Here is a 70,982-nt window from a genome sequence, read left to right as displayed (position 1 = left end):
AGAACGCGGCTGAAGGAAATCCTAGTCGACTTGGATCGACGCAGTCGAGTATTTGGTTGACACGGTCATAATTCGGGAGAGTCAAAGGAGTTTTTATTGACTCTGTAGGGCACAACACAGAATACGGCGGCAAAACGCCGAACATGGCCAAGAAGGGAGTCGATTTGGGGGAGTCCATGATGACATGGGGGAGTTTTAAAACTATGTTCTAAAGACAATTACCCAACTCATGTATCACTTGAACCGGTGAACAACCGAAACCTTGGAGCCTTCTTTAACCCCGGATGTGATAAGTTGAAATCGAGGTGCCAAACAACTCCTTCAATAAGAGCTCTTGGGATTCGTCAGCCCGTGATCCTCTGCAAGACAGAATTTCTATATACGTATTTGATTCTGATCTCAAGGAAGGACAGTCTTCTTTATACTTGACTGTTGAGAATGAAGAACACACGCTTTGGTTCTGCTGGAATGGTACTTCTCATCAATTCACTTGTAACACTTCTATGCATGAGCAGCACTTTTGTGCTGTTTTTTTTATATCAATAATAGCGATAAATAATAATATACAATGATAAGGACTAAAGTTACAATGGGACAACAGACACGAGCGAGCTGCTCCAACTGAGAGCACTGAACCTGCTGCCATCTCTTTTCTGCTATTGCTCAGACCTTGATATATGTCATTGAATGAACACAAAACTTGAATAATTCAGAAGCAATGTTGAGGAATGCAATCTGCTGTGATGTCTTTTTTCTTGTTTACAAAGTAATACATATACACAAATCTGTAGACAGATGAGGTGGTTTGTATACATCTAGTGCTTCTCCTCTTTTCTCTTCTTTTCCTTTTTTTTTTCATTTGCTTGTGCATTTTTTGACGTTTTGTTGCATTTTCAGTTTGAGTTTGATTCTTTTTAATGCTGTACTGCTTCCCTGAACAATTTCTTCTCACGTTTGCTAAACAACAGGTTGCAAGATGTAGTGCACAGTGATAAACGTTTGTATTTGGTTTTTGAATATTTGGACCTGGACTTGAAGAAGCACATGGATTCTTCTCCAGAATTTGCCAAGGACCCTCGAATAATAAAAGTAGGTGAGATCTTTCCTCCCATTCAAGGTCCTATACTGAAAGATTGATGTTAATGTCATACTCTTCAAACATGAAATCAGTATAGGAGTTTGGCTGCTCCATATCAAAACTTGAGTTAACTGCTTCCATTTAAATTCTGTCTAATACTTAAAGACTAGTTTCCTTGAATCTCCTCTCTTCTGGTGATCGCATGCGAAAGAATGGGAATTATATTGGGATTCTGTCTTAGAGTTAGCCATGAAGCTGCTGTAGTGTGTCAAATCTAACCAAAGAAGGTGGAACTGCTTTCTGTTTCCTATATCCTGATGTCACATATACAATTTCTTTGTCAGTAAGAATGAAGGAGATGTGAACAAAAGATGCTATCGGTAGATGGAATTTGTAGAAAACATGTGGTTTTAATTCTCCAAAAAACATATTTTTGGTGACCTAGCGACACGGTAAGGTAATGCTGGAAACTGAAGGTGCTCAGTGTAATTGAATACAAATAGTTAGGGAATTATATTTTATGTACAAATTTAATTATTTAAATATTAGTTTATTGGGGCTCTTTTGTGGAGTCTACTGCATGGAGTAGCACTCATTGCCACTTAAAATAGATTGCATTATGTACCCATGAACATGAATTCTGTGCAACATAAGATATAATGAAGCATCTATGACGTAAAACAATAACAGTATTAAAAGATACATATCTGGTGAAACATGTTTCTTTATTTACGTTTTATTCTTTAGGGAAAGTGGGAAACATGCAAGAGAAGGTGCAAATGGACCATCTTTTATGTGTGGGGCAATATATGAACCTGCTCTAACTGTTTTGTTAATATATTGTCTATTATTATCTAGTGTTTTGAAATTTGAAATCCATTAGTTTTGGCTGCTGCTGATTCTAAAAGGGCATATATCTCCTGTGATCCTACCATCGTGAACATGTAGATGTTTTTTTTTAAAAAAAAAAACTTGCAGAGAGGCCTCAGACTTCAAGTGTGAGGTCTCTGCATGAATTGAGGATGCCCTACTGAGAAGAACGTAAAATAGGAGCATCATGCTGAAATTTTTTCAGAGCAAGAGATTAATAATGAGTTTTTTTAAGCAGATGATCAATTTAAACTATTTATTTTCCAAATCATTCAAATGTGTATGAGATTTCAAACTCTTATGATGACAGATAGTTTCTGTTAGACCTTTAGAGGTAATTCTCTATTGCATTTGCTTGTCTCAATGAGGTCCTTCGTAATTTCAAGACTACTACCAGAAAGTCAAAAGCTTTAGGGGAGACTTTTCTTTAGTGATGCTTCGTAGGGGTGCAACTTGGGTCGGGTCGGGTTGAGGTTTTGCTAAAAAATGAATTGGAATCAACCTGAACCGGACCCAATTTTAATGTAAAAGCTCAACCCGAATTTCAAAATATCGACCCAAGTTGCACTCCTACTGTCTCGGCTTTCGCAGGGCAGTGACTGAAATTTTGAAATGTATGTCTTCTGTGCGCATTTGCTTCCTCTAAATTGATATGTAATTATGCTTTCAGTGAAGAAACTATTGGCTCTATTTCTTTAAAAGCTTATATTTTGGTTATAGTTGCTACGGTTTAGGTTGTAGTGTTGTACTAGTAATCTAGTCTAGTATGTATGTTTGTATACTTGTCTAAATCCTAAGTGAAGATACCTGGTTATATTTTTGGAGTTTGTGTCCAAAATGTGTTCACTTATAGCAGCATGTGCTGCCTTCTTTTTGTCTGGACAATCAAAATTTGAAGTACCTTTTGGCGATCCTCATAGATTTGAAATTGGAAAATTATCATCATCTGCTTATGGTTTATAAATGAAAATTGTGATTCTTCATCTGTATGGATGCATTTACGGGTTTTTAAAGGTAACTCTGGAATCACAATTATGGCTGTATAAAAATGGTTTGATTGCTGTATGCTTATTGAGTACTTGTTGTACTGCTGATTTCTATTATGTTATTTTGATTCAAATGATATAACTGTTATTTAAGTGAACGTGTATGGCCCTCTTACCATTGAGAAATAAACGGTTATTCCCCCCCCCCTTAGTATTATTAAGAATTGCAATAGCTGCTGATGTCTATTATTTTATTTTGGTTCAAATGATATAACCGTAATTAAAGTGAATCTCTATGGCCTTACCATTGAGAAATAACTGATTATTTTTCCCGTGTATTATTAATTAAAATTGTACTAGTGATACTGGACTAGTCACTGTTAAATTATTGAGATAATTTTCTGCCCTGTCCTTTTCAGACATTTCTGTATCAGATTCTTCGTGGTATCGCTTACTGCCATTCTCATAGGGTTCTTCACCGAGATTTGAAGCCCCAGAATTTGCTGATAGATCGCCGCACAAACGCATTGAAGCTTGCAGACTTTGGGCTGGCCAGGGCATTTGGTATTCCTGTTCGGACATTTACTCATGAGGTATATTTGTCCATCACCTCTGACTTTTTCTGGTTTTTCTTTTTAATATTTTTAAGTTGGTATCTAATGCACTGTTGAAAAAATCCCTTAGTCAATCATCAACTCATTTGAGTCGATTCAGTTTTACTTTGGTCGAGTCCGACTATTGCCTTCCAAGTCAATTAAAAACTCCTTGTGCTCGTCTAATTTTATGAAAAATTGACCCATCAATCATTGACTCGCCTGAGTAGACTCCTTTCACCTTGGCTGGGTTCCTGTCCAAATCCAAGGTTTTGAACACTGATCTAAAGCTTTTCAATTACAAGGTGCTGCTATTTTCACTCCTGAATTTAGGCACTTTGACCCATATCTGTTTGTCCTATTCGATATACTTCTTACACATAGGCAAAGTGGTATGGTTGGTAGGCCTAATCCGAAGGGTGGCCATACCAGCCCTCTTACATACCAAAATAACTGTGTCTCATTTTTATTTTTTCTGGTGGTTTATTATCAATTTAAGGTTCAAGAATGAGAAAATACAGACTGAAATGCAGTTTTTAGTGTTATAAATGTGCTTCTATGCATATATGATGTTATAATGTGTGTTTGTGTGCATGTTTTCATTTTTAGTTTTTTTACTGATTATTTGGCAGGGCTTTTTCTAGTTTTAATTAGTTCCTCCCTTTCTTTCTTGTCCGGAATAATTTCAAATTGCCTGCATCTGTAGGGAATAGTCCCGCCCTAAAAATTATTCTTACCTGTAACCGTTGACAAGCTCTTTTCAGGTGGTAACACTGTGGTACAGAGCACCTGAAATCCTCCTTGGATCCCGGCACTACTCCACTCCAGTTGATGTCTGGTCAGTAGGCTGTATTTTTGCTGAAATGGTTAACCAGAAACCATTGTTTCCAGGGGATTCTGAGATTGATGAGTTGTTCAAGATTTTCAGGTGCTGGAGCACATAAATATTGTCGTTTTAATATATGCATGTTGCCTCTTCAGTGGCAATTTTTTAACATATGTTTTTTGTATGAAGAGTTATGGGTACACCAAATGAAGAAACTTGGCCAGGGGTGACTTCCTTGCCTGACTTTAAGTCCGCCTTTCCCAAGTGGCCTCCTAAGGTATCAGGTCTTTTGCTTGGAAATATATATTCCACTTCCATTCCATTCCAATCTATTGAAGAAATTGTAGTCATACACAGAATAAGACACATTTCATTGATCCTGAAGGGTGTTATTAGAATTTCAAAAACTTCTGTTGTGCAGGCTTTGGCAACTGTCGTTCCTAATCTTGATCCAGCTGGCCTTGATCTTCTTTCTGTGAGTTTGGATTTTGGTTTTCAAGCTTTTTTATATATTGCACAATCAACTTTAAACACCCAAACCGGACTAGAATTTTGTGAACTATTTTTTCTCTTAAATTTAGAGCTGAGCTTAACTTAATGTTTATCGTTTGCTAAATTTCCATGCTGCACTGTCATTTCACTAGGAGGCAGGGATATTTCTTGTCCTTGAATAATAGGCCACTTTTTTTTATCATTTTTTGCAAAACCAAGAAGTTATCCATCAATTTCCTCGCCAGAATTCGTTGAAAGATGAAAATGTATAGAGTTACTTTAATTTCTTAAGCCATGTTTGGCAACCATGAAAAATTATTTCATGGAATATTGGTAGGCCCAATTGCATTAGATGAGTTGCTTTAATTTCTTAAGCCATGTTTTGCAACCATGAAAAATTATTTCATGGAATATTGGTAGGCCCAATTGCACTAGATGGGCGGAGGAGGAGAGATGGTGATAGACTTGAGTTAGTGGGAGTGGAGAGAGCATAAAAAATCCCTAAAAATAGTGAAAAAAAATACCGACTTCAATTTTTTTTTTCATTTTCGATATTCCTGATTTTTAGGTGCTTTTCATGCCCACCTTCAAATTGTTTTCCCACCATCTCAAGTTTCTCCCTCTCCTGCCCCCGCCCCCGCGCCCGCCCATATCTCACAACTGGCCCCAAAAATATTCCATGGAATATTTTTTCATGATTGCCAAGCATGGCCTTGGTATCACACACACCATAAACTAGGAGCTGAAGTTCTCTTAGCATCTGGATTTTGGTACTGCTGCATAAGCACAAGAAGGTCTAATAAATAGCAAACATCCCATTGAATAGAGGTGTAGATTAACTCAACTTCTTTGGGAATTGACCTCTGCTTGACTTGAAGTAGGGTCTCTGATTTGCATTTTTCTACTGCCTAATAGATTCTTCTTTTCAAGTGAAACGGATCTACTGATCTAGCCATCTGGGATTTTTCATCACTTGCTACTTAAATAACCTGAAATGATGTGTTCTACTTCTACAAAAGAAAAGGGTACTTGTTTTGTGTCCAATTATTGATTATTCGGCTAAAAGTACAGCCTTGGTTCTACATATTTTGTGAAAATCTTGGATTTCTATCATTGTTATTAATACTTGCTTCTACAAATTTGCCAGAAAATGCTTTGCTTGGAACCAAGTAGAAGAATTACGGCAAAGAATGCACTCGAGCACGAATACTTTAAGGATCTTGGGTTTGTACCCTGACTCTCTCCACCGTATATTATATTTCTTGGTGGAGTACATGGATGAGAAGCGACTCATGGGCTTGAATATGTGTGAAAGGTGATGTGTTTTTTTACTGTTCTTTTTTGTTTTCTTCTCTGTCTTGAGCTGGTTCCTGTGGGAATCGGTAGTTGGGTTTGCTACTTTAAGATTGCTTGAAATTGCTTCTTTTTCATTTCTTCAAGATATAGCACCTTTTTTTATGGTGATGCAGAAAAAGAGGCAAAAACTCCCAAGACTGAAATGGTTGGGAAACAACAAAATGTAAAAGCTTGGTTGTGGGGTCCTGCCAAACCCCAGCTTACCCCACGCCAAAAAAAAAAAAATCAAAATGTAAAAGCAAGGGATAAAGAAACAACATTGTTGGGAAGGGGATCAATGCTTTCCTAAGGCTGTTTTGTCACTCTAGCGACCAAGATGATCCACCTAACTGTCATTGAAACTCATGTTGGATGATCTTAGAATGATTTTCAACGGTGTCCCCCGAATTTCCTCAATAGCATAAGCGAACCTCCATGGGTGAGAAGCACTATTACAATTCCAATGGTTTGGATTGAGAGTTTCCCTCCTTAGCAAGATAATTCAGCTGTGGCTTGTCTACAAGTTTAATCCTGTGAAACAGTCTGAACCTCTGAACCTCTACCACGCTACAATCAGTGGCACCTAGATGGGCACAAAAGGCCCTAATGAGCTCCACATCCGTCCCACAAATCAATCCATCCAGACCCATTGAACTAGGTTTTCCTAAGCTTCCCCTTCCCCCTCTTAAAATGGGGAGGAATCCTGCCCAGTGAATAACCACCAAAAGAAATTGTTTTGTAATGGTTGATATGCCCTTCGGCATCCTTTTGAATATCTTTCCATTTCTTTCCCTCCAGGCATGCCAAAGCGAGGCAAAAATTAACAAACCCCAGAGTGTATAACCCTTAGCAGGCCAAGGGTTAAAAACTTATGCTTCAAAAAGCTCATCAATGTGACCAGGCAGAACTCAGCTAACACCAAAAAGCTGAAAATTTTACTCTAAAATCCCGTGCGTAAAGGAACAATGAATAAACAAACTGTCAACCACTAGGCACAATGTTGGTTTGGAAGAGGAAGCAGTTGCAAGATACAACATCCAATTCGGATGGCTTATTGAAGTAAAAGATGCTATAGATTGCGATTAGGCAATCAGGAGTGTATTCATACAATTTGCCCTACTGTTGATGGGCTATATTGCAAATGTTACTTTGATTGTATGGATCTGTTCCCTACTGTTGATGGGCTATGTTACAATTGTTACTTTGATTGTGTGGATTTCGTGTTAGGGGATTAGGATTAGTGAAGTGTTATTGGAATGTCCATATTTGGCTAAGACTTAAGATTTTTGTATCGTAGGAGTTATTATTCGAGTGAGATTGGGTCTTTGGTTTTCTCTACATAAAGTCCATCCTTTGTATAGGCTAACATGTATTAGTTTTTTCTTTCCTTAAAGAGAAACTCTTCATCCTCTCCAACTATTCGACGCTTGTCCCCCTCGTTCTTTCCTAATTAGACGGGGAGATAGAGAGACGTAGGTTTGGAAAACCTGTTGTATTTGGTATTGTTATACCTTATACAAAAAGAGGAGATTGAGGCAGAAAGCTTGAAAGCATGGAAGTGAACATAGTTTTGCTTAGGCATCGGGTGCTCTTGGGTTTGATCATCCTGGTTCTGAGCTTTGAAGTGTAAGGATCATCTGCTCATATAATCTCACTAAAGAAGGCGCCAGGGTCAGGAGACTGGGGATTATCTTCTTGTAATTTCTTGTACTTGTTACTTGTTGTGGAAGATGATTTTGCTGAACTATGTAAACCCATGTGCATTTTGTGCTTGTGTGTGTGCTTTCTTATCAATTTCATCTTGTAAGCACAGTGCGCATCATGTTAGGCCCGACAAAATTTTAGAACTTGTAGTCTATAGATACATATAGATAGATAGAGATGCTTCAGTAGAGTTTGACCTGATTGTAATACAAGGAGTGTTCACTACTGTGTAGTGGGACCTACCTATGAATGATATGTGAGCCTTCCAATTGACAGATGGCAATACCCCACTATAAGGGCATCCTTTTCTTTCCAGGAAAAATTGTCAATGTGGGACATCAAAATACGAGAATTGCCAACGAGGGACACACTTTTGAAAAATTGTTAGAGAGGGACGAAATAGGGGTTATCAAGTCTCTAAAAGGGGGTTATCAAACTCTCAAAGGGGGGTTATCAACCCTCTTTAACAATTTTTCAAAATTGTGCCCCCCCCCCCCCCCCCCCCCCTGGCTATTCTCGTATTTTGATGCCCCCCATTAACAATTTCTCCTTCTTTCCAAAAGAAGAAAACAAACCCGCTTAATAGCATAGTCCCTGTTCGTTCGAGATTGTGACAACCGATTGTAAGCCCAAAACTGGTTATTGGACTCAAAATTTAAGTGTAATTTTGAGTCCAATAATAGGTCTGGGGCTCACAATCGGTTGGAACAATCTCAAACTAAGAGGGCTTTATCGATTGTACTAAGCATATAACTGATTAAGTAAACAACTAGCCTATTCTCTTGCCTTTAGATCCAATTTTTCAATTTTTTTGGTTCCTTAGAATTTTCTGTTTCCTGTTCCTCATAGCATCAAGATGTCGTTGTGCTGGGAGATCTTATCTGTCTCTACAGGAAAATGGATATCCAGATCGGAAGGTAGTTAGGATTGTACGACTGGCCCAGAGCAGTGCCTATCAAATTCAAATATATGGTTTGTATCATTCAAAGGTCCACCTAGGCCCATTTGAAGAAATGGCAATCCCGGGCCTTGCATTCTTGGTAACTCGTTTATTTGTACGGTCCCATTTCTTTTAACCTAGCTGAAAGTTCATTAGGCACACCTGGGCACATTTGGAGACAACCCCAAGCTTACATAGGAGATAGGACAATGAGCTCCTTAAACCCAAGCTCCATCATGGGCCACTTGGGCCCATTTTGTTTAACACAAGCCTGGATCTATATAGATCAAGGAAGCCTCCTTGAATATTCATGCACCAAATCTTGCAAAATGATCTCAACCGTTCCTTCTATTATATTTTTAATTTATTTACCAATAACTATTTAAAATGAATCAATCCTAACAATTAACAATTGGCCCCACATGTGACTTTTGGGTATAATCGAGACTGTTAATCTGATTGACCACATGTTCTTGGTCAAATCAACGGACCCAATTTGTCCACATAGCACATGTACGGCCCAGTTTAGATCTAGGGAATTTTGCCGAAAGGCTTTTCGCGGTTGACTTTTGCATGAGAGAACTGCCGCACAAGCTCACTTTTCAGCAGATTTTGTCTTATTTATTTAATTCATCTGAGGTGGCTATTCTGTCTTGCAAAAATCAGCCGTGAAATGCCCTAGCAAATCCCTGCTCCCAAATATGAGCTTTCCTGCGTTGATGGACTCTTTTTATGGAAACATAAGGCCCTGTTTGGATTGCAAGAAAAACATTTCTATCAGAAAATTCTCTTTACACAATTTAGAATTAAATAATAAAATTATGGTTAGTTTAGAGGGATATCCTCGTAAGTTGAAGGTCCCATCTAAATAAAAATTTGAGTAGGGTTGGTTCAACTTATCTTTCATGTGTAAAAAGGTAGGAAGTTATAGAAATATTTTTCCTTTCCAAACTTCTAAAAAAAATAAAAATAAATCTTGCAATTCAAACGGGCCTGAAGGTCCTAAACGGGAGGTCCTATATTTGCTCCCTTTTCTTCCTTGGTCCACCACCTTTACTCTTTTTACTAGGGTTGCAACTCAGGTCGGGTGGGTCGGGTTTTCCGGAACCCGACCCACTAGTGACTAATTGCAAGATTTATAGAAAACAACAAATCTTCACACCAAAAATCTCTCAATTTATATCCATCAAGTGCATAAATCTAAGAAGGAAACTATTTTTACACATCAGAAATATGATCACCTAAATGAAACATTTATATTTTGAGAAATATCTACACACTACCTTAAAATATAGTGGAGGCCCACATTATTTGGGTGATCCAAACCATTCATTTGATTGGCCCTCACATAGATAGGGTGTCCACAAAAAATCAGCTCCATAGGATTATTCTAACCCTTCGAAGATTGGGTAGATTTCTAAACCCAACCCGTGTTATTATTGGGTCGGGTAAAACCCTACCGAAGTTGCAACCCTACTTTTTACCCTAGAAGGTGGTGGCTCAGGGAAGAAAAGGGGGAGGATATCTCATTTTCCCAGTTTATATTTTTCCTGGTTTTACTCTCAAAACCCTCAATCGATTCTGCTCTCTCCGGTATCCTACGAAGAACGTGTGAGAAGGTTACTCTCTTTCTCTCTTCATATGAAAATTGCATCTTAGGGTTTTCATAGGAAACAGAAAACCCTAATTAACCCTTGCGATTTCTTTCTCTCTGTTTTTTTTTTTTTTTTTCCAGTTTAGCTGGAGATTGTAGAAAAAGTCGAAGAAAGGCAAGCTCTCTGTTCTTCAAAAACCCTAGCTAATTTTCCTATTTCTTCTTTCTTTGTAATTCAACTAAATTTCCCTGCATATTTCTTCGTTGTTGCGTATCTAGCGATCTGCCTTTTATTTCATGTATAGATCTTCATATAAACCCTAGTTTTCTAGCATTTTTCTAATCAATAGCTTTTTTCCTGCTGAATTCTACTGGTCCTTTGACTAGATCACTGGAAATTTTGACTCCAGATCTTGAGTCTTTATAAGGACAAAGATAACAGATATCTATACTTTGATCTTACAACTAAGAAAATAGGTCTTTTTTGTTCTTTCTTTCTTTCTTTGTGCTTCAACTAAATTTTGTTGCATATTTTTTCTTTTGATGCATCTAGCGATCTGGCGTTTATTTCATGTATTGATCTTCATAAAAACCCTAATTTTTCTTCATAAAAACCCTATTTTTCTAGCATTTATCTAATCAAGAGCTTCTCTCCGTTGAAAATCTACTGGTCCTTTGACTAGATCACTCTCTACAATGACAAAGATACCAGATATCTACATTTTGATCTAACAACGAAGAAACATGGCCGTTATAACACCGTTATTGAGTTAACCTAATCTTGACTAGTATCCAAATCAATACTAATTGCTTAATCTACCCTACCTACCTAATCTACCATCCAAGTAATCCATGATATTCTAAGTCCAACTAATTTATTCCACTCTAGTGAGACCCATCTAGGCACTTAACACATTTTGACTGTAGAAGATCAGTGAGAAAGCATGAGCAGTATTTGCTTTTTGTTATTGGTGAAAATAGAGAGTGCAAATTGAAACCATGCTATGCTAAATCATTTTCAGATTTTTGTTCGTATGAACATATAAGCTGATGATATTGACAGTAAGGGAACTAATTGATTTCCATTATTGGAATCATTGTGTTTGGATCACCATAAAATTTTCAACTGGGTTAGAGAAATATATCCATGCATTATGAGGAGAGATCTTGGTTTGACAGTTGGATTTTCTCTTTTTCTTCTCTTTGCCTTTTGTAGTGGGTGGTAGTTATACATTTTAGCTTTATAATACCTGCTATTCTTCTCTTGTTGGTGGAATGGCCCAAGGTGGTGCTTTAATTGTTAGAAGTGATCAGAGTAGAGCTGTGAATGGTTGAGTAGCAGTGATTCGAGATGAATATGCCATTAAAAAAATCGAGATGAATATTCATTTGTGGAATTTATTACAAATTGTGTGAATTTGAGCTCTGATTCATGGTGAAAATTTCTTGGTGTTCACGAATGTTGTTTGTGCTTTCATTTGTAGTGTAGTCATGAAAGAAAGTGTTCTAAGGAGCACAATGTGTGTAAAATAATTGTGCTCTTTTTTTCTTTTTTTTTTATGTTGCATGCTTGCTGATGTTGGATGGTCATGTAGGTGGTCATATTATTATTGTTCAAGACAAGTGGTTTGTTATATAGTAAGTTATCTGTGGATAAGTAACATTTTAGAGATTGATATCATTATTAAGGCATACCAAACAATTTTTTTTTGAATGGTGGCAAAATTTCATTGAAAAGGAAAAACCGAGGTGGTCAAATCGAGAAATATACATAAGCAACCGTGCAAAAAATTAAAACGAAAGAAAGGAAAGGAAAAAGCTCAAGGGGGAAGATATTCAAACATCTCGAGGCCCAATTTGAGGACTCCCTCCCTAGCTAATATGTCCGCCACGGAGTTGCAAACCTTCTGATATGGATGAATGTGATTGAAGAGCCTCCCATTATATCCCGAATCTCATCAAAGAACTGTGCGAATCTCCAAAGAGGGGGGGGGGGGGGGGGGGGAGAGAACCCCGAATCCAGCGGATGACATTGAGGGAGTCTCCTTCCATAATTACCCGATCCATAGAGCCTCTGTCCAAATTTTATCCCTTGGTAAGAAGCTATGCGAACCTCCGCCTCACCCGCATCTGAGACTTCTATAGGCCCTGAAAAAGCTCAAATGACCTCACGTCGTGCATCCCCAGCCGGACCTGTATTACCCATGCTAGAGCCATCAAAGCTAAGCTTTAGAGAGCCCATATCATTCTTGCACCGCCATAGGTCGCTGCTCTACACTGAAGCAGAACTCCCGCCATCCATTCCAAAGATCGAATGCTGATACAAACTTAAGGCAAGGATGAAACATCAAAGACACTGGCATTCCTTTCTTTCCGAAGCACCCACAAAACGGCAAGGAGAGAGACATTCCAATGGATCTTGCCATTCTTCTTTCAAGGAACCAATGACCAACCGCCTAGAAGATCGGAAAGAGAAGAAGGGAATACCCAGCACATTCCAAACCTGCCTAGTATGCTACTCCAAAGCTCCCTCACTAAAGCGCAGTGCAAGAAAATATGGTTCATTGATTCTCCTGCCGCAATACATAGGGCACAATGATCTACGATCAGCATCTCTGCTTACGTAGAAAGTTGACCATCCCACCAAGAAGAGCGGCCCAACCAAAGGTACAAACTTTGGGAGGCGCTTGGATCCTCCACACTCTATCTACTCTGGAGAGCACAAAAGATGGCACAAGATGATTACAAAAGGATTTGACAGTGAATACCCCGGTAGAATCCCATGTCCAAACCCTTTTGTCCACACCCGACTTCTTGATATAACACCCTTCCAACAACTCCAAAAGCCGAGCTGGTTATTGTAATTCTCTGTCAAAGAAATTTCTTCTAAACACCGGCCTCCAAAGGACCCTTCCGCCACTCTTTTCAAAGTAATCCTTTTACCAAGGCTTCCTTATCCATTGCTATCAAAATAAGTCGGGAAAAAGGCTTTTAGAGTCGCCAAAGAACACCACTTTCTTTTCAAAAACTTATACGGTTCCCCGAATATACTCTAAATCTAGTTCCTTCTGTGAACACGTGATTAATACGCATGAGTCTTGCCACACTGTCATTGCCTGTTTTCTAAATCTATCAGAAGCAACCCAATGACCTGGCTCTGCGCCATATTTACTAGTTATCATCACTTTGGCCCAAAGCTGAGACGGCGCCTCTCCAAACCTTCACAACCATTTTCCCAAGAGAGCTAAATTTACTTCTTTTATCTTTCTAATTCCCAGCCTCCCTCTTTAATAGGTTTACATACTTCTTCCCAACTCACTAGGGAGATACCACGCTTATCCTTTGAGCCCCCTAAAGGAATCGTCACTGGATCTATTGAATTTGCTTTACAACACTCATTGGGCACTTGAATAAGGATAATTGATAGATATGGATATTTGCCAATATCACCTTTATGAGAGCCGCCTTTATGAGAGTAACTCTGCCACCCCTCGACATGAGATTTCACTTCCAAGTATCTAGTCATTTTTCTATTCTCTCCACTATAGGATCCCAACTTGATTTCTTCGGTCGGCCTGCTCCTAAATGCAATCCCAAGTATGTGGATGGAAACTGATCCATCTTGCATCCCAAGCCACCTAGGTCCTACCCCTTTTAGGGGCATACCAAATATTGACTAACATTTTAAGTTGATTTAGATGTTAATTGCTCATATTTTGGCTAACATTTGAAGTTGATTTAGATGTTAATTGCTCATATTTTGGCTAACATTTGAAGTTGATTTAGATGTTAATTGCTCACATTTTGTTCGAATGGTGTCTCTTTACAGTCATATGTTTTGGTTTGTTTGGATTTATTTGGTGTTTTTTTTTGGATAATAATTCACAAACCTTCTTATGTGATTGCATGATGGGTTTGTTTTTCATTTTTGGCATTCCATTTGGTCTGCATGTCTGATTTTTCCCAAACATTGGCCAAATTTCACAAACTTTTGATTCACAAAATTATTCCTGAATCTGAATTTTCTATGTGCATTAGATAAATTCCGCTTCGGTTTATGGTAGGTTCTATTCCAGTTTTTTGTTAGAAATTGATAACAGAAGCTAATGGTATCATCTCATGTTTGGTCTATTGGTTTGCATGTGAAAGGGATTCATATGATTGCTTCTCTATAATATGCACTCATCTGGGAATGATTTAGATCAAAATAAAAGGGGATATGTTATTTTCTTTCTATGAATGCATTTTCTTTTTTCCTTGTGAAAACTATTTTGAATCGTCTTTTTATGAAACATTTACGTTTTCTTTGTCGCCCCCATGCATCGCACGGCTTGTCTTACCAGTATATATAACATAATAGTGAGATCTAGACTTAGAAGCAACATGTGCAGGACCTCATACTGCATACATTAGAATTCACAAGCTAAAAAAGGAAAAAAGATCTTTATATCATTGTTTCAAAATGTGGATGCGGGTCAAAACCCCGGCCAAAGCAAATCCTAGTCGACTTGGCCTGACGCGGTCGAGTACTCGGTTGATGCGGTCATAACTCGGGAGTGTCAAAAGAGTTTTGATTGACTTTTTAGGGCAAAACGCAGACTCAGACAAGAAGGTGGCCAAGGTAAAAGGGAGTCGACTCCGGGAAGTCCATGATGGAATTGGGTAGTTTTGAAACTATGTTTTATCTTATTATTTTTTTGAATGATAACTATGCTTTATATTATTATTCAAAGAAAAAGGGAGTTCACAATGCTTGCCATGTTGACAACTTGGACATAGTCGTGACTCGATAGATTTATTGCATGTACTGAAGTAAGATACTTAGACACTCGAAAAAGTAAAAACACTGGAGGTTCATGTGGACCAAGCAGTGATGCCACACAGACAACGATGACGATGAAGTTGATGTTGTACAAACATTGACCCTCCTACTGGAAGTAAACTGTGAAGGTTGCAAGTCCGTGTGTCCGTCAAGAATTAGAGGTTGCACAAAATTACCCTCTAGCGAGGAGCTTCCCCATTTGTAGATCTTTGATCTTTCATAAGAATAGGTTGGGTTTAAAAGTAAAATAGAGAACGGATCTAGGAAGTAAAATGGGAAACATCTAATAATATGCGTTAGATATTATTATGAACTACATAGACACACAGGATATGAAATAAACTTTGAGCCGAAGAAATAAAAACAGCACCGACACTGGTGATTAGGAGAGATGACCCATCACCAATGATGATGTGAGATGAACCATGATATGGAAACGAGGAAGACATGTTACCTCTTTCATCTATGAATTGAAGCCGGTATAAACTACCCAAGTAGTCTCAGACGGGCTGCCATTCGATAAGTCATCCATCTGATGTGTTATAGTTGTGGGAGATGCTCTGAATGGATGTGGATCATTTTTGTAGAAGCAGTCCATGGTTGTCTGGTTCCATCACCCTCAAATCTGATATCCATACGTTGCCTGGCTCAAGGAAGTAGGATTCGTTCCTCTAGGCGGGGAATCGCGATTCCCCGGAACGCGAATCTGATTCGGGATTCGACTCGAATCCCCGAAAATTGGGAATCGGGGTTCGGATTCGTCAGAACCCCGATTCCCAATTTATGGGAACCCTGATTCCCAGGCGATTCCCTGCGAATCGCCAGCGACTCCCGACGATTCTCCGGCGAATCTCCGGCGAATCTCCGGCGATTCCCCGACGAATCCTCGGCGAATCTCCGTCGACTCTCTGGCAAACCCACGATTCCCCCTTCCAACCATCCCCGGAGCCTTCGATTCCCGCTTTCGAATCCTGAATCGAATCCCGCTTTCGATTCCTGCCCTGGCAACCTTGGTCTGGCTAGGGGGTGCAATGTGATGTGGAGCTGTGAAGCCTAGACCCCTTGGATAAAACTGTTGAGGAGCCTGACCAGGGTGTCCTTGTGTCGAAAGAAAACCTCTCGGGCACATTGGTTGCCCGTCCTTACCTGAATGCGTATGGGTGGCACCACCAGGTGTAGGGGTGCAACTCGGGTTGGGTTGGGTTTGGGTTCGGGTTGAGTTTTCCCAACCCGGGTTGAGTTCGGGTCGGGTTTGTTGAGGGCTTGGGCAATCTGACCTAAGTGAAACTCAACATTTTTTCTTTTAGTAAGCTTAAAAACTCGGGTTGGGTCGAGTCGGGTTCGGGTTGAGTAAATGGTTCCTCGGGTCAGGTTCGGGTTGGCCTCGACCCAACCTGATCCGAGTTGCACCCCTACCGTGTGGACTGGTCACTTACATTCCTGAAACTTCTGGGACTGATGATGCCCACAACCACAACCTTGATCGCAGCCTTGGCTTTAGCCTTGTTCATTTCCTTGTTCATTTTGAGTATTGGACGAATATAACATCTCAAAGGTGTCTGGAGAGTGATGTTGGGATTTGGGAGTCTTGGATGAAGGCATGTGGGTCTTGTAGGGAGCCATAAGTCCCTCACTCTGAATATGATAATGACTTAGAGATCAGCAAACGAACAGAGAACCCAGTGGGTGAGCATTGGAGATGTAAAAACTGCATAATCTTCTCCAAGTCCCTATAACACACATTGAACTTTGTCCTTTTCATCAGTGGCTTGCTGTATATCTACAGATTGCTCAAAGCAATTTCTTCATCTTCATTTTGTCTATATGGTGTTTGGTGTTGGTCAATGGGTCGCCCTAGGGATTCTTCCAGGCTACATGTGGCGCTTCTCCGGGGAGATCCTCTACCCCCTTTTCTCTTTACCATTTTGGTCGATACTCTCGGTATGTTATGGATGGAGCTAGGGTACAAGATCACAATGATGGCTTTGGGTTGAGTACAGATAGGACAAAAATACCCACCTCTAGTATGCTAATGATACTCTTATGTTCAGTAGTGCTGAAGAACCATTCAAAAAAAAAAGTAGTGCTGAAGAGTGAAAAGTAAGTAATCTTAAGGCTGTTTGTAGGTGTTCTAATGTCGTCTTGGGTCAACTGATTAACTTTTAGAAATCAGTGATGATGAGGGTTCACAGTGAGAACGTTGATCACTTTACTAGAGTGCTTGGGTGCAGGCAGGGCTTTGTCCCAGGTTCTTACTTAGGGCTTTTGTGTGCGTTGGTCGGCCTTCCAAAAGTCTTTGGGATCCAATCATTGAGATAGTCGATAGGAGGCTCTCCCTTTGAGTGAAAGTCCTCTTCATTAGGGGGTCAAATAACATTGATTAAATCTATTCTTGCCAACATCCCGTTTGCTATATGCGGCCTTTTCATTGTCTTGTCTCTTATTAATAGTCTATACCAGCTTCGGAGGAATTTCTTTTGGAATGATAAAGACGTGGGTAGGAAGTATTATCCTATTAGTTGGGTGGAAGTGTCGCCCAAAGGAGAGTGGATTAGTATTAGGAATATCAGGGATGTGAAGAATGCTTTGCTTGGTAAGTGGCTTTGGAGGCTTGTGGATTAGGACCTTGACTCTCATTGTGGAAGGCTCTCATTGTGGAAGGAGGCTTGTAACGTTATTCATTGGGTGAGGGATGGGATTAATCATCCTTGGAGATCTGCACATGCGATTGAGGAGGTGTTGGTTTGTGAAGAGGTGTTGGGAGGGCCACTGTGTTTTTTTTTCAGCATTTGTAGCGCTCGACGAATTGCGATGCGGATCAGCTGGCCCGGTCGGGGGTGGCCAGGTTGGAGTTCGAGACCTTTTCATTTTCTTCCTCCATCATTGTGTTTGTTGATTTCATTTTTTTCTTGTTGCTTTTCCTTGTGTTTGGCTTATTTTGGCCTTCTCGGTCCCTGAACTTTACTCCGTTTTATTAAATTCTTTGTCATTCGAAAAAAAGAAAGAGTGAAATTGATCCATGCTAGGAGGAGCTGGTCCCTGTTTTACCAATCTTCATAGTTAGAATTTTTCACCCAATGCGAAGTTGTACTTCAGGAATAGAATCCTCCCCGGGCTATACTTCACTTTAGTTTCACCGACTGATCGAGAACTATAGCTATTCTTCCTTCAAGGTGATCAAGAAGTTTGTTGGCACACATGACTGGGAAGAGGAAAGCATGGAGGAAAAAGATGACGTGGTAGAGGGAGTAGGAATATGAATGGGAGAAAAAAGTAAAGAAAGAGAGCGGAATTGGGTGAGAAAGAAGTAAGCATGTAGGAAAGTGATGCTAGTCATACCAAGCTTCATAGTTAGAAATTTCACTCAATGTGAAGTCTTTACTTCAGAAATTGAATCCTCACCGGGCTATACTTCACTTCAGTTTCACAGACTCATCAAGAACTATATCTATTCCTTCAAGGTGATCAAGAAGTTTGTTGGCCCGTATTACTTGGATGTTTTTCCCTTTCCACAATAGTGACAAGGTTGGTGAATAGATTCGTGGAAGGTGAAGAAGAATAAAGCTTGGACGGAAGAGATGCCATTGTAGATAAAGTAGGAATATGGATGGTGAGAAGAAGTAAAAAAAGGGTGTGAAATTGGGTAGATGATGAGGGAAAGACAACCCCAAGAGTTCGCAGGTTTGAAATAGTGGATCAAAGGGTGGAGAAAGGATTTAGGTTTTTGGATTTCATAGGATTTTGAAGGAGAAAAGGTTGGGTTTTGATTTTTTTTTTTTATATTTGGTGCTTACATGCACCTTTTTATTTAAGTGGGCAATAACTTGCACCTATTTTTAAGTGAAAAGAAGGCGAGGCCCTAGGTTTAATAGGAAAAAATGACTTAAGTTTGTTGTTAATTTGCACCTCATTTAAGCTTATTTTATCAAAGAAAAAAGAAGAAGAAAGGAGAGCAATTTTGATGGAAGCGAGGACTATACCTGAGAGAATTTGTGAGATAGGTTTTGGAAGATCTGGATGAAGAAACCTTGATTTGGGTAAAAAATAGAATTAGTGGAGGGAAATCTGAGAGAGAACAACTTGCTTTGAGAAGAGAGGAGGAAGATGAGGACAATGAATAGAGGTGAAGATATAAGAGAGAGATGGAGTGCGCGAATGAAACAGGAAATAAATACCCCTGTTTTGATGGAGGGGGATCCTTTCAATCACAATCGTCCCACTCTGATATCATGTAAAACAATAGCTATAATCCAACCAAGAGTGTGGCGTACGGAAGAGATAAAAGAGAGAGATCCAGGGAGTCGAAAGTCAGTTCCTTCATCGTAATGAAAATGCAGTACATGCAGTCTTCTATACACGTTGGTCAAATAATCAAGATACCCCCAATTGGTTGAACCACTTCTAATAGTTGCTTCCCTGACCTATTACACAACTTTTGTGTTGGTGGAGGATGGAGTGGAGGTAACTGTTTGTAGGTGAAGGCTGTAGTGTGGTCTCAAGTGACCTTTGTTTAGATTCAGATTTACTCTTTATTGCCCATTTAAAAAAGAATAAAAATTCCTTTTAGGTGAGATTGTGATTACACTCACCTGCAAGGCAGCAAGATTTGAACCGGTAATCCAATGCGCAATGTCCCCCAGTGGTCCTAGCCTCAAATTGTATCAGTTGAATGGTTCAACCATCCGGTGGCCCAAATATACAGTTCAGAAAGATTAGAGTAATGGTCCAGATTTAATTTTACTTGAATATACAAATGGGTTTTTGGTGTGTTCAGAAAGTGTCTGTTTAACATATTTAGGGACTGGTTTTGGGTTGGTAAGTTTCTGTTTTTGAGTTGGTTAGAATCCGACTTAAGCTTAGGAGTCTTTTGAGTTTTTTTTGTATTGTTAGAAAGTGTCTAGGATTAAGTCTCTTCTGGGAAAGTTTTGGATTTGTGAAAAGGTATGTGTCTAGTCTTTATTTAGGGCTCTATTTAGGGCTTTTTGACTGACCATATGTTTAACACGGGATTGAACCTCCTACACGGAATTAATAATGACTCTGGTTCAATGGTCAAGGCTTCGTTCTTCAACCTAGAGGCTGGAGGTTCAATCCCAGCTTACATACCAAAAAAATAAAAGTTTATGCAAGTTGGCCTTTTGTTGCTGCTGGTTTTGATGTAGAATACAATTCTATACTTCTGGTCTCAATTTATTTTTGTCATTGGGTAAGCTATTTGTTTATTATGGTTTTGAATTGCTAGATGGTGTGACTGCTAATTTCTTCTATTGTTTTATTCTGGTTTTGAATTGCTAGATCTGTGGGATTGCGAAATCCCGACATGTCTGCTACACAATTCGTTATCTCACAAGGGCTCTGATGATAAGGGGTTTCGTAGTTTTTTTTTTTGAATAGCAATAGTAATGATTTATTTCAACCAGAAACAAGAGTATAAAAACTCAAAGGAGATGAGCTGTCCCATTACACCGATTCCAAATTTAAAAGCTACAAAGTAGAAATGAAAAAGACCAACATGCCATTCAATGGCAGTGAACTGCCAATTCTCTACCACTTTTACCAATTTATTGGTCCAGCGATTAACCAATCTGAAATTGCGGTGCATTGATATGTTAAACTTGAAGTACGATTCCTGGATTTCACGAACAAAACCAAGGGACCGTTTATGATAAGTATAGAGAAACCTCTTGATATTTTCCTTTAATTTTCACCTGATTGCTGTAGAAAATTATATTTCTATCAACATCTAGGTTTATCATTTTTCAAATCTCAATCAATCTATAGCATTTATATTGTTTGACATCAATATGAGTGATAAAAAAAAGTGGGTTCTTTGTAAAGATCAAGGTGGTTTTCCGGCAAGAGCTGCAATTTCACCAGGAGATTTTGTTGCTGTGTTAACTCCACAATAACTTTCGGCCTTCATGTTTCAATTCATCCATGCTTGTGATTTATATGAAAAAACATTCATCTAATCTTGAGATCTCCCATGATTTTGCATGAGATATTTTCCTTGCCTTATATGGAAACACACAGCTTTGCAGATTGATACTTGACTCTTCCAATTTTAAATTGAAAGCTTTTAATTTATGTTCTATTTGTTGGAATGGATAAAACTGTTCTAGTATGTTTTGCCAAAAAAAAAAAAAAAAAAAACTTTTGATCTGATTCTGTGTCATTATTTACTGTTGCTGCAGATGATTGACGACCAGGACCTGGGATTCTTTGCCAATTTTCTTGGCATCTTCATTTTTGTTCTGGTAATTGCTTACCACTACGTGATGGCTGACCCTAAATATGAAGGGAACTGAACTTCCCCCAAACTCTTCCACCATGAGAACTGAATGAATCCATGGCTGCACTATTAGAGAAACTTGTTACAATTGAAATGGATGTGATTTAATATTGAGAGCATGTGATTTTTGATAGAGGAGTTTGCACACTTACACTTCAATCCCAACTGTTTGATTATCGTTTTTGGGGAGGAATAAAAATTAACACTTTACAGAATCATGTTTTTCCCTCTTCTGATTAGCTGTGTTTTTTATTTTTTTTGGGTGATCAAGTAGGGTGCGACTCGGGTTGATTTTTTAGAATTCGGGTTGAGCTTTTTTACCTAAATCGGGCCGGTCGGGTTCAGGTTGATTCCAATTCAGCTTTTAGCAAAAACTCGACCCGACCCAACCCAACCCAACCCAAGTTGCTCCTGTGTAAATTAGGTTTAGCAAGAGCCATTGAGTATTTTTTAAATCATCAACAAAATATCAACTAGATAACTTTAACCATCCATAGCAAGCCACTGATCACTAGTACTCGTTGGATCAAGACTCATCTGCGGTGAGCCCCACTTGACAACTTTGCTTTTGATCACGATAATCATATTCGTTGGTTGATCTGGGCCGTCTATCTTATCGGAGTTTAGTCGAATTTCCGGTGGTCCAAGATTCAACCTGTACTATTGGCTGTTTAATTTTGAGTCCAATAATCAGTTTTTGGTCTCCCAATCGGTTCTCAAAATCCAAAGCAAACAGGGTCTTAGATTGATCAGAGTGACTTAGGCCACTAAAGATCCAACATAGGTCCTATCAGATGGACGGTCTGATTGAATCCAAGCTCAGGCCCACTATGCAATAGTTCCAATTACCATCTATTTGGAAAGACCGTCCATGGCTTCATCCTCTTTATTTGAAACAAAGGAGTGTGGATATCAATTCCCGCCCCAATTTTCAAAAGAAAACCAACTCTCCCGGGTAACGGGGAACTGCCATGGCTTCATCCTCTTTATTTATCCATTCTCCCCCTTACCCAAACCGTGAAACTGCTTTTCCCAAATCCGGCCACCGGAAAACCACCGAAGCCCTCCGGCAATGCTCCACTATATCAGAAATCAAACAACTCCACTGCCACCTCATCAAAAACGGCCTCTCCAAGGATCACCTCTCTCAAATCCACCTCATCAAAACCGCTTTTCGCTCCCAAAACCTCTCTTCCGAAAACATCGAATACGCCCTTCTCCTTTTCTCTCGCTCCTCAAATCCAACCTCCTTCTTTAGAAACAACATCATCAAATCATTCGCAGAAAGCAAAAACCCACATAAAGCAATTTCATTCTATTCTAATACCCATGAGAGTGGTTTCCTTCCAAATGACTACACTTTCCCTGCTCTTATCAAGGCCTGTTCTAGGCTTATGGGCATCAAAGAAGGGGAACAGATTCATACCCATGTTTTAAAAACTGGGTACCAATCAGAAATCCATGTCTGTAACACCCTTATCCATTTTTACTCTTGTTGTGGGTTTTTGGACAATGCCCGGAAGGTGTTTGATAAAATGCCTCAGAGAGAGGTTATAACATGGAATTCAATGATTAATGGGTATTCTCAAAATGGGTTATCTGAGGAAGCTTTGAATCTCTTCCGGGATATGCAAATTGCGGGTTTGAAGCCCGACGAGGTGACGTTGATTAGCGTCCTTTCTGCCTCCGCCCATGCCGGGGCTTTAGAGTTGGGTAAGTGGGTTCATGCTTATATTAAGAGAAACAAGCTAGATGTTAGGATTAGTGTCAAAACAGCCCTTGTGGATATGTACTCTAAATGTGGGTGTGTGGAGAGAGCTTTGGAGGTGTTTGAGGAAATACCCAATAGGAATCTTGTTTGTTGGACTGCTATGATCAATGGGTTAGCCATTAATGGGTATGGAAGGAAGGCGGTCGAGTTCTTCGACCGGATGGTGGGATCGAATATCCATCCAGACGCGATTTTACTTATTAGTGTTCTCTCAGCCTGTAGTCATGGTGGGCTAGTAGAAAAAGGAGAGCAATTGTTCTGTGATTTGGGGCAGTGTTATGGGGTCGCCCCTCAGATGGAGCATTATGGGTGCATGGTGGATCTGTTGGGGCGATCTGGACGTCTCATTGAGGCCTATGAGTTGATTAAGAGCATGCCCTTTGCGCCAAATGTGGTAATGTGGAGGACTCTGTTAGGGGCTTGCAATGTTCACAAGAATGTAGAGTTGGGTGAGAAGGTATTGAAGGAGATTCATGAATTGGAGCCATATCACCATGGAGATTATGTGCTTCTATCCAACATATATGCAGCTTCAAGGAGATGGGAGGATGTGGCAAATGTGAGGATGATGATGAAGACAAATAGAATTAGTAAAATACCTGGTTGTAGTATAATTGAAGTAGAAAATAAGATCTATTCGTTCATCGTGGAAGATAAATCTCATCCTCATTCTGAGGATATACATAGAATGTTGGATCAAATGACGTTGGAGTTGAAATTGGCAGGGTATGTGCCGGATACTTCGAGAGTATTAATAGACATTGAGGAGGAGGCGAAGGAGAATGCTCTTGTTCATCATAGTGAGAAGGTGGCGGTTGCATTTGGGCTTATTAAGACCACCCCAGGGACGCCACTGCGTATAGTGAAGAACATTCGCGTGTGTGATGATTGTCATTCGGCCTTGAAGGTCGTTTCAAAGATCTACAAGCGAGAGATTGTTGTCAGAGATCGCAATCGCTTCCACCATTTTAGAGGAGGATCTTGTTCCTGTGGAGATTACTGGTGAAGGATCTTGATTATTAAGCTCTGACTAGAAACAAGATCCAACAAATCCTAAATGCTAAGCTTTTCAAGATAAATTGCTTCTTTAACTGAATCTAATAAATAGTGAATCCCTATTAGAAGATCTGATTGTTGGATTGATTGGGGTAGATTTAGTAGTTTGATTAGATTGGGCAACTTAGTTAATTAGGATCATCTCTCCCAAGATCTTAGCCACTTCTCCTCCTCTTCCACTTGATAATGAGGTTAGTGCTTAAGAAGGGGCGGAGGAAGTTGTTAGCACTATTGAGGAGTCAGTGTACTCTCTAGCTCTATATCTGTCCTGGTTGTGCTAGAGGATCTGACTGATCATGTTCTGACGTACGCTCAAGCTCAACATTGTTATCGATCTCACCAACGCTAGCATTTGACTCATCATGAGGGTCCTCAATAGTACTATTGCTCACAACTTCCTGCTCCCCTTCTTGAGAACTGCCATCATTAATAGGTGGTAGAGGAGATAGTTAAGTGGCTCCAACGCAATTAAAACTGACTCTGGAAAAGTTCTACCCTCTTCATCCCTGCTTCAAATTCGGCTTCTCGTGCACAATGGGCTTTGCATGGAAATCACATGATAATCCATCAAGTGACCGCACCTTATTAGGGGTGCAACTCGGGTCGGGTTGTGTCGAGTTGAGGCCAACCCTAACCCAACCCAACCCGAGTCTCGGGTGGAGGATGGTCGACCGTAACCCAACCTGCATCCAAATCGGGTCGGGTTGAGTCGGGTTGGGATCGGGTTATCTACGACCGAATAGAAAAATACAAGAAAGAAAAACATAATCCTGAGAAAATCATGATAAAATTAGAAAACGGAGGTTGGGTTCGGGTTGGGTTGCCAAGGCCTCAACCCTAACCCAACCCGAATTTAAATCGGGTTGGCTTTTCCCAACCCAATCGGAGAAAATGTCAACCCAACCCGAGCCAAAATTGGGTTGAACCCGTCGGGTTCTAGTTGAGCCAGACCCAAGTTGCACCCCTACACCTTATTCTCCGCAACAAAATGCTGCTATTGAGCGAAAGAATATAAAACTCTATTAAAAATGGTGAATGCTTTGTTAGAAAGTCCAGGATTACCACATAATTTATGGGGATAAGCTCTTCTTTCTACTTGTAATATATTAAATAAGGTACCTTTCAAGGATTCAGACAAAACCCCACATGAATTACGGAATAAAAAACTTAACTATAAATACCTCAAAGTGTTGGAGTACTTAGCTAAAGTAAGGTTACAAGATCCTAAAAGTTCTAAATTAGGTCCCAAGACTATTGATTGTGCATTTCTTGGATATGCACATAATAGTAGTGCTTATAGGTTCTTTATACTTAGATCTAAACATACTATAACCAAACACTATAATTGAATACGGGGAAGCTGAGTTCTTTGAACTTATATTTCCATACAAAATTAGATTGAATGAAGATTCAAATAGAAGACCTTGTGAACCTATAACAAATGATCTGGAAATTTCAAAAAATTCATGAGTTCATAGAAGAAGTAAAAGAATTAGAAAGGAATATAATTTTGGTCATGATTTCTTTACTTACCTTCTAGAGGGAGATCCAGTGACATCTAATGAAGCTATGCCATCTGGAGATTCATCGTTCTGAAAGGAAGTTGTCAAAAGTGAAATAAACTCAATTATGAGTAATAACAAATGGATTTTGACAGATCAACCTCCTACTAGTAAACCAATTGGTTGTAAGTAGATTTTTAGAAAGAAACTAAAAATAGATGGTACTGTAGAAAATTACAAGGCTAGACTAGTAGTCAAAGGATTTAAACAAAAAGAAGGAATAGACTTCTTTGACATATATCCATATGAGTTCTAACTGCTATGGGATCAATATATTTAACTTAGAAATTCATCAAACTGATGTTAAAACGCCATTCCTAAACGTTGATAGGAATCTACATTTCTTCTACTTTATGTTAGGTGCATCCAAACGAACCCTTGGAGAGAACCAAGGCCTCACTTTGGAACTCCTCTCGCCCAAAAATCATACCAATCATGTAATCCTAAGTTGCTAACATCAAGTAACATATAATTGCTCTCTAGGGGATAAACAAGGAATGAGATGATAAAACAAGGAAAGAGATTAGCTAAGATGATGGGAGAGATAATTTTAATCAACTAAGTTACCTGATCTAATCAAACTACTAATTCTACTCCAATCAATCCAACAATCAAATCTTCTATTCTAATAACCCCTGACCTCAATCAATTTTACACACCACCCATAGTCATTGTAGACTTAGTCCTTGAATTCAGATTTATATCCAGTGTTTTTCTGTTTTTATCAGCGTGTACACGATTTTTATCTAATGTTAAAGTGCGTCTTAGAGGTGACGTATCTTGGCATTTACTTCAATTTCTGAAGTTGAGTTCATCTTGTGAAAAGTTTCTACAGAAAGTCTTACCCAATTAGCTTTGTTTTTTCAAATATTCTTTTGATAACTTTTATTAAGTATTTGTATTATTTTCCAATGGGAAACTTAGGCCATGTTTAGCAACCATAAACTAAGAAGAGCAAAGATTAAAGAAGAACAGAGAGAGATGATTATTCAAAGGGAAGTGATATATTCGCCCCCTTTAAGCATCTCAGGGCAAGCCCAGACCTCATTTTTAGAATTTATTCCTAAAATCGGTGTATTTTTAAAATTTTTGAGAAGTGACACTGCCCCGACAATCTCAGTGCTATTTCTTGTCTTCTTTTGAACATCTATATCAGTATCACCCACCCTATCTTTGATTTTTTAAAAGAGATTTTATATGATGTTTATCTGTGTAAACATATTTTTCAAAAAATATGGTACGGCCCGCTCCTTAGGATGATCCAAACCGTCCATTTGTTGGGCCACAACGTAGATAGTTTGTGTCCCAAAAATCATTTCCATAGGATGGTCCTAACCCTCCCATCTATAGAAGTTTTCCTAATGTGCATAGGAGATTAGGAGGGTTAGGATCCGATAAGTAAATAAGAAAACATCTAGGTGGAGAGTCAGGATTAATGTTAACAAGCAGTTTTGAGGTCCCATTATGTGCAATCGAGACCATTGATCTTGTAAAGCATCATGAGATGACCCATATGGCCTCCAGGCCTTAGTCCCATAATGAAAAAGAAATCATGAGATGACCCATAACCTTAGCAGATCAGGAATCACCTAGAAAAACTCATAATTCACACTCTTAATGTGTTTTGTAATAACAGACCTTAATAGAGACTAACCTTAATTATCCTTAAACCCAGTTTAGAAAACATTAAACCTAATTAATCTATGTTGACAATGTTTGTTGAAACGTTTCGAACAATCAACTCTTTATAGCTTCTCTGGGCTGAACCTTAAACACTATTCGATGAATCAAGGGTCTAGGATCATCCGATCAGAGACACGTGGCACAAGAGAGGCCCAATAAGTAGCCCATCTTTCCCCTGGTCCCACACTCATCAGAGGTTTCTAGACCATCGCTCAAGTACGACAAAATAAAAATAAAAATCTTTAGGCTTATCCTGTTTTAGTCGGTAAAAAGAGTAGGAAATTTTAGAAATATTTTTCCTTTTCAAACTTTTCCAAAAAAAATTCCTACAATCCTGCTATTGAAATCTCTATCCCATCAAATGAATGGTCCAGATCACAACAATCACATATCCCGCATGTGCAGTGTAACGGTCGTTTTCCTCAATCAATAGATGATAATGTTACTATTATAATCTCCTCTCTTCATAGGCTCATAGCAATTTCCATACATAAATTTCAAGACAACCCAACCTTCTACTCTTCATCTTCCAAAACTCTCCATTGAAACACTTAAACCCAACTCTCTAAAGCCTTAGTTTCTTCATCAACCTTGAAAACATGCATCCTGTAGTTCCAGCCATCCGATCCAACACAACTCAGGAAAATTGCCTCTACATTTCAACAATACTAGCAATGTTCTGCGCTCTAATCTTTGCTGGTTGTTTCATCCTAGCTTCTAATCGGCACTCAAAGAACAGACTATGGAGTTTAGTAATTGGGATTTTGCTTATATTTTTTGGGTTCTTCGGTCTCGGTCTTTATTGCAAATACCGAATGAAAGATTCGTTCGTTCGGCCCGTAAATTCTGAGTTAGAGCTGCCCGAGTTGCAACCACTTCCTCAGCACCATTAGATGTTTGTTGGTTTCTGGTAAAATGATGTAGCCCAGATCATAGAGTACAAATTTTGAGTAGGGAGATACGTGTAAGAGATCTTTTATTGATTTTATGAAATAATATAGATAAAATTTGATTTTTTTTCTCCTTTTATCTTGTTGAACAATTTGTACTAGTAGATGTGATTGTCGTTCAAACTTGGTAAAACGCCCCATACCATGGTTTCAAATTTCGGTTTCGGAATGCGTTTCATTTCTCACCGAAACTGAAATTTCAGTCGGACCATACCTGACGAAATCGAATAAAAGAATATTTTATCTCGTACAAAATTTTGGCCGAAATTACAGAAGATTTTATATAATTAATAAAAATCAAGATTTTTGGGTGAAATCCCTTAAACCTCAGACAAAATTTCTAATTTTGGTCGAAATAAACGACTGTTTTGGGTATGTGTGATTTCAGTTTCGGTCTCGACCGAAACCCGAAATTTAAAACCATGCCTCCCACACCTAGCCAGGCTAGGTCACATAAGCAGGATAATGAAGCTATCAATCTTGTGTTTCTTTTTTTACCAAGTTCTAATATAAATGATTTTTCAAGTTGGTTTATCTCTTTTTACTATGTTTTTTTTTGTTGCTTCTATAAGAAAGTGTAATGAAGAGATTCCAACCTTGCGGCTGCTGCAGAGAAGGGGGAGGAGAGAAAGAAACGCAGAACTGCCGTTATCAACGTAAGTAAATGCGAATATAATCTTCTTAGTATATTTGACAATTGACAAGGGGAAATGTTATCAGCACTACTGTATTTTGATGAGGGCACTCCTCACTTTATTAAAAGTACAGTATGGCCCTCACCATCGGATGATCCAAACCGTCCTTTAGATGGGCCACAGCCCAAATAGGGTACGGCTCAAAAATCATTTCCATAGGTTGATCCTAACCCTCCGATCTATATACAGTTAGGGTCAACCTATGGAAATAATTTTTGGGGCACAACTTATTTAGGCTGTAGCCCATCTAATGGACGGTTTGGATCATCCTCCGGTGCCGGCCATACTGTACTTTTAATAAAGTGAGAGTGCCCTCGTCGAAATATAGTAGTGCCACGTGTCGCTTGTCAAGTTCACAGCTTTAATGGAATGGAATATCCGCACTCTTTCGTTTCAATAATGGCACTCATGTTCTTATCTTGTATATTCTTAATTAGCTTTTAAAAAGTGCTTACAATTTTCAAGATGCTCTCCAAAGCCACTCAGAAAAGTGACTAATACTTTTTCGCCCGGTGTCCAAGTTAATCCACGTGGCAAAAAATGATTGGCCGTCTGGCTTAGCGCCTGTGGGTCACCCTATCAATTTTCAATAACAACTAACTCGATTCCAAAATTTTAGAGTTTGAAAATGGATAGCAAAAAATAGGAAAATGTTATCAGCACAACCTTATTTTGATATTTGCACAAACCCAGCTGCCTGTTCTTCTTTAATTGGCTCATGAGAGCTTTTTGGGAAATGTAATAATCTTTTAACAGCTCTTTAAACACTAAAAAAGATAAGTGGGTAACAAAAAATATTAGTTTCTTTAGGTATAAGATCCATCTTGAAAGATTTTGGTTCGAATTGAGAAGTAAAGCAATTTAGAATTTATTTAATATCTTTCTTATTCTATATTAGAAGATAGAAGATATTTCTATTTTGCTCTAATCTTTCCTATTTGAAGATAGTTTCCATAATAAGCAGTTCCTCTATTGACTCTTATTTGGAAAACCCAACCCAGAAATGAGAAAATTCTTTCAATTTTGGGAAAAATACACTTAGACACCCTGTGGTTTCTGACACACTCAACTTGACCCCAAAAGTTTAAAAAGTTACAAGTAGACCCCTGTGGTTTCAAAACGTGACAAGTACGCAAAGACTAAAACTAACCATGGTTAATATTTTGAGGACAGAAATACCCTCATTTGCAGAGGGATTAGGGTTACACCATTTTTCACCGCCGCCTTCGCCCCTCCGGCCACAGCCTTCGTTGCCACCTTCGGCCACCTCAGCCGTCGCCATCTCCGGCCACCGCCGTCACCTCCACCACAGACCATCAAACCCCACCCCATGGCTACATCAAACCCACATTGCAAGAAAAAAAACTTTGATAAAAACAAAAAATAAAGCCCTAAAATATTAGGGTTTTTGTGCAAATCATTATAATAATGTGAATGAAGACAAATAAAACTCCTAAATGGAGGGTTTATGTTGATAAATCATCAGGGGTTTGAATCAAACTCCAAATTTTAGTTTTTAAGTATGAAAACCCTAATTTTCAGTGGGGAAGACGAGGACATTTTGGTCTTTTCCCCCACGCCGTCAGCTCCGTCCAGTTAAAAAAACCCATTGAAACCACAGGGGTCTACTTGTAACGTTTTTAGACTTTTGGGGTCAAGTTGAATGTGTCAGAAACCACAGGGGTGTAAGTGTATTTTTCCCTTCAATTTTATAGAATGATAATAGATTTGAGAGTTAGCTGTGACTCTGCAAGCGGAGGTGATAAATCCAGAATCCGAGACGTGTGGGTTTTATTCCTCTGCCCTTGCGGAATTTTTGTTTTTATATAGAAAACGGGAACCCACCTTTGGAATATTAGGACTGCCACCTTTTTTGGAAACTTCTTATTAAATGAAAGGTGCCGTTTGAAAGTGGGTATAGTCTTTTTCTTTTTGGCCCTACCGGCTGGAAAACGTTAAACGTTAGGATTTAACGTATATGTCACTTTCCCACCATTTGACCGGTCTCTCTCTCTCTCCACACTCACACAACAGGAACAGTTGGTGGGCCCAACAGAAACCGTTGGTGGAAGGGTGAGCCCATCTTTGAACAATGTAGGCCCCATTCATACCGTAGGATAATCCAAACTGTCCATTTGATGGGCCATAAACGTAAATAGGTTGCGTAACAAAATATCATTTCCATAGGCTGATCCTAGTCCTCCGATCTAAATAGAAACTACATCTTATGCAACCTCTATAGATTGTAGTGTTGTGATCATCCTATGGAAATGATTTTTGGGGCACAACCTATTTCCATTGTGGCCCATCAAATGAATGGTTTGGATCATTCTATGGAGTTGGTTGTAAAGTAACATTAAGGCCCGTCCACAATATAGGACGATCCAAGCCGTCCATGGTTTGGATAATCCTATGGAGTTGGTCGTACAGTAACATTAAGGCCCAATCGCAGGCCCCACCGATATTTTCTCAAATTAAAGCGTACCGTCCACAACATAGGATGATCCAAGCCGTCCATGGTTTGGATCATCCTATGGTGTGGTTCGTACCAATTTAGGCCCTACCCTTATTTTTGAAAATAAAGTGTACCGTCCAGACCATAGGATGATCCGAACTGTCCATTTGATGGGCCACAATGTAAATAGGTTGTGCCCCAAAAATCATTTCCGTAGGATGATCACAACCCTACAATCTATAGAGGTTGCATAAGATGTAGTTTCTATTTAGATCGGAGGGCTAGGATCAGCCTATGGAAATAATATTTTGGGACGCAACCTATTTACGTTTATGGCCCATCAAATGGACAGTTTGGGTTAACCTATGGTGTGGTATGGGCGGGGCCTACGTTGTTCAAAGATGGGCCCACCATTCCACCAACGGTTTCTGTTGGGCCCACCAACTAACTGTTCCTGTTGTGTATGGAGAGAGAGAGAGAGAGAGAGAGAGAGAGAGAGAGAGGCCAAATGGTGGGAAAACGTTAGCCAGCCGTCAAGGGGTGGAATAGCCTACAGGGGCGGGAGGGGAGAATATCAGTGCCCTCTTTTTTTGAAAAAAAAAAAAGCCACGTAGATTTGACCATTTGAGGGAGCACTACACCTTCCTATTCGGGAAATGTTATCAGCACTACTGTATTTTGATGAGGGCACTCTCACTTTTTTAAAAGTATGGTATGGCCCGCACCATAGGATGATCCAAATTGTCCATTAGATGGGCCACAGACTAAATAGGTTGTCCCAGAAAAATTATTTCCGTAGGTTGATCCTAACCCTCCGATCTATAGATGGTTAGGATCAACCCTCTAACATTCAGATCGGAGGGTTAGGATCAACTTATGGAAATGAATTTTGGGGCACCACCTATTTAGGCTGTGGCCCATCTCATGGATGGTTTGGATCATCCTATGGTGCGGGCCATACAGTACTTTTAATAAACTAAGGAGTGCCCTCATCAAAATACAGTAGTGCTGATAACATTTCCCTATTCTTATTTGGAAAGAAACTCACAACATGTTTGGCAAACAAGAAATTGTTTTTCCCCATAAAAGCATAGAACTACTCAAAACGTAGGTTTTTTTTTCTTTTCACACTCTCATCACTCTCAAGCCTTTCCCTCTCCTACACTCTCTCTACCCGTTTCATTTGTTGGGCTCCAACTTAAAATAGGTTTTTTTTTTCTTAACCACCCGATCTGTAAAGGTTTCAATAATGTAGGGCCCACAATAATTCAAACCCTATGATCCCTATTGGAGTATAAGGATTATTCTATGAAAATGATTTTTGATGCACAACCTATTAAATAGGTTTGGGCTCAACAAATGAACGGTTTAGATCATTGAATTATTGTGGGCCTTGCCTTCCCAGGCGTGGCGAACCCAAGCTGAAAGTGGGTTGAACATGTCTGGTTCGGGTTGAGCCCAGCCCAAGTTGCACCCCTAGAAAATAGTACATTTGGTAAGGTTTAATATGTTACTGATGATCTATAGGCCAAATGTTAAACCGATATGAAAAAATCAAACTGCCTGAATTGCAAAACCTTGATGGAATTTTTCTTCATCTAATTGCAGTACTCAAACAAGTAATTCAATGAAAATGTTAGTACCATTTAATGTGATTTCTGGTCTAATGGTCCCAACATAATGGGCTTTCTTCCCAACTGAGACACAGGATCAATCCATAATATCCTTCTTCCATGATTAAATTAGTCACCCAATTTAATTTTCCGAGAGAAAACTTCAATAAACAGCTTAGGATTAAAATTCAAGAAGAAATCAAGCTATCAAAATCACCAGTCCACCATTTTCTTCTTCATAGTTCTTGATTTCTTTGATAGAAAGCAATGGAAAAGGCAGAAATGACAAAGAAACATAGTGCCATGCAAGCAGACACAAACCAATCAAGCCCACTTGGATAAAAAAAAAAGTCGATATGATTTTATGTGTATTGACAATTACTGGAAAGGGAAAAGGGGGTGGGTGAAAAAACCAGGATAGAAATTCTACAAAGACTAGCAGATCCAACCAGACCTTCCAAGGAAGGAGTTTCGGACAGCCATCAAAGCTGGATCGCAATCTGAGACTGTTTAAAGCATTTCTTGTGACCGTCTGACAATACGACTGACTTTCTTTTTGAAATCATCCCTCCGCTCTCTCCAATCTTTCTGCAAAAGGAAAAGATCCACAAGTTTGCGTCAAAGTGAATGAAAATGTAGTTGAATTTCTTATGTGTCTATTGTGGCATGTTTAAATTTTTTTATTTATTTTAAAGTTGACATATTTTCATTGATACTATGGAAATTACATTGGAGACTAGGAGTCTCAACTGGCATTACATAGTATCGAATAAAGCTAGCCAGGGCATACCCTGTGCCAGAAATACTGAACAAAAACAAGAAAAATCTGGGTCCTTTCTTCCTGCACCATGCCATGGGCGGGTCTTACACTACAGTCAATCCAAAAAGAAGCTTTCCCCGACCATGCCCTGCCATCTGCCCAGCACTACGATCATTCCAACCTACATCCATCGTCTTCCTCAACCAACCTCGAAAAAACCCCAACACTTCTTTAGCAGCAACACCACCACATTCCTTTACTAATAGTAGAGTAGAAGAACTTCCAGGCGGCATTGCCTCGACAAGCGAAAGACCATGGTCTCTCAAGCTATTGAAGATCTAATACTTTCCTTTGCGCACCTGGAATCTAACATTATATGGGACAATTTCTCCTACTATCTCGCCAATCCACCATTCTAAAACACTACCTTAACACCGACCATCAGAACTAAAACCAACTTCATGGATTACACAAACTAAACAACAAAACAACCGGCTTCCCCTTTGAACATCCATTTTTTCCTTCCTCACTTCACTAATTGTAAATAACGACAAACATAACCATATCTAAACTTAGCACTTCATTGAAGACAAATGTTTTTTTTTTTTTTGAAAGATTAATTACATTGAGGACCCATTGAAGACAAATGATTGTAACCCGCAGATCCCCCACTTCCTCTTAACAAAAGACCTCTCCCACCCTGGAAGTCTTGTGAGCCAGATTAGCCTCCTCGACCACCAATTCTGCCATCTTTTCCTTCCAACATGGCGATTGAAGTTTCAATTTCTTTTGTCCAACCCCCTCTCGACTTAAAGACAGATTTTTCAACATGGTATCTCCAGCTTTGGCCCGCTGGAATAAAGCGACACTTTCTTCACTTCAACGCACTGTTGTGAGGCCAGCTCCTTACCTTAGTGATCAGTCCCCTCTTTGTTTAGGAGTGGAGCCACCCCGGACAGTTTTTTAGACAGCCCAAGAATCTACTGCTTCTGATTTCAGACCTATTGTTTTCTGATCCTAGTAATCCTTTTTTCCCTTACGCCATGTCCTTAGCTTCGGAGTGGGTTCCACGTGTCCTCCTTTTACATCTGGAACTTCAGCCGCATCTAGATCAACCATAGGGATTTGCCTTAACCTTGGGCCCTGAACTTGCTTGATGGAGCTGCCCTGAATTTGCATGTTTAATTTATAGGATACATGTGTTTATGCATAAGTATTTTTCTAATGATGGATGGGATAAGTGGTGAAATATCCTCCAGTGGAGAAATTTTGATTGGCATAATTTTCTTTGGTGAATAGGCCAGACACCATACTATTTCTTTTATTATATACCAGTTGCTGATGAAATATGCTAACTTCTTTCTTTTCCTCCCCCTTTTCTTTTCCCTTTTTTAAGCCTGATGAAGATCAAGGTGCATTTTGCAGTGTTTTTGTTGCTTTATTCCCTAGAAATGAATAACTCAATAGGAAAATTCATCATTTAGAGTCCTGTCTAGATAGTATCAAAAGCCCTGATTGTCAGAAAATGTGTTATGTCATCCAAGAACAGAATTGCTAACAAATGTTAGAAGAGAACAACTACCAGAACACAGGGCAGGGATTGTGGCTGAATGCTACTGAGAAGTCATCCAAGACTATGCATTCAGCGCCACACTTCTCCACTCCTCCCCTTTTCAAGTAAAATGCATTTAATCATTCTACCCACACTAGAATGTGTTTCCAAGACAATCCACAATTGACTCAAATCATTTTGATGATTCAAGTATCTAACTCTACAGAGAATTACAACATCTCAAGCATAACTGAAGTCTAACAAATAAAATGATTCAATGGTACAAAAACATCCATACTTTAGTCGACCATTTTGATGATTCGGGTATCAGACTAAAGAGAATTGGACCATTTCATGCATGAGTGAAGTCAAACAAACAAAATGATTCGATAGTATGAGACGGTATTTCAGCATGTTCTCTATTCTGCTAATAACGAGGCAGATTCTGGACGAATATGTCCCTCAACCTCCACAGTAAGAGTGCATCTTTTCTCATTTCTAATAAATCAAAAACTAAAGATGCCTTAATAGGCCCTAAATATATACTTGGCCAGCATGCTTCACATCAACTAAATGGGTTGTGAAGCAGGACTCACATATTACAAAGGGAAATACAAATGCCTTGTGTATCAGTCGAAATGTTGAAGATAATTGTATGGACCCATCACTATCATAGTATAACAGTAAACATCACTTAGTATTGGGGCTAAAAAGAACTGCCTAGATCGAGAAAAAATGGGAGTTCGGGAGTATTTTGGCAAGTGTCAGGAAAGCTCCCCGGACATTCTTTATCTGGGAAGAAACATAGCCAACGGAACATGCAGTTGTGGTTACAGGATAGAAAGCATTAAAGATTTATACCAAGACATAATAGAGGTTAGCTACACAGTGCTTGAAGCTCTTCAATGATTGGAGATCGATAGAGACTGTTGTCGGAAAAACTTGGTGATGTTAGGAAATGGCCGGGGTTTAACTTCACCCCGATCTTTGCCGAGAAATCCCAGAGAGTATGATCCAAACTCCGGGAATAGAGGTGAGAGGACATTAGAAGTTAGAGGAAATCTCTCTAGTCGCAGAAGACACTCAGGAAGATGGGTGGAGGAACTGGGACTACCATCAACCTTGAAACAATCCGAGAATTGGAGTTGCGCAACCTGAAAATACTACAACTTTGGCACTCGAAATAAATGTAGAAAGTGTGCAACAGCTAGAGATGAGGGGCTAGTGGAAGAAGACAGGGTCGGTACAAGGCAAGAAAATAGAGAAGCAGTGCCCCCCTCTGATTTGGTAGCTTTGGTGAGATACCCTGAAATCTCAATAGCAGAAAAAGAGGTGGAAGACCGTAAAAAGGAGCTGAAAAAAATGCTTGGTGGGGTGTATGAAGAGGTATGGCAGTGAGCTATTAAAGAGTGGAATATACCATTACTATCAAAGCCCCTCGTAATAAATAGCTTGGAGGTTTTATTCAGGTTTGACTCGGAACAACAAGCAATACGGATCCTCCGAAAAGGAGGAGATGGGTCATTATATGTCCTCCTTGCATTCCTAGAACTCGGCCATACATTCTGGGGCAAAAACAGCGTGTTTAAGATTTTATGACATTTCGCTTCATGCATGGTCACTATCAACAGTTGAAAGCTTTGGGAAAGCTTTTTGGACAAGTGCTTCAAATCCAACTATCAGGGAATCATGACTATTGTGTGGCTTTCGCTTCAGTAAAAGTCTTAACTCAGTATTGGAAGTCGATAACACCATTTATTAAGTTAAAAGTGGATAACAAAATCTACTTAGGCCTGAGGCGGAAAATGAGGAAGTTTCGTCCAAAATGGCTAGCCAGATCGGAAAAAACATCACTGGTTTTTTCCCTCCAGCACCGGAGGAGAGCATGGTGGACAAGGAGGACAAAAAAGGAAAGTTGAGGCAAGTATAGGAAGGCCAGAAGGAGCCGTTGAATTTCAAATTCAAATTTCCACCTAATCAGTCGGTAGCTGAAACTTCCTTGGCCGGATCTCTAAGGCCAAGGACCATGAACTTCGAGGCTGACAAGCAAGCCACATTTAATGCCCCAACACCTGATGTCTTCTTACATGACAACTTAAACCGAGGGGGACTAAATTGCCGACAGGAAAAGTCTAATTTTTCTAAAGGTCCTGCTCCAAAATCAAGACATGGGCGGAGAAAAGACTTCAGACTGGGTGTAGCCTTGAAAATTTTAAATTTTGGCTACAAAAAGAATTTTTGTAAACTGATTACGAAAGCATCTAAAAAGCGACAGTTGGCTCGCTTTTAATCGCCTCGATAAGACCAAGGGTCATGACTACAACTATCCTCTCAGAGAGGCTACGAAAGGTGGTTCCGTACCCTTTAAGAAGAAACGGGAAGGACATCATTCAAACAGAAATGAACAAAAAAAGAAACAATTCGTTTCAAGTATATTAAAAATGTTGGAAAGTTATGAGAAACCTAGTGATTCCTCATCCTTAGAAGATGAGGAAAGAGTGGATGTAAGAGGTAAAGGGAAGGCTGAAAAGGAAGATGTCTCAATACCCCAAAGTGGATGGGAGGAGAAGAAGAGATCTTGTGAAGAATCTCCAACGAAAAAGTGAGATTGCAAGGGAATTCATGAAAGTTCAATGGAAAAAATTCAAGAAGGAAGCAAAGGAAAATGAGGAAGGATTTTCTCAACTGACTGGGAAAAGGTCTGTCAAAGAAGGTTGCATACCACAATCCAAGTTGCCATACTTTCAACAACGATTGGAAGATGAACAGAAGGGAAGAAAGGATCGGTTGGAAGCCGCTTCAGCGGGAAAAAAGGAGAAAGAGAAGGAAATAATTTTCCCTGATGAGGAGTCTAAAATGACAAGAGACTCGATGGAAGCGGAACTCAATGGGAAAATTAAATCCTGCATTGAGAGGGCTGAACATGTTTCAGTAGAAGGAGAGAAGGAAGTTTTAGAGGAAGAAGAGAAGGTGGTGTTGGAAACGGATGAGGAGTCCTTAGAAGAGGACGAGAAGGAAGTTTCGGAAGAAGAAGAGAAGGCCTTCTCTGACGAGTTTGAAAAATGACAAAAATGGGGGACCACCTAGGAATAGGGTACGAGGAAAATATTGAAGAGACAAAAAAAATGTTCTTCGAAATAGAGAAGTGGGATGTTGGGGAAAAAAAGAAAAAACCCCAAGGAAAGGTAGTAGGGAGCTTAACGCTCTTAGGAAGTAAGGGGGTCAATCCTAATTTCTGGAGGTTTCTTTTTGGAGACAATTTTATTATGTTTCTGGCTTAGTTTGTATAGTTTTTCTGAGTTAGGATTGCCCCTAGTCTTCGGTTTCTTCTCGACACAGGTGTTGTCGATGGAAAGTAATGACAGTTTTTGCTTTAACCCAGTAGTAGGTTTACTGCAAGATCTTCAAGGGGAGGGAGATCATTAATCTACGGTGGAGGTGCTATCTAGATCCTCAGTGAAGATCGTAAAGACTCTGAGATCTAACAGGGATGTTTTAAACCTGACCTTCGTGGAGGTCGTAGAATTTTCTTCGTACTTTTAGTGTTTTGGAAAGGAAAATGTAATGGAGTATGTAAGGGAGAATAGCTTTGTAAAGGGGAATAGTGTTGAAAACTTTATCTTCTAGGGCCCTGGAGTTATCTCCTAGGCCACCATACGATGAACCCCATGGGGGACTCCTGGTTCCTTTCATGTAACCTTCGTATGAATTATTAATACATCTTAGTCACTTTTCAAAAAAATATAACAGTAAACATGAAACAAGAGAAATTTCCAAGTTTATAGGTACATCACACTTGTGAGATAGGGCAACAGAAAACCATTTTTAGGGCTAGAAAAATTCTTCCCCTATCTAAAGAACCCCCTCTTTTGTCATTCGAAGTATAGAACATGCCACATCAATACCATTATCTTTTTATCTCGCTATTTTTATTACATATTTCATTTGTTTATTTCCATGTGAGATTTTCCACAGAATGCTCCCTCCCTCCCTCATTGATGTCTCATTTTTCAGTTTTGCAATTGTTGAGGAGAAGAGAGAGAAGAAGAGAATAGAGGAAAAGAGTGAGTTAGGGATGACTGCCCCTCACTTATGTATTTATATAAGAGGGAAGAGCACATCACTACTACGCCCTTGAGCATCTACACACATACACACACTTTTAACAGACACCCCACCCCCCCCCCCCCCCCCGCCCCCCCCCAAAAAAAAAAGGTGGAATGTATATATTATGCATTTCTAGCTTGTTAAAAATATCACTTTAGTATAGCTTTACTCAAGGGTTTGGTAAAAGTGCCAGCTAGCTAGCTGATCTGCCTGAGTGAGGTACTGCATATCTCTCCCTGTTGGATTCTCTGTCGTATGAAATGGTTGTTTACCTCTATGTGTTTGGTATGCTCATAAAAGACTAGATTGTTAGCATTGTGAATAGCAGCTTTATTGTCACAATACAACTCTGCTGAGGAAGATGATGAGAATCAAATCTCAGATAGAAGAGAGCACAGGCAGAGAAGCACACTACTAGTATGTGATATGGCTCGGTATTCGGCTTCAGCACTCAACTTGGATACAACATTTTGTTTCTACTTTGCTAGGACGATAAATTACCTCCAACAAAGGTGCAATATCCAATAGTAGATTGTCCATCTGCCGGTGACACTACCCGGTCAGCATCGTAAGAACGTTCTAACTTTTGGTGGCCATGTCTCTTGACAAGTAATCCTCTGCAGGAACACTTTTCAAATATGTAAGTATCTGAATCACAGCTGCCCAATGAGAGGTACAAGGAGAGCTCTGAACTGGCTAACAACCCTCGCTACAAATGAAATATCTAGGCGACTGATTGTGAGGTATATGAGCTTCCCAACTAGCTGTCTGTATCTACCAGGGTCTTCAAACAAGTCGCCCTCTTCTGGAAGCAGCTTGGTATTTGGGTCCACGGGAATAGCAACTAGTTTCATACCCAAGGATCCAGTCTCATTTAGTAAATCTAAAACATACTTCCGCTGTGTGTGTGTGTGTGTGTGTGTGAGTGAGAGAGAGAGAGAGAGAGAGAGAGAGAGAGAGAGGCTACTACCAAAGTAAAGCTACCTCAATCCCCAAAAAATATTGAAGGTGTCTGAACTTCTCAGGCAGAGTTCTTCCACAAATCTATATATCCTCCTTCTGTCTGTTCATCAAAATAAATATATGCCCTATTGCAAAGGTCCTTTGTGGATAACTCTTTTCGCAGAAAAACCTTTAAACTTTTGTATGCCGCATGTGTCACTCCCTGTAATGATAATATCATCCACATAGACTAGAGAAGGACATGGCTAGTATCTGACTAATGATTAAACATTGAGTGGTCAACTTCACATTGCTTTATGTTGTATGTCATGAGAGCATCACTAAACTTCTCAAACCAAGCTCAAGGAGATTGTTTGAGACCATACAATGATTTGCGAAGCTGGCATACTGAGGAGGACATCTCCCCCTGAGCAACATACCCAGGAGGTTGCTTCATATACACCTCCTCCGCCAAGTCGCCATGGAGGAAGGCATTTTTTACATCTAGTTGATAATGGCCATCCATAGTTGACGGCAAGAGAGATAAGAACACGTACATAGAGGATTTTGGCAACTTGAGAGAAGGTCTTGATATAGTCAACCCAATAGGTCTGAGTATACCCTTTGGCAACCAAGCGCGCCTTAAGGCGCTCAACTGTCCCATCCGAAAAATATTTGATGGCATAGACTCATCGACAACCAACAGGCTGAGCCCCAGGAGGAGGGGGAACGACATCCCAAGTATGATTAGCCTGAAGAGCAGCCATCTCACTGTCCATAGCAGCACACCACCCAAGGTGAGCAAGAGCTTCGTGCACAAACTTAGGCAAAGAAATAGAAGACAAAGAGGACACAAAACTGCAGAAGGAAGGGCTTAGATGGTCATAAGAAACATAAGAGAAGATAGGATGCGAGTGATACGTGAACGAGTACGTGAGGTAATGGGGAATCTACATGACTCTCAAAAGCAGGACTATCAGAAGCAGGAGAAAATACTTGAGAAGTGGACGGTGGGACCTCAGTCTGGGACGACAGTGGTTCGGGTGGAGCTGAAGGAGCAGCAAGTCTTGGTCTCCACTGATAGACCTACAAAGGAGCAGATGGAGGAACTGCCGATACCTACAAGGGTGTGGAAGAAGGCAGAATCAGAACAGGGAGAACTGTAATGGGAAGAGGAACCTGTGACGCAGGAACAGTAGGCCTAGACGTAGCAAGGCTAGTAAAGTAGGAGAAAGACTCGAAGAAGGTAACATCGGCAAAAACAAAGATCCGTCGAAGCCAAAGACTGTAACACTCATAGCCTTTCTGGGTACTTGAGTAGCCCAGAAAAACATACCGCTCTGCTCGGGGGTCTAATTTGTCCAAACTCGGAGCAAGGTTGTGGAAAAAGCAAACACACCCAAAAACCCTAGGGGTAAGAGGAGAGGGGTTTCCCTGAGGATGTAAGACAGAGAATGGAGAATGATTGCCTAACACCGAGGAGGGAAGGCGGTCAGCCAGGAAACATGAAGATGGCATCACTCCAATACACTTTAGGGACCTGCATTTGAAAGAGGAGCGTGCGAGCCATATCAAGGAGATATCTCAACTTCCTCTCGGCGACACCATTTTGTTGAGAGGTGTAAGCACAAGAGGATTGATGAATGATCCCATGGGTATTTAAGAACTCTTGAAAACCATGCAAGGAAGAAAAACATTCTCTAGCAGTATCAGTTCGTAAACACCTAAGAGGGAAATCATATTGATTTGTAATTTCAGCATAAAAAGTGTGAAAAGCAGTAAAGACTTCGATCGATTCTTAAGTAAAAACAATCATGTCATGCGAGAAAAGTCATCCACAAAGACAATAAAAGATGTATATCCAAAAAACGACTTGGAGAGGGACCCATACATCAGAACGAACCAACTCAAAAGGTCTCGAAACCTGACTATAACAACCCAAGAGGGGAACAATACACGATGGTGTTTCCCAAGTTCACATGACTCGCACTGAAAGGGCTGAAGTGAGGAAGAGACAATAGAGGTCTGATAGAATCGCTTAAGAGAAGGATGGCCAACGCGACAAGGCCACTGGCATGCATTTACTGAGCTAGACAAAACGGTGGGCAACGAGTGACACTGAAGATGATAAAGGTCGTCCACCTCATGTCCCGAACCAATCGTCGCCCCAATCGAGACATCCTGAAAAAAGACAAAACGAAGGGAAAAATGAGACAGAGCAATTAAGAGCTTTAGTAAGCTGACTGACAGAGAGCAAATTAAAGGGAGACGTAGGAACACAAACTACAAAAGATAAAGGCCAGTATGAGGGGAAAGAGTACCAACACCAGAAATGAGAGCTTTAGTCCCATCGGCAAGAGTAACTAACCGGTAAAGAGAATGAAGTGCCTGAAATGATCTAAGGGACGAAGAGTTACCAGTCACATGGTTGGAGGCCCCGGAATCAATAATACAGGGGTTGGAGCTAGTGAGGAGAGAGGCAGGCAAACTATCTGGCTACACAACACCCGCAGTGGGTGGGCGGCTGCTAAGACGAAGGTGCTGAAACTCCTCATAATTTGCCCGGGAGATCTAAAAAAGTATCATCTGGTGTCGCGGCATCTGGTGTCGCGGGAGCGATGGAAGATGAGTATGTGGCATCAGCTGGGCCAGCAGCAGAGATATGTGCAGAGTTGGATAGGCGAAGCTCTGGGTGGAGGACAAAGCAAGTATCAACCCAATGGCCCTCCCCCTGACGATGAGTACAAAAGGGGCGGCCACGGTCGCCAGTACCTCGGTCATCGCCATCTCATCCACCTCCACGACCTCGGCGACCCCGGCCACGGCCAGAACAAGCAGCGCTCTCATACGCAGCAAGGGCAGAGTCCTAGGCGGGAAGAATAGTAGATGAACCACCCGGGAGGCACTGCTTGGGCCGTGAATAAATCTCTGTGACAGATGGAAGAGAACCAGAGCCGATCAGCTGCTGTCGAGAAGGCAAAAAGTATGGGCCCAAGGACTGGAGGAAATGAACCACCCGGAGCTGGTCCCGCTGTCGAGTGAAAACAATCAGATCAGAGGTGAGGCATAAAGGCATTCAGGTGCTGGCATAGAGAGACGAAGCGACTCTAATAAGCTGAGAGGGGCATCCCCGCGCTCAAGGCGAATCCACTCGGAAGATATGGCACAAATGCGGGTGAGATTATCAAGCAAGAGTAGAGAAGAGCAGCATGATTCCATATGGCCTTGGTAGTCGTCAGGCTTATCATCGGTCGAGCCACAGAAGGAACCATACTCTGCAACAGAAGAGTGCGGATCAACGCATCATCCTGTTGCCACCTGTCGTATGACGGATCCGCGGAGGAAGGGGGATCACGCTCAATAAGGGACACCCTACCCCCGAGCAAGGAGGTAGGTCTCAACGGCCATGCGCCAGTTGAGATAATTTGAGCCATCTAATTTCTCTGTGGTCATATGGGAAAGGAGTGCTCCACAGAGGGAGAATAGGAGGAAGGTGTGTAGCTAGAAGACAGAGCTGAAGGTAGAGTAGAGGTGTTGTCAGCTGGAGAGGAGCTGACAGGAGGATCCGTAAGGACGGGAGGATCCATGATAATAGAAACAACGTGAGGCTCTCAACCACACCGGCAAAGAAGGGACTACGGCGAGGAAATATCAAAAGAGAAGTCATAGGAATGAGTTAGAGAAGATACCGCGGCCCCGATACGGAAGAGATGAGAGGCTAGGGACAATATCGGAGCCGCAGGAAGGAAGTAAGAGGACATCTAGAAGAGTTTAAGCCATACGAGAGAGAGAGAGAGAGAGAGAGAGAGAGAGAGAGAGAGAGAGAGAGAGAGAGAGAGAGAGAGAGACTCTTGAGTTAGGAAATGTAGGATTTAGGAATCAAAGGTGGAGAGAAGGGTGGGAAAGAGCAAAACAAGGGTTCAAGGGAGCGGGAGAAGAGTACGAGGGGCTGGATGGGGAGGGAGAAGAGTGCCGGGCTGAAGGGAGAGGGGTGGCGGGATTGGGGGTGAAGTGAGGGGGTGGGGGAGTCGGGGTTGAAGGAAGAAGGGTGGCGGGAGGTCGGGGATGGAGAGGGGATGGATGGAAAAAGGCTCTCATGTAAGATAAGATTAAGGTTGTTATTCTTCCATCTAATCGATAAAATCAGAACCCTAGGAATATGATCTTCCTGTATCCATCAGATACACAACAATTGTCAACGGGAGTAATCATAGATATTTACGGTAAGGTATCAAAGATCTTTTTCATCGCAGCCCAAATACTGGTATCACTGAAATAGAACAATAAGAGGGGTGGAGAGAGGGCGGGGGTTGAGAGTGAGGGAAGTAGTGGGCGGCGGGTGGGCTGGAGAGGGAAGTAGAGGGTGGCAAGCGGCTAGTGGGAGGAGGAGACGAAGGAGAAAGGGAGGGTTAGGGTTTGAAGAAGAAGAGGTTGGTGGTTCACTATGGTGGTCCCTAGGTTACCACAACCCTAGGGCTCTGATACCATGTTGAGGAGAAGAGAGAGGAAAAGAGAATAGAGGAAAAGAGTGAGATAGGGATGACTCCCCCTCACTTATATATTTATCTAAAAGAGAGGAGTACAATGACTACAATGCCTTTAGGCATCTACACATACACACACTTCTAACAGCAATAATAGGCCTGGTCTGAGTTTTTTTTATTTCAGAGCATCGCTCTTTTTTTCAAGCTTCTATTTCGATTTCCTTTTCCAATTTACTCCTTTTCTTACCTGTTTTGTTCCTCTTCCTCTTGTTATCACACGAAAAATCCATCTTTTGGCTTTCAAATTCAATTCTTCAAAAAACCTTCCCTTTTCCAATAATGAGTGGGCCCATGCTTTATAAATTATCTATTTTTATAAGGATTTTAATATGTTCATTGATGAATTTGCAAGCTCTAGCACAAAAAATCTGGTCTCACATGCTATCAACAATCTGAGTCTACAAAGTTTTTAACATTTTAGAGAATAAAATGTAAAAACCAGAAAAAATTGTCAGAAAAATAAAGAAATATGTCTAGCATTCAGCTTGGATTTTTTTTTTTTTAAAATTTGAATGGTGAATAATTTATCAAAAAAGGAAGCATAAAAACCACGATCAAATGGTCAGGTCCACCAAAACAGAAAAAAAAAAAAAAAAAAAAAAAAAATGAGGACGAAGGTGATCAAGCATCTTTGAAGACACTATCACCACCGGATCAGGCCAGCATAATAAAAAATATTTGACTCAGGAATTTCTCGGGGAGGGTGTATCTTAGGGTATTTAATTTTTTTTGTTTCTTCTGGTTTAATGTTGAGAAAAATATAAATATAAAAATATAAAATTTAAGAACAAAATTAGGACAACAAATAATATCGTGAATTTATCACAATATTTTTGTGATATTTATGCAGTAAAAAATAAAATGTGATGATATCCTGGTGATATTTTAGAATCAGGTGGAAATTTTGGGATTTTTTTGTTTTATCAACAAAAAAGAAAATATCAGAGATATTTGTGACTATGCAGGCCAAATGATCCACCACATTGTTGGCTGATCGCAAAACCAAGGTTTTAAATCTCGGTTTCGGTACGAAATTTCGGACGAAATCTTGTAAAAATTTCACCGAAATTTCCGAAACGTTTCACCGAAATTTCGGGTGAAATTTTGTACTTCACCGAAACGTTTCACCGAAATTTCAGAAACGTTTCACCGAAATTTCCGAAATTTCACCGAGATTTCCGAAATTTTACCGAAACGAAACGTTTCGGCGAAATTTGGTACTTTTCCGACTCACTGTGAATTTCGTTTCGTTTTCCACTGAAACCGAAATATTTCGGCCGAAACGAAACTTTTCGGCCGAAATTTAAAACCATGCGCAAAACATGCTCAAAAACCATATCGTGAGCCTCAACCATGTCCAAAATCTACTCAACAACATCTGCAAATCCCCAAGCGTGACGACCACCATCTCTGAACCACCGAATGACATTGAGAGAGTCCCCCTCAACAATAAGTGGATCTAAAAGAATCTGGTCACAAGCCTAATTCCAATAAGCAGAGCATGGACCTCTGCCTAATTGGAGTCAATAACACTAATCTATCTCAAGAAGTCCCAACTATTCACAGCCTCGGAATTACGAATAAGACCACCAACTCCTGCATGAACAGGATTCCCGATTCCCTATGCTCGGACCTGAAGACAAACCCAACTAACTCCAAACCAAATGAACATAAACCACCAAATCTCATGAGTGAAACTTTAGTGAAGAAACAAGCGGTCACCCATCTCATCTGAAGTGAGACATGTGACACATTGACTAACAATAATCCTTTCGTAACTATGGAGACGATCAACCTTAAGGATTTTATCCAAACTCACTAACCAGCAAAAGGCAATCACCATTGCAAAGCAGACTCCCTCCAGATCGTCTTGGTAGGGAAGATGGCTGACCACGGAGAAAACTGACAACAAAAGAATTGCACCGAAAATGATTCATCAATCATCACACTTCTCCATCCAAACTTTTTTATCCTCCACCTACCTTCTAATGAAAATGGAATCAAATCTAGCCATAAACAAGGCAACTAAATCAATCTCCCAATCAAAGAAAGACCTATTTAAATTCAACTTCCAACTCAATACTCCCGCCCTTACGACTGAAAAAGAGCCTACACTAATGTCTTTCTCAGAGGTAGTCCATAAAAGTGAGGGAGAAATCCACCTCCCAACTCAATCTCCTGTCCTGGCGACTGAAACAGGAGCCTGCACTCATATCTTTCACAGAGGTAGCCCATAAAAGTGAGGCAAAATCATCACTCAAATATTGATTTCTGGACCAAATTTCTTGATAAAATCGCGCTCATTGTTAGCCAGTCTTAACCGAACAACTTTTTGAAAGAAACCAACAGTCCGGAAGATGTCAAGCCATGTCCTGATATCCTTAAACTTGTACTAGAAACCATATTAGTAAGTTATAAAAAATAAAAAGATTAAGCATTTCAAATATGGAAAAATCCAAAACGGATGGTCCAATGCTCCAACTCGACAATCACAGGATCATGCAGTGTTCTTCAAAAAAGAAGCTAAAAATAACTCTAGAAACATTCTCTTGGAATGGAGAAAAATGAGGAACAAAAAGAGGCTTCGGAAATCTGAACAGCTATACAATGAGCATGGAGAACTAAAGAAACATATTGGATTAAAAAAAGAGATGACAACCAAGAAAATATCCCCTAAATTGTCTTCGCTATTAAGGAACATGTTGCACCCTGGCAGGGGGAGTGGATATTCAACATTCGATAAAGATATGCAAAAGAGAATTTGAAACGGAAGGGAAGGAACGCACAAGAGATACAATGAGGTTCCATGAGACAATATAAATACTTTTATGATCCCAACAAATAAGTAGTGTAAAAATAGTAAAGAAAAGAATATCAGCATTGGAAATATCTGCATAGGTATCTAAATAATGTAAAATCAAATTTTATAAAGGACTGGATGCAATAATAGTACCCAGAATTATGTGGGAATGAACTTAGGATACCTAATAGTTCAATATGAAGGGACAGGTATACATTTTACATATCAACAAAAATGACCTGAATATTTGACAAAGACACCAAAGAATCTTCCATTAAGAAGAAACATTATCAAGGAAAATTGTTACTTAAAAATGCAGAATGTAAATTAAAGTGAAGGATAGTACAACATTCTGCCTAATTTTGTTGTACCTAAGTGATGTACGCCAAAACCCTCTTCATAAGTCCGTTCCCATTCTAATACCCAATTATGCTCAAATAAAATAAATGATGGAACTATGATAAATAAGTATAAACCAAAAGAAATTTGGCATCAGGATCCTAAAAGGCTAAATTGACTGTAACAAAAGAAAGAAAGGTCCGCACGAAGGTTTACTTACTGCGGCTTCAATATTTGCAGGAGATTCATCATTAGGACTTGAAAGCATGGAGATAATGCTCAAAACTATGCTTTCAACCTGCACATTTAAATCTTCTTATTAATGATGAAAGGAACTTGATACAATATAGAATCATGGATGGATAAGGACTGTAAAACTGTTGGAAACATGATATAAGCCATAGTAACATGTCACAAATCAATGCAGGAAATTATTAATATGTTACTGGCAATAAAAAGGCACATAGAATTGTTCTCTGCATTATTAGTTCTTGAAAGAATCATTAGTGAGACTTCCAACTTCCTAGTAGTTTAAAGAAAAGGAGTGAGGGAGGGAGGGGATCTTCTTTTCTTAAAAACTTGGTTGTGAGGGTACTTTCTCACTTACGGTACAATTCTCAATGTTCACATAATATTGAGTTGTATAAACCTGAATCTGATAGGGTGTTCACAAAAATGTTGGAGCTGACGCAATCAATTTTGGAGATCAGAATTCTTTTCTTTTTTTTGGTACTTGCATGAGAATTCTTTGATTTTAGAAAAAAAAAATATCAATAGTAAAATGACTATAGCAGCAAAGGGATTAGCTCTTATCATGCTCTTATCATGTTACTCTATAAGTATATGTCCGCAACAAATTTCATATGCAAGAAAAAGAGAATCACACACATAAAAGATATTGGTATCAAATTTCCCTCTTGCGAGAAGAGGTTTTATTAATTTTGGTAGGGATCGTACACTTAAGGCCTTATTAGCCGTTAATTACATTTCTTGAAGAAAGAAAACAAAAGTACTCTGTGCAGCCAAACAAGGGCTATTTCACATACTCTGAACTAACCAAGGCAAACTGGTTTGAATTTGATCATACAAGACAGTTGGAACCATCAGGTAGAAGTTCTTGATAGTATTTAGATAAGTTTTGTATCCCATGTCACCTAGATTGACTATTCCAGCAACTAGCTGTTTACAGACTCAATTGCATAACGAGCTACCAAGCTCCCACTAAGTTTTGTATCCCATGTCACCTAGATTGACTATTCCAGCAACTAGCTGTTTACTAGACTCAATTGCATAACGAGCTACCAAGCTCCCACTACCATGTGATAGACTAACACCCGGAGAGGGAGTAAAATTCTGTGGACTCAGACGGCCTGTGTTTGACTGTGGTGGATTGTTGGAAGCATAAGCTAACCACCTTGGACCCACAGCCATTGGACCATAACCAATATTAACCCCATTACCATGGCCTGTCTGGATACAGGCAGCCTTTTTTCGCCCTCATGATGAGGCATTAACTAATGATGTTTGACAACCTTTCTCTTTTTTTCTTTTGCCTTTGGTGGAGCTAAGCACGGGCCTGTAAGATGAAATGGATGCCTTTATGGCACATTCTTCTTGACGACCAAATCATTGGGTGAATCAATGATCCGTGCAAAAGTCTTGATTGATCCTTGCCCTATCTTCCGCAAATGGTCAATCCCAAAGTCTTTTTAGTTTTCTTCAGTTTTTGTCCATAGCTTCATTCACGGCATCCATGAAAAAGTCTTCAAGCTCATCTGTTTGAAGAAATACCAGATATCGTTAATGAATCACTGATTGGTTTAAGGAATTGGTAGTCTTTAGTAGGCTGTGGGAAGGAAGAGGATTCAAAAACCCTCATGAATTTAAACTAGTACACCCTTTTTATGCCATGGAAACTGTTGCGGGTTTAATGACCAATAAAGGAGGGAGTTCTTGATAGCTGTGGAGCAGTTTAGGCTGTGTGAAGAAAAGAATCCCAAAAACTGCAAGCCATAATTCACCCGTTCTCAAGTTTTCTTCAGATTTTGGATGCATGTCTACCCATGAATTTACCTCAACAGAATTAGCATTTAGATAATGCTCTGACATCTGTCAAGTAGCCAATTAGAGGGCCCTGGATTCCAACGGAGTGTCATTTATCAAGTCTATTCCATCGGAGAAAAGAAATGCATCGTGTTACTTTTGCACAATGCGTAAAATTCTCACTGAAGCTAGCTTTAATACTTTGACAATAGTCAAGTGAACTTCAACTTGATTTTCTCCGAAAGAAAGTATGAAGGTCATCTAGCTGGCTAGAGGAAGTAATTTCCTTGAACTGTACAAGCAATACATTCCACGCACATCCAATTTCCTTATCAGCTCTTCAGCATATTAATTTTTCTTTTAACTCTTCAAAACCTGCATCACCAAACAGAACTTTTCCGCTGATGAGCTGATGACAGAACAAGTTCCATGTATTTGGACAACCAATTCCTAGTGTCGTGTAGGCCTCCAAGTGCTTCTACTGCCAACTCATCCCTTATCCTCAACTTCACGATCTCCACTTTCTCTTTTTGGAGCCGTTGTGAATGCCACCTCACCCATATCTTTTGGTTCAATGATTTCAACTTCCCTCTTTTATGGGAAGTTATGTAACCTCTTTTTTAACGTAGGTGATTCTCGTGAAAGTTTAAACTCTAGTGAATTTAGGAATTTTATCCTTTTCACTAAAGTGTCTTTTTTTTTGCGTATATCCCTTTATTTTAGGAGTAATGTAACATGTAACCACTCTTTTCTTTTTATATCTTCTTTTTTTTTACTAAGGGATTTTACTTTTATCCCCTTTTTGTAAAATTTTGAGTTCAACAGTATAGCAATAGCAATGAGAAAAATGGAAGAAGTTAGATGGATAAAAAACAAGGTATTTCCACTATAAACATCCTAAACCTAAACTGTTAAAAAAAATTTGTGAATAGAAGAAACTAACTAGAAGTTCTTGAAAAATTAAAAGTTCTTTGCGGAGCAAAACTTCTGAATCTAGATATCCAAACCACCTCCTGGCCATTTGAATAAAACAGCTGACTTGAGTCTCTCTCTATATTTGAATAAAACTAGTAATGTTAATACTTGAACGGACCAAATAAAAAACCGAGTCCAGTAAGTGAATTCAGTCGATCCTAGTCGACTTTGCCAAATCCTGATTTTATTCATTTTCACACTGACAAAAGCTCAATAAACACCAACAATTCATGTGCTAAGCAGCAATAGAGTAACATGATTAATGGCCTCCCTGAAAGTCCTGCTTAACTACTCTCATTTACTCTTCATGGCACCCGAGTTCATCTGCCCCACAAACATGTGTCTGAATTGAATACAATAATTTTGACACCCTAATAAACCGTTTGTGTACTGGTGAAGCTCTATAACTGATTTTTATTTTTTATTCTTTAATAAAAATATATTGTAGCTTATCGATAAGAAAATAAAGAAAATAAATTAAGTCACCAATACTGACAAAAAAGACGGTGAATAATTTCTCTAGAGTGATTTTTTTTCTTGAATGGTATCAGATTTCATTAATAAAAGGACGACTGAGAAGGTCAGTCCAGAAGATACAAGGAAAACAAGACAAAAAGAAAATATAACTAGGCAAGAAGCTTAATTGATTAAAAAATATCCCAAATATTTTCTCACCCTTCCTGGGGCACCATCATGACAACAGGCAAAAAAACTACAATATAAAGTCAAGTAAATAATTCAATTTGACATGCCAATCATACCGTATGGACTGGTGTCCAACGCTCACTTGCAAGCTCATAGCCATTAGGGTCATCCCCCGGAGCATGAAGAATTGATATGCAAACCCGGCCATCAGGATAAACTGAAGTTATTATGAAAATATGATTGTTAGAATAATTGCTCCACAAAATAAGAAGAGAGCCAAAGGGAGATAGATGAACAGACATAACCAACCATTAGGATGCCACATCTCAGATATAAATCTCACTGATGGAGGACTGTTGGGATAATTTGCTGGGAAGCTCATGATGGCATTGAAGTAGCCCCCGTCACTACAATTGGATGCTTGTTAATCAAATAAATTTTTGGAGAGTATCCACCCTTCAATAATATGTAGCTCAAGAATCTAGATACATGCGGCATTGGTGTAACCCCACGGAGAAGTTAGACAGGAAAAAGGGAAAGATAATCACCAAAAAAGTTTTGTTTTTGTTCAAAGAACATAGATCACTACAATGGAAATAAAATCCTGTATAAAGAAACACATTTATGAAAAGCACGCCAGACTGACTAACAGGACGGACATACTGAATGAACAATCAGCAACAATTTCCATTACCCCAGATGCTTCTCGCCTAAAAAAAAATTCAAACAATTCATCCATTCAAAACCCACAGACCCAATAATCCATGAAAATCACCCCGATTGAAACAAACACATTGATTCACTAAAAGCATTAGAGAAACAGGAAAATGGGTATCGATAGCCCATCCTCATCAAGAAATCCCAAGCACTGAAACTGTTAAGTACATAACCAATAGGCCATAAGCTCTAGAGCTGATGGAACGCATTAGGCTAGGCCCTTTAAACTTGTACAGAGAAGGAGCCAGGGGGGGCAATTGGCCCCTCTGAAAATCTGATTTTTTCCCCGCAAGTCGATAAATTTATGGTTTTTTTCATAAGATATCGATATTTGCCCTTATAGAAAATCAGAATTTTTTAAGTGGATAGGCTTTGTTACCCTTTTTCTGTTGTCCCGAACTCCCTATGTCATAGAGTTTTTCCGCAAGTCTCTCTATGTGGCTTTGTTGCCTTTATTCGTAAAGCCTCTATATCGGAGAGTTTTTCCGCAGGTTTCCATTTCTACATGGTCTCTCTCTATGTATGAAGTTTGCATTTCTACATGGGCAAACGAATCTGGAGGAGCTTATAAAACGAATGGCACGTGAGAAAGAATTTAAGGGGCAAGATGAAAAGTAACTAAGCAAGAGAGTTAGGAGATTTGAGAAAATTTAAGGGGCAAAATGAAAAGTAACCGAGTAAAGGGATTGGAAAACATTATATGTTGTCCAAGCCTCGAGTCGGATATTTTTCAAAAAGTACTATACCCACTCATATGATTATCCAAACCGTTCATTTGTCAGGGCACAATGCTAGTAGGTCGCACCCTATAATTCATGTCCATAAAATGATCTTAACCCTCCGATCTACAATGGTAGGATGATCCTAGCCCTTTGATCTATAAGGGACTGCCTGTTATCTAAGCTTCTTAGATTGGCGACGAGTTAGGATCATCCTATGGAGATGAATTACGGGTGCAGCCTATTAACGTTGTGGCCTGACAAATGAAAGATTAGGATCATCCTAAGAAGTGGGCCCATAGTATTTTTTGAATAATACTAGACTTCATGCACACACAACATAAAATCCAAGGAATATTGGAATTTTCAAACCATAAAGCGATCCTGTCTTTGTGGCTTAAAATTTATTATATCACTAGCTTTCTTAGCATGCTATAGATGTGGTAAAGTAGTAGCCCTCACCCATCAAAAATTAAGTTGTAAATAATGGGCCTCTATATATCAAAATATGAGGTCTAAATTGTGGACTCCAGTTTATGCCCGGGTTAGGGGGAGATGGTGGGCCCAAACTATCAAAACATGAAGTGTAAAATGGTGGCCCCACAACATGCTATGCCGTGTCAAATGGTGGGCCCCAACATGCTATGCATGTGATGCAAAATGGTTGGTCCCATCCCATCATAGCATAATTTTTTAAATGGTGGGCCCCAGCACATGCATGGTTTTTTATGGACCTTGATTTTTTACTTAACAACCATTCTCTGCCCCCCCTCCCTCCCCCCTCAAGCAAATTCCTGGTTCCGTCCCTGAACCTGTCCCATACCAGGCTAGGTCCCATCTAGTAGCATACCTAAGAAGGCCCCCACTCAGGACCGTACAGGGACGGAGCCAGGAATTTGCTCTAGGGGGGGCAAAGAATGGTTGTTAAGTCAAAAATCAAGGTCCATAAAAAACCATGCATATGCTGGGGCCCACCATTTTAAACATTATGCTATGATGGGGTGAGACCAACCATTTTGCATCACATGCATAGCATGTTGGGGCCCACCATTTGACACGGCATAGCATGTTGTGGGGCCACCATTTTACACTTCATGTTTTGATAGTTTGGGCCCACCATCTCCCCCTAACCCGGGCATAAACTAGAGTCCACAATTTAGACCTCATATTTTGATATATAGAGGCCCATTATTTACAACTTAATTTTTGATGGGTGAGGGCTACTACTTTACCACATCTATAGCATGCTAAGAAAGCTAGTGATATAATAAATTTTAAGCCACAAAGACAGGATCGCTTTATGGTTTGAAAATTCCAATATTCCTTGGATTTTATGTCGTGTGTGCATGAAGTCTAGTATTATTCAAAAAGTACTATGGGCCCACTTCTTAGGATGATCCTAATCTTTCATTTGTCAGGCCACAACGTTAATAGGCTGCAACCGTAATTCATCTCCATAGGATGATCCTAACTCGTCGCCAATCTAAGAAGCTTAGATAACAGGCAGTCCCTTATAGATCAAAGGGCTAGGATCATCCTACCATTGTAGATCGGAGGGTTAAGATCATCCTATGGACATGAATTGCGAGGTGCAGCCTACTAACATTGTGCCCTGACAAATGAACGGTTTGGATCATCATATGAGTGGGTATAGTACTTTTTGAAAAATATTCGACTCGAGGCTTGGACAACATATAAAGTTTCCCAATCCCCTTACTAGGTTACTTTTCATTTTGCCCCTTAAATTTTCTCAAATCTCGTAACTCCCTTACTAAGTTACTTTTCATCTTGCCCTTTAATTTTTTCTCACGTGCCATTCGTTTCATAAGCTCCTCCAGATTCGTTTGCCCGTGTAGAAATGCAAACTTTATACATAGAGAGAGAGACCATGTAGAAATGGAAACCTGAGAGATAAAAACCTGCGGAAAAACTCTCCAATATAGAGGCTTTACGAAAAAAGGCAACAAAGGCACATAGAGAGACTTGCGGAAAAACTCTATGACATAGAGAGTTCGGGACAACGAAAAAAAGGGTAACAAAGCCTATCCACTTAAAAAATTCTGATTTTCTAGAGGGGCAAATATCGAAATCTTACGAAAAAAACCATAAATTTATTGACTTGCGGGAAAAATTGGATTTTCAGAGGGGGCAACTGCCCCCCCCCCCCCGACTCCGTCTCTGGGACCGTAACATTGCACCACGCTTCTGCATTGGCCGTCCTCGGCAACACACTCGGTGTGACGGCTTTCCGCGACTTGAACACGGGACATGGTGATTGGTGGCTACTCTGATAACAAATGTTAGGTACCTAACCAATACGCCTAAACTTGTCCCCTACCAGGCTGGGTCCTAGTCGCATACCTAAGAAGGCCCCCACTCGGGACCGTAACATTCCACCACGCTTCTGCATTGGCCGTCCTCGGCAGCCCACTCTGTGAAGGCTTTCACTATGGCCCTTTTTCCCGGGTCGCCCTTCCCACAAGTCGCCCTTTTTGTGACTTGAACACAGGACATAGTGACTGCTCTGATACCAAATTTTAGGTACCTAACCAATACGCCTAAAGCTCCTGAGCTGATGGAACGTGTTAGGCTACAGCTGATGGAACACATTTGGCTGGGCCCTTTAAACTCGTCCCATACCAGGCTGGGTCCCACCATGTCCTATACCTATGCAGGTCCTCAGGACCGTAATAGAAACCAAGAGAACCAAGACCAGATTGAATTAAACCCTAAAACCCTAGAGAAACAATCCAAACCGAAAACCAACTAAAAAAGAATTCCCAAAACGGCCGAAAGCAAAACCATTGATTGATTCCGACAACCGAATCCATTCCAGTCCACCGATCCTAACAAATAATTGTTATGGTTCTTTTTCCGTGTTAGCCCAGTCTTGAAGATGAAGCGAAGAAGATTGACAATTGGGCTCTATTTGAGAGGAGCCTTCACTCTCCTAATCACAAGAAGAATTAAACCAAAGGCAAGACGTCCATTTCATTGCATAAATGTTTTCTTAAATACATATAAAAACCCTAGACTCAATAGACTCCTACAAGATAAATGACATAAAGAAACCTAGACTTAACCTACCGAACCATAGCTATCACATCCCTAAAGATTCTCCTACTCTCCCTTGCTAACCTCCCAAGACTTGTCCTCACAATCTAAACAAAACACATGTATCAACCTACCCCCCCCCCCCCCCCCCCCCCCCCCTCCCTCTTACAACAGCCTTGTCCTCAAGGCCGAATCTCGGGCAACGCTTCTCACATGACAGATAGCCTCCTTCTTCATCAACTTTGCCAGATTCTTCCTCCTTGCCGTCAAGCTCAATACCTTCTATCATAAATATTTTTTGAGACTTGCATTGATGATTGGGGTGATATTTTTTCATCACGGCGGTAACACAAGCCCCACTCCCTTCATTCTCCTGCTTCGGCTGGAGTGAGTCGCTGAATAAGCGGTGCCACACTTGAAGATCGGCTTGGAGCAATAATTGGTTGAGGACAAGGTAACACGCTTGGGTGCATCACCTGACACCGAGTAGCCCCCTCTTCCTCCTGGAGTCGAGCCAGGTTGAAGGCTTCGGGCAGTGTTGCCGGCTTCATCCTTTAAACACCAACTCATAGCTAGTCCTTGAGGCCACTGATAAAAACCTCAATAAGGTAAGAGCACCTGGAAGTCCTTTTGAAATTCTAGAACTGTGGACACTTGGTAGAGCTTGGATAGATGACCAGCAAAATTCTCACTACAAGCAGGTCCAAAACAAGGGTCCATGGCATCCACAAAATCGTCCCACGTCGCATCCAACTTATAATCAATGTACCATTGGTACCACTCAAAAGCGTCACCTTCCATATTGAGAGTTGCTACCATTAATGGTGCAAATCCGGAGGCTCGCGACAACCGCCAAGACCTAAATGGAGCTCCTGGGGAATAATACTTCAAGTTTTCATAGCCATATTATGCCCAAATAATTAAGTAAACATAAGCAACTAATTTCAGCTTAGAAAACCCATGTAACGTTAGCCGTTGAGATAGGAATCAATGCGAAAAGATGCTAAATCAAATAGTAATCGAATATAAAAGTTCCATAGCATTCATAAGGCATCTAAAGGTCCACAAAACTGAAAATCAGATTTATCAATGCTTGCTGTCCAGAAACATAAATCATTAAAACTAGGGCCCACGGGTCTTATTTTAGGATGAAAAATAACCTAAATCACTACTAAAGGGTAAAGACATAAACCTACCATGAAATAAGGGTCTAACTAGTCAAGAAAGAGGGTTTTAAGGGTGCTAACACGATCTTACCCAACAAACGCAGCAATACCTCAACCCAAAAGCTTGAAAGAGGCTAAAAGAGAGCGGTGGAGAAGCCCGTCGGCGTATTCTTCAAGTAGGGCAGCAGTTACCATCAATTAATAAACCAAGAAAGGGCAAGAAGAGAAGTGAAAAGGTTAGAGAAAAGAGGATGGGGACGAAGAAACAAAGATTGTTGGTTCATAAGGTATGTTGTAATAGATGGAATAAAAAAGGGAGAGATAAAGATGAAGAAATAAGATTGGAAAATGGAGAGATAAAGATGAAGAAATAAGATCGATGGTGAGGGGACGGGGTGAGAGAAAGAGAATAAAAGGGGGTTGAGAGGAGAAGAAGATAGAAAAGAAGGGAAGAACTCACCTTGCTGTGAGTTGGAGGGAGAAAAGTGGGACGCCCTAGGGCGTGGAAGGAGAGGAGAGCTGACGGCCCCTTTTTTTTGGGTTTTCACAATACGTCAAAAAAAAAAAATTAGGGTCGCTCTCCTCCACCACTCTCTTATATATCATTTTATGTGAGCCCAATCTCAACCAAAAATATCAAATCATAACTTAAGTGACTTAAGTCATGCAAAAATACTAATCTATCCCTCCTACAACACATAAGAAAATATGCACTAAGCGTAAAAGGGTGAATCCTAATGAAACTAATAAAATAAAAGGCTAAAGTGCATGCAAAAGGGTGGGCCCTAGGTGATGTGAGCATCCCTTCACATCTAGGAAATACAAATAGCGAAAATAAGTGCAATAACCACAAAAAAAAAAAAAAAAATAGTGCTCCAAATGATCCAACGGTGAGGATCACATCAGGTTCTCCCCGTGTGGGAAGAACTCGACTCCGTAGAGTAAACATCTGTAAGGCGCTGAAATAAATCCTCGCGAAGCCTGCGTAACTCTGTCTCATCAATCCAAGTGCAATCCGTCAACGGACGATCCCTCAATTGAACAAGGTATCGCCGATGTGATCCGTGGCGGGTATCTGTCGTCCGCACATCAACAATGTCCTCAATCTGCTCATCGGTGAAAGCACTCGCTCGAAATGGTAGTCTGCTGATGTCGTCTGATCTGTGCTCTGGTGGGTCTCCATGAAACTGGTACAGGTCGCTAACGTTGAAGACGGGAGAAGTCGAAACATCCACAGGGAGGTCCAATATATAGGCATTGGGGCCCAACCGCTTCAAAATTTTGTAAGGTCCATACTTCTTCCGCTTCAAGTTCCCATAGGCTCCAACTGGAAAACGCTCTCGTCGAAAGTAAGCCATCACCCAATTACCCTCGCTGAATGTCTGCTCTCGGCGGTGGCAATCTGCTGCTGCCTTATATTTCTCAGTGCTCGCACGCAACCGCTCCAACACCTCTTGTTGTACCTCTTTTATGTGCTGAGTGAGGTCCTCAGCTTCAGCACTGCTACGTCCGGGGTATGGTATGGGGGTACGATCAAGTAAATGGGGAATAGGATAGCCATAAACAATCTCAAAGGGTGATCTGCCAGTGGAACTATTATATGCAAAATCTGCTTAATGTAGAATCAAGTCCCACTGATGTGGTCTCTCTCCAGCTAAACATCTCAATAAATTTCCCAAGCTGCGATTAACCACCTCTGTTTGCCCATCTGCCAGGGGATGATATGCGCTACTGAATTGAAGTTTAGTCCCCATTTTGCTCCATAGAGTTCTCCAAAAATGACTCAAAAATCTAGTATCCCTATCTGAAGTGAATGACCTAAGGACTCCATGCAGAAGAATAACCTCCCTAAAGAATAAATTAGCTACGTGACTGGCATCAGAAGTTTTCTTGCATGGGATGAAATGTGACATTTTAGAGAATCTATCGACAACCACAAAAACTGAATCGAACTTCCTAGTAGTTCGGGGTAAACCTGTGACAAAGTTCATGCTGACATCATCACATGGTCTACTAGGAATGGGCAAAGGAGAGTACAAACCTGTATTCTGGGCCTGAACTTTAAATGACTGACATATCCGGCACTGATGTACATAACGAATCACGTCCCATTTTAACCTAGGCCAAAAGTACCTTTGCTGGACCTGAGCGGGTCTTTGCTTGCCCAAAATGACCCGCTAAACCACCACTATGAAGTTCCTAAATCAATTTCTCAAGTAAAGAACTCTCTGGGATGCATAAGCAAGTGCCATGGAACATGAATCCCTCATGGACAACATATGTCGAACTAGGATCCGCTCCTGTCGACTGACATGACTCCCAAATAGAACCAGAAAATGGATCAGTCGGATAATGGTCCTTAAGGGAATCAAGCGAGACAACTACTGGTCTCATCGTAACAAGTAGATATGTCCTCCTACTCAAGGTATATGCAGCACGATTCTGAACCTCTGCTTTGTGCTTAAGATTTAATGTGTACTCCTGTAGAAAAGTAACCCACTTAGCATGTCGCTTATTTAAAGTAAGCTGGGAATTTATGAAGCGCAATGCTTCATGGTCAGAATTAAGCACAAATTCACGCTGGATCACGCTGGATCAGGTAGTGCCTCCAATGTTTGAGAGCTTGGACGATGGCATAAAATTGGACATCATAGGTCGAGTACCTCAACCTCGCATCGTTCAGCTTCTCGCTGAAGAAGGCCACTGGGCGCCCCTCCTGACTGAGGACAGCTCCAATACCTACCTGAGAGGCATCGCAAGCAACCTCAAAGACTTTACTGAAATCCGGAAGTGCTAAGATGGGAGCACTCGTCATTTTGGTCTTTATGAGGTTAAAACTCCGATCAGCCTCGGGAGTCCACTGGAATACATCTCGCTTCATGCACTCTGTGACTGGCGCGATTACAGAGCTAAAGTTGCGAATACATCGCCTATAGAAAGATGTAAGCCCGTGGAATCATCGCACGTCACTAATCGATGTCGGCACTGGCCAACTCCTTATGGCCTCGATTTTGATGGGATTGACTTTAATGGCCTCGGCTGACACGATATATCCCAATAAAGTCAAACTATCTGTCAAGAAAACACACTTCTTGAGGTTTGCGAACAACTTGTTTTCCCTCAAGACAAGGAAAACTTGACGCACGTGGGAAGCATGCTCGCTGGGGTTCTTGCTATAAATAAGGATATCATTGAAATAAACAACGACGAACTTCCCTATAAAGGGCCGTAATACCTGGTTCATCACACGCATGAAGGTACTGGGTGCGTTAGACAAACCAAATGGCATGACCATCCACTCATAAAGACCCTCACAAGTCTTAAAGGCGTTCTTCCATTCATCGCCAGGCCGTATGCGAATCTGATGATATCCGCTCTTAAGATCGATCTTAGAGAATGTACGTGCACCACTCAACATGTCTAACATGTCATCGAGCCTAGGTATGGGAAACCTATACTTGACAGTTATCTTGTTGATGGCGCGACTATCAACGCACATCCTCCACGTCCCATCTTTCTTGGGAGTTAGAAGGGCGCGAACTGCGCATGGACTCATGCTCTCTTTTATGTAACCCTTCTTCAACAAGTCCAAGACCTGTCGATGTAACTCCTCATACTCAATCGGGCTCATGCGATAATGTGGCAAGTGAGGTAAGCTCGCGCCTGGGACAAGATCGATGCAATGTTGAATGTCACGCAATGGAGGGAGTCCATCTGGTAAATCATCGGGAACTAAATCACGAAACTCCTCCAGTAATGACAACATCTCAGGCGGGATAGGTGAATTATCTGGGTCTTCCTTCGGTACGAGGACGAAGACCATGTACGCTTCTCTACAAGCGTCCTCGAAATCAGATCGTGACACGAATAGTGTCAACTCGTTTCCTTTGGGTAGAGCACCCATTCTAAGTGGCTCATGTGGTGCTGGCACACTCCTAGATGGCTTAGGTGGATCCTTTACAGGATTCAATGTAATGCGGGTAGCGTCTTTCACGAATGAGTACGTATTTTGCTCCCCGTCATGGGTGGTCTTACGGTCGAACTGCCAAGGACGCCCTAGCAAAATATGACATACCTCTAAAGGAGCCACATTGCACCAAACTTCGTCTTTGTAAACGTTTCCAATGGAAAAGTTCACAAGACATCGGTGTGTGACGGGCACTTTGGCTCCTCCTTTAAACCATGCGATGTTGTAAGGTCGATTATGCATTTCAGTCTTCAATTTGAGCCTATCGACCATCAACTAGGAAACCAAATTCTCCATACTCCCACTATCAACAATGATGGTGCAAAGTTTTCTCCCTGATGTGCATGTAGTGTGGAAAATGTTACTTCGCAACCATCTATCTGGACTAGGCACCCTAGGAGACATCATGACCGTATGGATAATGAGTGTGTCATGGCCCTGGTCTCCATCAAGTGTAGCCTCACGAGCTCATGTATCCTCCTCTAAAGGATGTCGTAGAGATGATCCTCAGCAAACTCAGGATCACCCTCACCCTCAACATGTACTGGTTCCGCTAAAGCGTTCAGAGGATTGAATGTCCTGCGTGGGCATTCTGCTGAGTGATGGCCTGGCTCACCACATTTGAAGCATTTGCCTATCATGGTTTGTGGTTTGGGCCCAAGGATCCCACGACCTGCACCCGTATCTCCCTGATGGGGCCTCGCAGCCGTACTCTGAGGTGGGGGAGTGGGTGGTGGTCGAACAACTGTGGTCTCTCGACCGGACGAGCTGGGCTGGGATCGAGATGCGTCTCGCTTCTGGGAACGCTGGGCTATACTCTCGGCTTTCAAGGCTAGACATGAGGCCTCATCCACCGTAAGAATAGTATGGAAGGAAATGGCATCCTGAATCTGGTACTTCAAACCGCGAACATATCGAGCAGCAGCCTGCTCATCATCCTCTACGATACTATTGCGAGCGGTCAAAAGGTGGAATTCCTCTGTGTATTCCCTCACGGATCTCGCACCTTGCCGAAGTTCTAAGAATCTCGGGTAGAGATCGGATCTGAAATCGGCTGAGAGGTACTTACTTTTCATTTTTCCTTTTTTTTTCCTAGGTTTCAACTTTGCGCTTACCATGCTGAACTCTCCTGGCTTGCACTTGTTTCCACCAAACGAGTGCAAAACCCCTCAGTTTCGTGGTCATGAATTTAAGCTTTTTGTCCTCGGGAAGCTCTTTCCATTCGAAGAAATTATCGACGCTCTCGAGCCAATCGAGGAATTCATCGAGATCGAGATGACCCTGGAATTCCCCGATATCTACCCTGACGCCATAATCTCGTGAACGCTCTAAGGCCCTAACCAAGCTCTCCTCAAAACGTGGGCGGGACCCATCCCGGGACCGGCCTTGCTCCTCATCTGGACCGTAGGTATCATCTTGATCTAATAGTCCGTCTGAGAAACCCTCCAAATCTGAATCTCGACGACCATGTTCACCACCTGTGGTAGTGGGAGACAAAGAAAGATGTGGTCGAAGAGGTGCGGTTGGCCCTGTAGGTGGTATCTCTAGATGGGTACTGATCCTCTCTAAGGTCGCGCTCATCGCAGCCATCATCTGGGCCTGCTGGTCTAGTGTATCTTGGGTTTGTTGCTGCCAGGCTCCTCTAGGTTGCAGATGACCCCGGCCACGGACACGGCCCCGTACGGGAGCGTTGGCCCTATGCGCCGTAGGCGAACGCGTTGGAAATGCAGGAACTAAGTGAAACTCACTGACGCGAAATGAAACTCTAGACACTGGACGACTACGAAACTGACCTAGACTAACGTCATGACCTAAAGATACCCTATAAGACAAGACCGACTAATCTAGACTCTATCAAGAATTTAACCGAACATTTGGCGGGCACTAGACATACTAACTAGGACTAACAATGAAAGAAGGTTTCTTTCAGGACTTTTGATGAACACTTGGTGTGCTAAAGATGACAGCCTTGAGCTCTGTGCTTTGATACCACTTTGGTGCAAACCCGGAGGCTCGCGACAGCCGCCAAGACCTTAAATGGAGCTCGTGGGGAATAATACTTCAAGTTTTCATAGCCATATTATGCCCAAATAATTAAGTAAACAGAAGCAACTAATTTCAGATTAGAAAACCCACGTAACGTTAGCCGTTGAGATAGGAATCAATGCAAAAAGAAGCTAAATCAAATAGTAATCGAATATAAAAGTTCCATAGCATTCATAAGGCATGTAAAGGTCCACAAAACTGAAAATCAGATTTATTAATGCTTGCTGTCCAGAAACATAAATCATTAAAACTAGGGCCCACGGGTCTTATTTTAGGATGAAAAATAACCTAAATCACTACTAAGGCGTAAAGACATAAACCTACCATGAAATAAGGGTCTAACTAGTCAAGAAAGAGGGTTTTAAGGGTGCTAACACGATCTTACCCGACAAACGTAGCAATACCTCAACCCAAAAGCTTGAAAGAGGCCAAAAGAGAGCGGTGGAGAAGCCCGTCGGCGTATTCTTCAAGTAGGGCAGCAGTTAGCATCAATTAATAAACCAAGAAAGGGCAAGAAGAGAAGTGAAAAGGTTAGAGAAAAGAAGATGGGGAAGAAGAAACAAAGATTGTTGGTTCATAAGGTAGGTCGTAATAGATGGAATAAAAAAGGGAGAGATAAAGATGAAGAAATAAGATTGGAAAAGGGAGAGATAAAGATGAAGAAATAAGATCGATGGTGAGGGGATGGGGTGAGAGAAAGAGAATAAAAGGGGGTTGAGAGGAGAAGAAGATAGAAAAGAAGGGACGAACTCACCTTGCTGTGAGTTGGAGGGAGAAAAGTGGGACGCCCTAGGGCGTGGAAGGAGAGGAGGGCTGACGGCCCCTTTTTTTTGGGTTTTCACAATACGTCAAAAAAAATTAGGGTTGCTCTCCTCCACCACTCTCTTATATATCATGTTATGTGGGCCCAATCTCAACCAAAAATAACAAATCATAACTTAAGTGACTTAAGTCATGCAAAAATATTAATCTATCCCTCCTACAACACAGAAGAAAATATGCACTAAGGGTAAAAGGGTGAATCCTAATGAACTAATAAAATAAAAGGCTAAAGTGCATGCAAAAAGGTGGGCCCTAGGTGATGTGAACATCCCTTCACATCTAGGAAATACAAATGGCGAAAATAAGTGCAATAACCACAAAAAAAAATAAAAAAAAATAAAAAAAATAGTGGTCCAAATGATCCAACGGTGAGGATCACATCAATTAACTATTGCTCCATCAGTACTTGATGGTATCTAAAGTAATGCTTAGCCTTCAGGATCCAACTGTTTGGGTGCATCCCATCAAAGCGAGGAAAATCCAAATGCATAGAGTCATAGACCGAGTTTGGATTCCACTGTTAGTCTCGAAGGATTGACGCTGCCCCTGGTGAACTATCATACCAAGGTACACTATCATGAGCTAGAGAACGGCCAGTGGATCCTTCCGTGTCCCTTGGCGCCCACTGCAGCACATTAAGCTTCTACAAGATTTCTTTCAACATCGCATTGTGACTATCGGTAATTTCTTTGAGCACCTCGTGAGAAGCTTGAAGAGTCCGCACTTGATCATCCACTTGGTTCCATCTCATTCCCTCAGCCATTGGATTACCCCAAGGTACACTATCATGAGCTAAAGAACAGCCAGTGGATCCTTCCGGGTCCCTTGCCACTGATTACAGCACATTCAGCTACTCCAAGATTTCTTTCAACATCGCACCATGACTATCGGTAATTTCTTTGAGCACCTTGTGAGAAGCTTGAAGATTCCGCACTCGATCATCCATTTGGTTCCATCTCATTCCCTCAGCCATTGGATCGTTTGGCTATGATACCAAGTTTATGTGTTCCTTTTTTCATGTTCGCTCAATCTTGAAGATGAAGCACGGAAGATGAAGAATTAGGCTCTATTTGAGATGAGCCTTCGCTCTCCTAATCAGAAGAATTAAAAAAAAAAAGGAGGGGGGGGGGGGGGGGGTGTCCAAGACGTCCATTTTATTGCATAATGGTTTGCTTAAATAGATAGAAAAAACCTAGACTCCTAGGCTCCTCCAAGGAAATAGAGTCTTACAAGATAAATGACATGAAGAAACCTATACTTATACTACCAAACCATACCTATCACATCCCAATATGTATCATCAAAACCTAAACAGAACAAATGTATCACTCTTTCCTTCTCTCTCTCTCTCTCTCTCACCCCCGACGACCTTCTCTTATTGCATAATGGTTTGCTTAAATAGATAGAAAAAACCTAGACTCCTAGACTCCTCCAAGGAAATAGAGTCTTACAAGATAAATGACATGAAGAAACCTATACTTATACTACCAAACCATACCTATCACATCCCAATATGTATCATCAAAACCTAAACAGAACAAATGTATCACTCTCTCTCTCTCTCTCTCTCTCTCTCTCTCACCCCCGACGCCCTTCTCTTGCTGCCACTCACTGGCCGTGTAAAAGAAGAAGCTTTATACTTAGGTATGATACGGGTGCATCCATGCCGTTCAAAGGCCAAAAACTATGGAACCATGGTTGAAAATTTTGGGACCTTCAGATCAAGCAACGGATGATGCGTATCAACAATCAAGCCCTGTATTATGCTGAATCATATTACAAAAGGGTTGTTCATCAAGATAACCATGATATCAAGATGGTGACCAAATTGACAGCTCTCATCCATCACATAGCTAAAAGATTTCTAGTTTAATTTTCTTTTATTTATTAGGTATTAGGAACTATAGAGTTATGTGAAGTTGAGAATCTTAGGAGTCTTAGTGGAATGTTTCACTTTGGGTTGGACGTATGGAATTTGTTTGGAGTTTGTAAATGAGAGTGCTTGTAGGAACAAAAGCTAATATATATTTAGGAGTTGTGTTTGAGTCTTGGACGTGTATGATATGTAGGGAGTTTGAAGGATAATGGGTAATGTAGTTTGGATAAGATTGGGCAAGGCAAGAAAGTCGTTGCCACCCGAATTCAATTTATCGAAACCCACCTCCTAGTTTTCTTTAAATTCTTTACTATCTTTCCTTGACTCCTTTAACAAGCCTAACCCACAACCAAAAACTCCATTAACCACCCAATTATATTAGTTTCCAATGCCCTTTTCCACCCTTTAATATAACCCCTTAACCCTAAGCTTCGGCCACAACATCTTTTCATTGGTATCAAAGCTTCTGCAATCCGCCCCAGCGTCATTTATCAAAAAATCCTAAAAATTTCAACTTTTCCAACAAAAACCAACATCAAACCCTAGGATAACAATAACCCCAGATAAGAAAAAAAAAAGACCCAAAAAACAAACTTTGAAACAAAAAACATAAAAGCAAGAAACAAAAGAAATACTCACTACAGTGTATCAGGGGGCCCTATAATCGTGACGCTCCATTCGAATATATTACTGTCATCGACTAATCCGGCAGAGAATCCATCAACGGGATTCTTAGTCAGATCTGAAGAGAGAGAGAAAGATAAACCAATCGAAACCCTAAAAACAACAATCGGTATAGAGAAAGAAAGAGAATTTGAAACAAACCTTTGAGCTGTTTAAGAAGGAGAAGGCTTCCTTGTGTGGCTGTCGACATGAGAGCAAGAACTAGAGAGGGAAAGAGGTGGAGATGGTCGTACTTTTTTTTTTAAGGTTTTAGGCCTTGATTGATACCCCCGAGAGGAAGAGATTTGAGAGATGCCTTGACGTCTTTAAAGCAACTTTGGCAAAATTACATATTCTCTAGTTTAGGAAAAAGTATAGGAAGCACCTTTACAAAAAAATATGACCTCAGAACACTAGGTTATTTTTTGGTTATTTTTTCCTTTTTCGAAAGTTGGTGATAAGTTTCTTGATTTAATAGGACGCCTCTCGGATACACGGACTTTAGAATCTTGGATTTCCTCAAAATGTCTTTCGTGTTTTTTTATTTCTCGCCCTTCTTTCTGTTAGCGAGAGAGTAGGAGATCATCATCCCATGTTTCCAAGTCTTAGAAATCTCAGGATGGGTGAGATTTCTAAAACCTGGATTTCTTACTTAAAATCCAGGATTTTAAAGAGAAGAAAAAATGAACGGCTCCTTCTCTGGTCTCCCATCCATGATTTTGAGGAAATCCAAGATTCTAAAATCTACGTATCCAAACGGCCCTAAGTGTAGTAGTATTACTCTTCTAATTATAGTTGCTTTCTTTATGTCGCAAGATTCTAGGTCTTTCTTTTATAAGAGGAGTTTAATTAGTTAGACATTGCATTTATTTTATATAAGAGGTTGCAAATCGTGTTATGATCAATCAAAAATATTGAAGATATCAAATTCGTTTTCTCTCTCTTTCTCTCCTCCTCTCCCAATGGATTCTAGGGTTCTTTTCTTCTTCCCTAGTGGATTCTAGGGTGTATTTTCGGATCGTACGCTTTGTCTACGATTTTATCTACTACGTAAGTTGGTATCAGAGTGAGGTCTCTCCTTGTATCTAACCATCTTGCGCTAACTATCAAACCACCATCAACGGGGCTTGGATTTTTTTATGCAAATTTGTCGTACAAACAATCCAAGCTTCAACAATCAGTTCCTGCCAAAGTTCAGTTTCCGTAAGTTTGCTTCTCCACTATTCATTATTACAAAACCAGTACTTTTCCCTCTCTTTTCCATCTGTAAAACCGGCCCTTCGGTCACTATTTACCAACCCAAAATACCTATTTTGAGTCACTAGTAAGCCTTTCTTCAGATCCTTTATGAAAGCATCCCTTCCGCCGCAGCGGGTTCATGCCAAGCAACCCCTTAAAACCTACGAATGATGGCCTTTTCAACCTACCCCAGAACCTTCCTCCCTTAACCCCCGTTGTTGATGGCCAGAATAGTTCTCCAAAACCACCATCTGCTACCCTTACTCAGTTTCTTACTGATCTTTCATCCTCTGTTTTCAGCCTCTTATGTAACCTAAAATCCCTTCCCAACAGCTCCCAAAACATCATTTCCTACCACGTAGCCGTTTCCAACCTTTTATTTCTCCTAGTTTTGGGTGCCACATTTATCCCACCTTGACTTGAAGATCGTAATTTTAGCCGGCCCAGAACCATCCAAGTCTCTTCTTTTAACAGTCCCATGCACCCCCTAAATTCCTAAATAATAGCCTTACATATTACATTTCCCCAAATTGCCCATTCTTGCTGTTAGTCAATATCAATTCTAGCCCACACCCATGTTTCTCAGCCCCACTATTCCTAACAATCGGCCATCCTCTAACTAGAAACCTTCTTATGCAAATCCCTTTGCTTCAACCGATTGACTCCCTTCCTTACTTCACGTTCATGAACTTCCAAAGAACCCCCATCTTGGTTATTTCACCACCTCAAATTCCCTACACTAATTTATTAGACCTTTTCCAACCCTTCTCAAACTCCCTTTTATCTTATCCATTAGAAACCATTTTGTTGCAAAGTTCAAGGACCTTTGTGACACAGTTACATCACCCATCTTACTCCAACAAAATACGATACCCCCAATTTTGGTATGCAAACACTTCTTTTCCTTGTTTGCTTTTCAAAAAGCATCCTTGTATACCCAACCTCCTCTTGACACCTTTGATCCTAATCCGTAAAAGTAGCCAAAATTTACTACTCATGGATTTATCTTTCATTCCGCCCTTCTTTGGATATGGAGATTACGAGTCGGCGTGCTTGGCATGGTCGATTCCATTGAGGATTGTCAAGAGAAATACAGTTGGAGCCACCAAGAGATGATTTAATGTGCCGAAGTGACTGCAAGCCTCCATGCCAAATATCTATTGAAAAAGATGGAGCACAAACGGTATAGATTGGGACAATCACCCTTCATTTGTTTGCATGAGGTATGTGATCTGTTTATCAAAGAATTCACATTGGTTACCTATCAAGAGAGCTTAAAGATCTAAACTCGATTGAGACGAGAGAAAGACTGTTAGATTGAGACGAGAGAAAGACTAAGAGGCCAAGGACCATACTAAGAAGAAACCCACGTGTCTCCTAATTCAAAAGACTTGGTGCATGTACCAGGATAGAAGAGTTTAAAAGGTATGTCAATTTTGCAATCAAGATTCGGAGTTGGTGGCATCAAAAGATCGTCTGAGTTGATTACTTGTGAACCAAATATGCTATCAATGTCATTCAGAGAGCCTGGAGAGACTAAATCAATCGGCGGAGCATGATGATGAAATTCTTAGTTGCAGCATACGAGTCAGAGATGATAGGTGGAAATTTACTCCATCTCTATGACAATGTCATTCATACCGAGCACAGTGAAGGATATAATATTCTACATCAGCTACCTCGGATCAGAGCGTTTATCGAAGTCATGATTTCTAGTTGAATCAAGTCCAACCTTCTGTTCACACGTGTAGATTACCAGGAAGATGGAAGTATCTGATTCGATGGAAATGATTTCATTTCGAAGTGGAAGGGAGCAATTCATCCGTACGGATCTATTTCACAACGGGTCTAAATTTTAGCTTGTTCTCTTCATTTTTGTTTAAATTCGAGGGCAAGTTTCATTGGAGTGGGAGGGACTAATGTAGGACACTGGGTTACTAATTATTTATTTTTTTTCCCTTTAAAAGTTGGTGATAAGTTTCTTGATTTATTAGGACTTTGTCTCCAAAGTGCAGTAGGATTACTCTTCTAATTGTAGTTGCTTTCTTTATGTGGTAAGATTCTAGGTCTTTCTTTTATAAGAGAAGTTTACCTAGTTAGGGATTGCCTTTCTTTTATATAAGAGGTTGTAAATCATGAGTTATGATCAATCAAGAATATTGGAAGATATCAAATTCATTCTCTCTCTCTCTCTCTCTCTCTCTCTCTCTCTCTCTCTCCTTTGGTGGATTCTAGGATCTTTTCTTCTTCCCAAGTGGATTCTAGGGTGTATTTTCGCATCGTAAGCTTCGGCCACGATTTTTGCTTGATTCGTCTTGTTAAAAGGGTTGAATTATTCTTTTTCCAAGGTGATCAATATTTATAGAATTGGCCAAATGCATTATTTGCTATCTCTCTGATTTCCCCTTGGATGTGCATATGCTCGGAGAGTAGTAGAATAAGAAGTCAAAAGGGAGGAGACAAGCATTGGATTTGTCTAGAATTACCTCCCAAGAGAAAATAGTGATAAGCAGTGTGTGGTTGTGCTACATAGACTCGGAGAGTAGGGGAATAAGTACGGCTGTCATTACTAATATAGAGAGTGAAGTAGAGACAGAGACAAAGAGAGAGAAAATCATCATTCTAAAGATTTTTTCAACCAAAATTCTCCTTTATTTGTAGAATTTGGTTTGAAAGTGAGAAGGATGGG

At 40.5% G+C, this 70,982-nt stretch overlaps 3 protein-coding genes and 1 pseudogene across 3 annotated transcripts in view; 3 read left to right on the top strand and 1 right to left on the bottom strand.

The window, feature by feature from the left end:
* Positions 1–6,284, top strand: part of LOC143872733 (cell division control protein 2 homolog) — a 9,657-nt gene extending 3,373 nt beyond the window's left edge. Inside the window, exons 4-9 of the mRNA XM_077376760.1 lie at positions 969–1,089; positions 3,354–3,527; positions 4,292–4,455; positions 4,543–4,630; positions 4,775–4,828; positions 5,993–6,284. Coding sequence (XP_077232875.1) covers positions 969–1,089; positions 3,354–3,527; positions 4,292–4,455; positions 4,543–4,630; positions 4,775–4,828; positions 5,993–6,082 — 691 coding nt within the window. The 3' untranslated portion in view covers positions 6,083–6,284. The remainder of the gene's footprint in view (positions 1–968; positions 1,090–3,353; positions 3,528–4,291; positions 4,456–4,542; positions 4,631–4,774; positions 4,829–5,992) is intronic.
* Positions 6,285–10,311: 4,027 nt separating this feature from the next.
* Positions 10,312–21,747, top strand: LOC143872717 (dolichyl-diphosphooligosaccharide--protein glycosyltransferase subunit 4A). The gene is made up of 3 exons (XM_077376759.1): positions 10,312–10,443; positions 10,560–10,593; positions 21,435–21,747. Exon 3 carries the CDS (start codon positions 21,435–21,437, stop codon positions 21,546–21,548), a length of 114 nt encoding a protein of 37 aa, XP_077232874.1. The 5' UTR covers positions 10,312–10,443; positions 10,560–10,593; the 3' UTR covers positions 21,549–21,747.
* A 691-nt stretch (positions 21,748–22,438) lies between these two features.
* Positions 22,439–24,415, top strand: LOC143884870 (pentatricopeptide repeat-containing protein At4g21065 pseudogene; annotated as a pseudogene).
* Positions 24,416–33,629: 9,214 nt separating this feature from the next.
* On the bottom strand, positions 33,630–67,376 carry LOC143872701 (ubiquitin-conjugating enzyme E2 7-like). Its single transcript, XM_077376758.1, has 6 exons — positions 67,217–67,376; positions 67,031–67,133; positions 52,334–52,431; positions 52,141–52,241; positions 48,582–48,659; positions 33,630–33,905 (listed from the first exon to the last, which is right to left on the bottom strand). Exons 1-6 carry the CDS (start codon positions 67,263–67,265, stop codon positions 33,828–33,830), a joined length of 507 nt encoding a protein of 168 aa, XP_077232873.1. The 5' UTR covers positions 67,266–67,376; the 3' UTR covers positions 33,630–33,827.
* Positions 67,377–70,982: the final 3,606 nt, after the last annotated feature.

The sequence above is a fragment of the Tasmannia lanceolata genome, unplaced genomic scaffold (genome assembly GCF_043159265.1).
Source record: "Tasmannia lanceolata isolate RefF3 unplaced genomic scaffold, GAP_Taslan_0.1 ptg000002l, whole genome shotgun sequence".
NCBI lineage: Eukaryota > Viridiplantae > Streptophyta > Magnoliopsida > Canellales > Winteraceae > Tasmannia > Tasmannia lanceolata.
This window is presented reverse-complemented; position numbering and strand designations above follow the sequence as displayed.

Coding starts and splice junctions, on each gene's coding strand:
- LOC143872701 (XM_077376758.1), bottom strand. CDS start 67,265: ATGTCGACAGCCACACAAGGAAGCCTTCTCCTTCTTAAACAGCTCAAA. Junction 52,432..67,030: donor GGGCCCCCTGATACACTGTA/GTGAGTATTTCT, acceptor ATCCAATTGTAG/TGACGGGGGCTACTTCAATG. Junction 48,660..52,140: donor GTTGGACACCAGTCCATACG/GTATGATTGGCA, acceptor TTAAATGTGCAG/GTTGAAAGCATAGTTTTGAG.
- LOC143872717 (XM_077376759.1), top strand. CDS start 21,435: ATGATTGACGACCAGGACCTGGGATTCTTTGCCAATTTTCTTGGCATC.